Source organism: Heterocephalus glaber, unplaced genomic scaffold, assembly GCF_053883595.1.
Source record: "Heterocephalus glaber isolate CG9 unplaced genomic scaffold, H.glaber_assembly_v1.0 deba00000594, whole genome shotgun sequence".
NCBI lineage: Eukaryota > Metazoa > Chordata > Mammalia > Rodentia > Bathyergidae > Heterocephalus > Heterocephalus glaber.
This window is the reverse complement of record NW_028258151.1, coordinates 21,028,128-21,096,346: the sequence shown is the minus strand read 5'-3', so window position 1 is coordinate 21,096,346 and position 68,219 is coordinate 21,028,128. Positions and strand designations below refer to the sequence as shown.

Genomic DNA, 68,219 nt, shown 5'->3' with positions numbered 1-68,219 from the left:
TTCATACTGGTATTCCTAGGGGGTGAGGCTCCCCAGCTGAAATCCAGGCCCATCCCAGAAGCACGATCAGTGACAACACCCTCTTTTTTCCACAAAAAAGTAGCACAGAACAGGGCCCGGGATTTAGCTCAGTGGTTCTGTCACCTGCCTCTCAAGTGCATGGTCCCTGGTACCAAAAAAAAAAAAGCACAGAACAAGAGAAGCACAGGGCTGTGTGGCCCCATATCAGCCACCCTCTTACTCTTCCTTGCTGGTGACTCACCAAGTGTCCCCTCCTCAGAGCCCTCGCATCCCCTCGGCTTCCTTATCCTCCCATCCCACAGACCCCACCTCTGTTCTGGGCTTGCTCCTGTTCATCTCCCTCTCTGGCCCTCGTGCCGCTGACCGGGTCCACCCCACCTTACTACCCTGTTCCCTCCCTTCCTTCTCATTCACCACATCTAGTCCTGGGACAGCACCCCTCATGCCAACCAGTGGGGACACTTCCCCACTTTCCACAGGTGCTGGGAGCAGGATGTATGGAGCTCGGAATGAGGCTGTGCCTGCTTCAGAGCTACCCCTGAACCCCAGCAATGCCGTCATGGAGGAGAAGGGCCCTCAGCTGTCCCCCTTGCCCTGGCCCCACAGGCTTTCCAGCTTTGGCAGCCTCAGGGAGGGGAGAGGCCAGGGCCTTAGGTGGAATGCAGAAGGCCCTCACCCAACTGCTTGGCCAGGATCGTCCCTGGGGACCACGCCATAGCACCCTGTGCAGCTGCCTCCCAACTTGGGCCAGGAGGACCACTGTACCCCAACCCAGCTGCTGCAGTCTCTGAGGGAGGGTGTCAGGAAAAGCAGGGTGCTGGGGTCTTTCCCTACCTTCCCTGGGACCAGGGATCAGGCTCCTGGGAGAGGGGAAGGGAGGAGAAGGAGAGAAGAAAGAAAGAAGGAAGAGAAGGAAGAAGGGAGAGAAGAAAAAGGAGGGAGGAAAAGAGGAGTAGAAGGGAAGGAGGGGAGAAAGGAAGGAAGGGAGAAAGGGGAAGGAAGAAAGGGGAGGGGACTATGTAGCGACTGACTGAGAATCAGGTGGCCCAGTGGCTCTCCAGCCCTGCTACCCCTTTCTCCTGCGAGGTCCCCCAACCGGGCCTCTTGGCCTCTTGTACCATTTGAGAGCCCTTCTCCCCAGGGCTGACTGTGGCTGGGAGAGGTCAGTGCTTTGAGGAGCTCTGCTGACAGGGCAGGGGCTGAGGGGCTGAGAGATGGCTCCTCCTGGCCTCTCCCTCACTGTCCGCAGGTCAGAGCCCAGTCCTGGCCCGGTGTCCCCCAGGCCCACCGCCCTCCCCAGAGCTCCTGGCTGCGCCGCAGCTGGGGCCGAGCCTTTAAAGTGACGCCAGTTAGGCAAGCAACGTCATGGCCCTGGGGCTGGAGCCGAGCAGGGTCATTTTTTTTATTAAAAAGCAAAACCTAAACCAAGAAAACAAAGTGATTAAGTTTCTCCTCAGAACTGCAGGCCCTGTAAAGCTAGGAGCAACTGTCTTGCTGGGTGCCTCGACCCTCGGCTGCCTTGCAGGAAAACAACCAAATTACCGAAGCAGCTGGCTTTCACTGAAAGAGGGAGGGCTGGGGTCTCCTCTAGGTGGGGGTACTGGAGCCTGGCACTAGGCCAGGTGAGACTGTACCAGCCCTCAAAAAAACGGCGAGGCTGGACCCCCACAAACCCCTGAGCTGTAGACATGGTCAGGGGAGACCAGCTGTGTCCAGGAGGATGGCTCCCCAGCGTACAGCCTTTCTGCTAGAGCTCCCACCAGTAGCCAGGGTCCTTGAGGGAGCAGGAGAGGGGTTAGGCAGCCATGTCAGAGAGGTCCACAGCAGGTCTCCAGCAAAGCCAGGGGACTGCAGTGTGCAGAGTCTGGGAAAGGTGGCCCCCAAAAAGACACTCCTGCGGCACCACTGTTGACTTGATTGTGGGCATGGAAGAGGGCGTTTCTTCCTGCCCCATTCCTGGGTTCTGAGCAAAGCTGAAAAGGAGCCTGGAGTGGGCAGGGAGGAAGGAGGCTCAGAAGGGAGCTCGGAGCAGGAGAGTACATAGCAGAGGCGGGCAGGCTGCTACCACTAGCCACCAGGAGCCCATCATCAGGTGAGAGAAGAAGGGCCAGGGGATCCAGGGCCAGGGGATCCAGGGCCAGGTGGAAGAGACAACTGTCGGCCTTGGTGGGAGTGAGTTTCCTGCCAATGGGAGCATGCACAAAGTGGCCCCAGGTGGAGTCAACAGGCAGACAGGCAGGCAGACAGCTCTATGTGAACCACCAAGTGAGCCCCCCATTCCCCCTAGAAAAGTCCACAGATAAGGCCAGCAAGGATGCCTTGCTTGACACTGGGCACATAGTGAAACCTGAAAGTGTGATGGTGCTAAGACTAGAGAGTTAAAAACCAAAAACCCAGGCAGGTGCAGTGGTACATACCTGTAATCCCACCTACCCAGGAGGCTGAGGCAGGAGGATTCCAAGTTCAAAGCTAGCTATTTAGTGAGTCTGTCTCAAATAAGCTAGGTGTGAGCTGGGGATTTAGCTCAGTGGTTCTGCCGCCTGCCTCGCAAGCACAAGGTCCAGAGTTCGATCCCCTGTACCAAATTAATAATAATAATAATAATAATAAATAAAGTAGGTGTGTATCTTAGTGGGTTTCACCCTCATCACCATAAAAATATAAATAAAGTAAAATAAGGGCCGGGGATTTAGCCCAATGGTTTTTGAGATAAGTTTTCCCTATGTAATCCAGATTGGCTTCAAACTCAAAATCTTCCTGCCTCAGCCTCCCAAGTGCTAGAATTTTCAGACATGTGCCACCATGTCTGGCTAAGAGGGGCAAGTTTTAAAGGGATGTTCTAACACAAGATGACTTTCATTTATTTATTTTTTTTCCCTACTGGGTATTGAATTCAGGACCTTGCCCTTGCCAGGCAGGCACAGTGCCAGTGAGCTAAATCCCCGGCCCTCACAAGATGATTTTTGAAACAGAAAAGGACAAGCTCTAGACTAACATCTACTAGAACCTCGTGATTCTGATGCAGAGGGAGAGAGGGTACACAGGCAGAAGTGAAGTCCAGAGACCCAAGTATCTGCATGAAGGATTTTAACTCTGCAGAGAAAACAGGCTCAGCACATTTTACACATCAACTGGGACCCAAGGAACAAAGAGGAATGAATTCACAAATCATCTTGAGACAACTGGTTAATAAATAAAAAATAAAATCAGAGAGAAAAGTTATATCCATGCCAAAAAAACTGCACAGGAATGTTTATAGCAGCTTTATTTATAATTGCTCAAACTCAGAGGCAACTGTGACAATGCCCTTCAATAGGTAAGTAGGCAATCAAACTGCAGCACAACCATGGGAAAGAATGTTCTTCGGTGTGGAGAAGGAGTTCGTTACCAACTACAGGAGTAATGGGGAGCCCTAAATGTATCTGACTGAATGTAAGACACCAGTCTGAAAAGATCCATGTGTGTGATTCCCACTCTGGCATTCTGGAAAAGGCAAACTTTGGAGACAGTAGGAAGGTCAGCATTTGGCAGGGAGGAGGGTGGGAAGGACAGGTGGAGCACGAAGAAGTCTGCATGGTGCTGTGATGGTGTGCACAAATCACTGCACATTTGTCCAAGTTCATGGTTCACTCCCACAGTGAACCTAAAGCGGACTGAACACTGTAGTTCATGGTGTGTATCCCCACCAGTCCACGGTGATAACAAAAGTTCCACATGAATTCAAGATGCTAATAATAGGGGAAGCTGGGTGTAAGGTAAGGAGAAGGGCTTTGCTTCCTGCTTGGTTCTTCTGTAGACCTAGTGAGCCTCGCTTTTGTCCAGGGACTGTCTTCACTGTTCTCTGATGCCATGGTCAACAGCTCCCTTCCAGGTTGTGCACATTCCATCCTGCATAACCCCCGGCTCATGGAGTTTGTTCTACACAAGGGGAAACTGAGACACAACAAACCTGGGCAACATGCCAGGATTGGGAACACTGAATATGCTTACCTCTGTGCTGACCACAGGTGAAAATGGTGGCTCTGAGACCTCAGCTCGCAAACATTCTGGCCTTGGAACCCTTTATGTTACTAGAAATTACTGAGCTTTTGTTGACATAATGCTATACCTATTGATATTAACCATAGTAGAAGTTATAACTAAGATATTTAAACTTTGTAAATGGTTTTAAATTTTTAGAAATTTAAAAATAGTCTAAATGAATGAATTGAAGTTCACAATTATATATTAACCTGAAAAACCTTTTTATAAAACGTAACTGGTTTAAAACATATTTAAAACATATTGATGTTCTAGAAATCTCTGTGGCTTGCTGGAAGGTGGCGGATTGCCCTTCATGTCTCTACATTAGGATGTCTCAATGTGTTGTTTGCTGTGCATGTAGGAGGAAAGTGTGTGAAGATATATTCAGGCCTATGGGATTGGAAAAGGGAGGAGTATTTTTTAATTAAAAAAATTGATTAGTATATGTTTACAGTACATGATGATTACAGTCATCATGGGGAGTTGGTACATGTGTATAACACAGCTTAATTCTTTTTACTTCCCCTTGCCTTCCTCTCCTTCCCCTCTCTCAATCTCTAGGTCCCTGTATTTTAATAATGTTCCATATATTTGTGGATTTTCTTTTTGATATAACCTCAAAGATTGCGAATTTCTGAAAGATTAGCTGTGATGCGGAACCTGAAGCCTTATCAATGACCTTTTCACATTCTACTATACTAAATCCCATCAGTTTAGGAAACAATGGAGACATGATGATGAAATACAGTGTGAACTTGGAGGGGACACCAGAATGGAAAGAGGACAGAAACAAAGACTTTGATGTGATCCACACAAAGCCAGGAGCTGGCTCACAGTCACAGTCGATGTCAGAGTCCCAACTGTCAGGATGTAGGACAGTGATGGGAAATGCTGACAACGGGAGAACATAGGTAAAAGGACTGTGGAAATCTGTGCACCAAGCCTGCACCTTGTCTGTGAAAATTATTCCCGGAAAGGTTATTGGGGGAAAAACATACTGTTCTCTCTTGTATTTCAAAGGGTCTTTCCTGTGCATATTTCCAAAACATTCTTTATTGATCATTTGGCAAGCATGAACTTGCTATTTGTGTAGCTTTTCTGGAAAACCAAGCTTCTCAGAAAGGTCTGCAAGGATTGGAAAATTGTCCTGCTGCAGGCAGCAAGTGCAAGTTTTCCAAAATTCTAATTTGTGCTGGGAGCTGCAAAGCTATGCCAACAGTAAAGCCCAGTAGTTTCTTCCCTTTGGGAACAGAATTGCTACCTTCTTCTCCAGGTTGACAGCTAGTTTATTTCATGCAAACATCACTGGGCCAGTGGGATTTGTAACTCAAGCCTGGACCAGGGCTCTTCCAGCCCTAGAACCTCTGGGCACAGTGGGTGCTCTGTGCCTATCTCTCGGTTCCTCACACAGAAGATTAAAAAGACACACCATGGGGTTAAGATTTAAGAGAATTAATGAAGTTTATGGCTTCATCAAGGACATTCTTCAGTGAAGCTGACCCTCAGCCTGCCTCTAGTCCTGTGGGTATTCTTTTGAGTGGAACCCAAGTGCCTTGGAGGTCTCCTTGTCTGTCCCTCCTGCTCTATACCCAGCCATCGAACCCTGAGCCAGGGGCCAGCACTGCCTTGGCCCTCTTGGAGACCTTTCCTTTCTCCACAAACTCTGCCTTCACCACCTCTCCCTTTTGCAGGCTAGATGCCTCTGGGACCACCCATCTTCCAGGGAGCCCTCCCCGACCAGCCTAGAAGAACCCAACCCTGGAGCTCCCTTGGCCTCTCCTTCACCTTTTGGGATATTTCCCACTGTCCCCTACCAGGCAGCAGATTTCTCTGGAGCAGAACCCCCACGCCACATGCACAGCCTCTTACCTAGCAATTGTTTACCTCCTGCTATTCCAGGCTGGAAGTGCCTCTTACAGTCTACCCTACACACCTGCTACTGCTACCTCAAGAGCTCCTCTTCCTCAGGTCTGGCAACAGTGGGATTCCAAGGTTTTGAAGACTTCTTCTGACTTCCTGGTGAACCACTGAGAGCAAAATCTGCCCCTCTGCTAACCACAAGCAGAGTACAGCAGGAGTGTGCGACTCCTTGCTGTGATGGGCCTTGCCCCAAGTTTCTTGTCATACTCAGCTCTCAACAAATGTCCTGGAATGTCACAGGGAATTAGACCTCCAATCCCAGTGCCGCTGTGAAGAGTTTCCATGGAACATGCAGTGGGCAAGAATTACCAGGATTAAGGGGCTGGAACCCCCTTGGGCTTCCTCTCCTGCTTCTGTACTTTCCACAGGGGAGCTCCAGGCCAGGAGAAGTGCATGGTCCAGGCCAAGGCCCACTGCACAGCCCTTCTCCTGGCCCGGGCCTGCCAGAGCAGGTCTAGTGGCTGGGAGCTCTGAGACGGTGCCCACTGTCAGGACTCACAGAAGGCCTGATGCAGTAATTCCTGGGCCCCAGATCTAGGAGGTGCCTGGGGGTAGGAACCGCCTGGAGCATGGCCACAGGTGCCTTGAGTGACCCCAAGCTGGCTGCTATCCTGAGGGAGTCTTAGTCTTCTCATCTAGAGGACAGGACTGGTAAGCATGAAGGCTGCCTCTGGGGGTGTCAGAAATTCCAAGGTGTCCTCAGAGGGTTCTCGTGAACACTTCAGAAAATGTGATGAATCTCACTGTTCACTGAGGGATCCAAGATGGCCTAGGGGAACAAGGCAATGGGCACTTGTCACTTTTGTGTTCACAGCAACGACATCACTTAAAATTGTATCTAAGGCTGGACCCCACCACCCAAGCCCTCTGACCAGCCCTGGGGCAGCAGGGAGACTCAGGCAGGTTCTGGAGCTGATGCAAGAAGCACCTCAACCTCCCAGCAGCTCTCCCTTGGCTTCCGGTCAGCATGAGAGAATATGGGGAGCCAACCCCAGGACTTGCACCTTGGAGCGCCTTTCTGATGCCTTGCAGCCAGGGTACCAAGGGAAGAGTGAGGCATCTGACTCAGTCAACACCAGGAGCTGCACCTAGAGGAGGAGTGAGGAGACACTTGTGAGACAAGGCTGGGGACTGCCTGGACCAGACAGGTCCACAGCATCTCTGGCTTTGGCCCTGGGAGCTGAGAGGACTTCAGCACCACCCCTCAACCGCAGAAGGACTAGGGAGTGTCAGAACCAGCAGCCCCATGGCCTGTTACTCCCTGCAGCCCATAATTATGTAATCAGCTCATTAAAGTCCTTGTTAGCTGTCAGTGCCTCCCTCCAGACAGTGATCCTGCAAGGCAGGCAGCTTGCCCATGTGTCCCCTGCTCTGTGGCTGATGCCCAGCACAGTGCCTGACTTGGGGCACTTACTTTACAATGGAAGGATCCTTGACAAACCTGTGTTTCTTAGTTGATCATCAACAAAATGGGGAGAATAGGCTTTACCTCTGGTGATGAAGTGACAGCATGGAATGGCCCCCAAACCTTGGAAACTTCTGGGTGAAGGCCAGCTTGTGAGTAGTAAGGCTGGGGAGACAACAGGGTCCTCAGAGGTGATGGGAGGCAGGAAAAAAAATAGAAACTAACACCCAGAACCCTGGCTCAGGCAACTGTGTGGCTGGGCCAGTCATGCCTCGGAAGAGGAAGCTGAAAATGTGAAAAGCTTCAGGTGCTGGTGGGTAAACTGAGCAAGTGTGAGATCTATGCTCAAACCCAGACCATGGATAAAGAGGTCCACACTGGGGTCTCCAGACCATATGAGATTGCTGAAGCTGTGGCAATTGGGACCTCACTAAGAGGGTGAAGTGGGCAAAAGGGGAGGAAAGAAGCCGCCCAGGCTAGGACAAGGCACATTGACTCTTATGCAAAGGGGGACCAATGAGAAAACTAAAAAGATGCTACACAAAAATTGGACAGAGTAGCTGCAGCAGCCAAGAGGAAAATAGTTCCAGGGTTTAACAAGTGCTCTTCCACTGTCCTTTGGCCTCCACAGTCTGGATCATTTGCTCCTGTTACGTAAATTGCCATTTGTTCTTTCAAGTTGTTCTTTTAAAATTTCTTTTGTCATTAGTTGGACTTAGATAAATCCAGGTATGATTTTCTTCAAGCTGATCCTTTTTTAGTGTTGATGAACTAATTGAATCTGTACATTTGTGTTTTTAACTAGTTTGGGAAATTTTTAGTCATTATTTACAATATTTTTTTTGCCACATTCTCTCTCTCCCCTCCTCTCTGGAGCCCTAGTAACCTGTATGTTAAATCCTTCCACACTGTCCACATGTCCTTGAGTTTCTGTTCATGTTTTCAAAAATCCTTTCTCTAGTTCATACGAGAGAAGCTGTGCTGATCTATCCTCACGTTCACAGACTCTTTCCCCTGCCTTCCCCTTTCTGCTGATAATCCCCTTCAGTGATTTTTTTTTTTTAATTTAGGAGATTGTATGTTTCAGTTCTAAGCACCCATTTAGACATTTTAAATAATCTTGGCTTTGTCTGCAGAAATGTCCTATCTTTTTGTTCATTGCAAATATACTTTATCTTCACAAGCCATTGTCACAATAGTTGTTTTTAGGTCTGCATCTGATAATATCAGCATCAGGGTTGCCCCAGTTATCTTTTCCCTTGAGAAGAAAACATATATTCTGGACCTCACACGTCATATAATGTAGGGTGGTGTCCTACACTTCATGACTGTTACATTGTGGAGATTTTAGAATGTTTTCTGCTTCTCCAGGGAGTGCTGACATATTTCTTTTAGCAGGCAATTGACTCCATCGGGCTGCAACTACAAACTCTCACCTGAAGCAAGAGGAGGCTGACTGCTTTCAGACTGTCCTATGCCAAAAATTGGACAGAGTTGATATGTAAACTTTGGCATCCTCCCTTCTCTTTTTGGTCCCCAGCGACTCTGATTTCCCTCAGATCCTTCTCCTGGTTTTCCTAGCCAGAAATATTGCAGGATCTCCATTGGGATTTTGATGCCCACATCATGCCCTGACTGCCCCTTCAAAACCTACCTGCTTTTGCTCATTTTCTGGAGCCCTTGTTAGTTTTTTGTTTGCTTCTTCACAGTTGCTATCTTCACGAGTGTTGGGATATTAGAAGGTTACTAGCTCATACTGGCAGGGAAATCCAGAGAACAGTCAGGAAGGGGTGAGGGGTCAGCAGCAGCAAATGCTACTGAGATATCAAGTCTGCTAAAGAAAAAGGTTCACTGAATTTGGCTACAGAACATTTAGTGCCATGAAGAGAGAACATCATTGCAGTAGATGATAGGTTGTCATTGGAAATCTATTGAGTTATGGAAGTATCTTTTTAGTCTTAGCCTATTAAACATGTTTTATAACTGGGAATGCATTTGAGGTTTTATTAAACATGTTTTGGCCATTTCTCAATATTATCATATGGTTTTTCTTCATTTGGCCCATTAACATGATGATATTAACAGATTTCTCAGTGTTGAGTCACCCTTGCATTCCTGGAAACCAACACTACTTGGTCATGGTGTATTGTTACTTTAATTTAGTACATTGCTGGATTTAATTTGCTAATTCCTTTATTGAAAATTTTTGCATCTGTCTTTATATATGACCTTGGACTGTGGATTTTCCTTTCATATGTTATCATGATTAGGTTTTGGCATCAGGGTTACAAGTTAGAATTTTGTCCATCCATGTTTGAAACATTTTGTATAATATAGGGATGATCCCGAGAGTTTAAAAACTTGTCCATAAAACTCTCTGGGCCCTGGGCCTTTTTCTGTAGAATTTTATAACTTTCAGGTGGCAACTTGGCTATCAACATGTTCAGATTTTCTAGGTCCTCCAGAGACAGTTTCCAGGTAGACGTTCACTTTACATTCCATTTAATCAACTAGCTCTTTCAACTTCTAGGATGTGCCAGACCCTAAAAACAGGATGTGTTATAACCTGAATTAGCATACAGATTTCCTATGAAAATCACCATTCAATAAATTGCATGGCTTTCCTCCTTTGCTGTCGTCTCTCGTTTCTTACTAGAACTGTCAAATGAGAACCCAAGTATATACTTCTTCATGTGCAGTGGACTTTCACACATCTATGCTATCTTCTTCCACACATACTCGCATCTATCTATCTATCTATCTATCTATCTATCTATCTATCTATCCATTTATCTACCTATTTACACATTCATGTATTTATCTATACTTCCATCCATGAACCCATTCATTCATAGAGTCCATACTGAGTTCTTACTCTATCCTAGTTACTATTCTAGGTTTTGGGGTCCAATACTGGGAGCTATAAGTCAAGGGCTGGAAGACAAAATTAAATTCAATAATGGCCTCAGTAGACGAAAACCATAGACAGAATAGAACCTAAAGTGTTGTTCTAGGGTCCAGAGAACCAAGAATCCCAAGTAGCTGACTGAGTGAATGATTCCGGAATGTGCTTTCCTCAAGCTCTAAGCAAGGCTGGGCCACCGTGGAATCCACTAGAGCATGGGTAAGTGCCCAGCTGCCTGTAGTGGAGGAGAACTGAGGGGAGAGGGCTGGGCCAGAGCTCTGTAAGGTCTTGGCCTGGTCCCCTACTCAGCCCTGTTTTTGGCCACGTTTGTGATAATGTATTATCTTCGATTTCACTGCGGTCATCCTGAGGGCCAGCATGGAACTTCATCTAGCTTCATGGTTCTAGATGTTCATGCAAGTCCTGGCACAAACATTTACCGAATAAATGATAAAAAAAATAGAAAAGGAAGGACCTATGGCTGAAAGGCAATGGGTGCTCAGTCCTAGGCGTGGTAGAGGGTCACCACGCCAAACTGGACACCAAGGGCCTAGTGCTGGGGAGGGCAGTGGCAGCTTCGCCTTCACAGAGGGCCCTAATGCTGCTTTCTTTCCATCCTGCCAACCTCTGCACCCAGGTCTGGGGTGAGGGACACTCCCCGAGCCTCTGGCCATGCCTACCTGCTGGGGACCTACAGACTCTTTGCCACTCTGGCAATGATATCAGGAGAAGCCTCTGGAGCTGGGCTGGGGTCGTGGTTGGGGGAGTCCTAGGCATGAGGAAGGTGGGGGCTGGGCATGGTATCTTCTCTCCTCCGCCTCCACTCCCCCTCCACTCTGCAGAGAACCAATTTGCCTTATCAGAAACTCCCTGCGAGTGGCTGGCTAACCAAATAGCTAGAATTCCTGCTCAGAGGCACATCTGTTCCTGATCGAGGGGAGGCCAGGGATGACAAGGCCCGGAAGAGGGAAGCAGAGGTGCAGGCCAGATCTTCCCAAAACGATGCTTCCAGCCAGGCACAGGGAGCCTGCCAGCCTGGCAGTGGGCACAACCGGATAGCCTCCAGGGCCCCAGGGCCTGAGGGGGCCAAACTCCTGCCTCTCCATCCCTCCCTCCGTTGGGGGAGGGGGGATTGGAAGCACACCGCCCCCCATGATGCATGCAGTGACGTCAGGCCACATGCACTCCTCCGACCTGGAGCACCTCCCTTGCTTCCAGCCCTGTATCCCACCACCAACACTCCCAATTTTCTCAGGGCCCCCTGCACCCCACACTTAGACTGCTTCTCTAGAGTTTGTCTCTGAGTGGCTTGCCCCCAGCCCCACCTCCAGCCCTTCTTGACTGCCCAGAGCCCTCATAGGGTCAAATTCAGCTTCTTGGCTCAGCAGTTGAGCCCTTTGCACTCCTGGTAGTCCCAAAACTGTTATGTGGTTCCCTCTGCCAAAGCATCCTTCTAGCCCTGCATGTCCCTCTAATTCCTGCACATACTCCAGATGTAGGAGGGAGGATTCTAGGATTCTGGGTGTCCTCCCTCTAATCCTGGTCCCATCCTGCTGGTGAGCTAGTGTTTCTGCCCCCGCTATGCCTCCCCAGGAGCTATCTGGCTGAACAATCTCTCCCTCTGAGGCCCTGGCTCCCAGGTAGCACCCATGGTGGCACAGACACGTGCACAGATGAAGAAAAAAGGAAAGACCAGACCTGTAGAGGAGGAGCAGGAAGGGGCCCAGTGGGGTTGGATGCAAGACCCATTCACTCTGAGGTGCCCAGGCAAGGCAAAAATACACACTTTTCCTATCTCCCTGGAAGGCCAGAGCATGGGCATGGTCTGAAGGTGGCAGCCCACTCCCTCAGCTCAGGGCCCTGGATGCCCTCCACTGAATTCTAGCAGGTACCTCAGCCTTCACCTACCTGGCCATCTCCTGGGGTGCCATGGGCTTTTCCCAGTGCAGTCCAGAACCATCTGCCCTATGCTTGCCAGCCCACTGACAAGGTCCGTTTGGGGCTGCTGGGTCCCCATGACAGAGGACATGCCTATTCTATGTGCTCCATGGCCAGCTGAGCCAGTGTACCTTGGGGCTTGAGTAAAGCAGAGGGGAAGATTAGGTACAGTACAGGGGGAGGCAGCAAGTGGGTGGCCCATCACCCTGTGGGGTGATGCTTGGGACTGAGGACACACCTGGGAGGGGCTCCTTGGAAGGGACAATTGAGGACAAGGGTCCCTTGCTATCCCTCCCTATCTAGGGCAGGATAGAGTCCCAGTGGAGCTCCCAGATGGAATGCTCCCTAATGCTCCCAGCCCCCAGGATGCACTTGGTAAGTCACCAGTACCCCACAGAGGAAGCAAGCTCTCCCTACTCCTATCCTTTGCCCAACCCAGCCAGCCTAGTGGCCCCTTCCCCAGCGGCCCATCGCCCAGTGTGAGGGCACTGTGCTGGGAGAGGGCTGACCAGTCGGAATGTGCTACAGCCAGTGTAAACACATCATTTCTGTCTGCCTAGGGGGAGGGCTGGGGGTGGGGAGGGAGTTGTCTTGGGCTTTGTTATGTTCTGAAAAAAAAAGGCAAAAAATTTGGGTCACAAACCACAAACTGTTTTGCTTTCGGCATAACTGGCATAAACAGGCATTTTCTCTTTGGTTTCTGGCCGGCGGAGGCCTGGGCTGGCTGGGCTGGGAGAGGGAGAGGCTAGAGGCTGCGCTAATGAGGCCTAAGGCCGTGGCCGCTGGGCCAGGAGGGGGCTGGGCAGGGCCGGAGCCCTGCAGAGCAGGTAGAGGCCAGGCTTGGAGTACTGTCAGCCTGGAGACTCCACCCCAAGCCTAGCTGTCCCTGGCCTGGCCACACCTGTGCAGAAGCAGCCACTGGGTACCAGGCCCGGGCAGCCAGGAGAGGTGGGGACCTGGCCAACAGGTGGACACAGGTCACTTAAGGATGAGGCCTGGTGACCAGAGCCAGGTGAGCATTCCAGTAGGAGGCTATGGAAGGCTGGGATTTACTATTGAGGGAGGGAGCATTGAATGGCTGGTCAGAGAGTTGTCCTAGTCTTGACAATCTTGGGAGGTACTGAGGGCAGGCGTCTTGTGCCCATAGTTACCAGCATCTCTCAGGGACAGGGGCAAGGGCTAAAAGCAGAAAGCTGTTTACACAGGGGGAACCCAGACACCTGGAGAGGAGGGCAGGACTGAACAGAGAGCTGAGGATGTGCAGGAGTTCCCAGGGTGGGGATGGGTACCCTAAGGTCTGGGGGAGACAGGGCAGCCAGTAACTCCTGGGAGGGGAGAAGGAAGGGGTCAGGAAGGAGGAAGGCAGGACATGATGCCACTGTGGAATGAGGGAAAGTCTGGCCAGGGTCTGGACTTTACCTCATGGCCCATGGAAGCCACAGAAGGCTCTAAGCAGTAGGCCCCAGGCCCATCGTTCTGGCCCATCGCTCTGGCCCATGTGGAGTATGGCCGGAGGGACTGGTAGACATAGTCTTGCCAACCCATTCAGAGTGGAGACATCTGTCATTTGTTATACCCACCCTAAACCCAAGATGGCCTCATCACAAGATCCTTGTCCTAAAGCATCTGTGAAGACCCTTTTTCTAAATAAGGTCACACAAGCAGGCCCCAGGGGTCAACATATGGACATTTCTTTCTGAGGGCCAGCATTCAACTCACCGCAGGAGGGATCTGTAAATGTTTGTGAATAGCAAAGGCCTATGTGGCCCATACCACCTTACCAACCTGGGACTCTGACCTCATCCTCCACACAGTCCCCTCCTCCTGCTGTAGTCCCCCTCCACCCTTGGAGGGTTGCTGAACACCCCAGTCCCACTCATGTTGCAGGCCTCTCAAGGAGTGCTCTTGCCCTATACCCCTCACTCCCTGCCCATCTTTGCTTCAGCTCTTTCCAACTTAAAAGAGCACCCAAACACCTCCCAGTACTTGCCCTCTCCCAGCCTGGGGCATCCTGTACATAAGCAATACCCATCCATGTCTGGGGAGAGGTGGATGATAGACAGAGGGTGGAGGATCGATGAATCGCAAGATGTATATAAGGATGGGTGCATAGGTGGGTGGTGGATGAATGGGTGGGTGGATGGGTAGGTGAAACTTCCGGGATAAACAGAATTTCCAGAGTGGGGGGAAGGGAGACAGAAGGCCTGGAGGCCCCTGGAACGCTCTCTTACGTGATGCTGGGCAGGTATGAGAAAGGCAAACCTGAGAGGGCTGCTGCAAGATGGGGCTAATCCAGGAGATCTGTGCAAAGGGGTCAGTTATGTCCAGGACTTCAGGGAGATCACGGGAGGTCACAGGGTCTTAGGGGAGGTGTGCCAGCGGGGGAGGGGTTATGGAGCCAGACTATAATGAGGATGAGGAAGGCCAGGGAAGCCCAGGATTGGGGCAGGGACAGATGGAGGGGTGTGGGGTACAGACAAGGCCAGTACTGAGACGACCTTGGGCTGGCAGGTCAGGAAGAAGTAGTCTGGGGAAAGGGGTCAGAGGCTGGAGCCCGGAGACCCTGGGTGTTGGGAAGCTGCACAGCTGAGAGGGGCTGGGGAAGATCTTCAGGGGGCCTTCAGGAGCATCTGGTAGCAAAGAAACTGCAGCAGCCTCTGGGGTAGGCAGAGAGGGCCCTCCCCCACACTAGGGCCAGAGGGTCTCAGGGGGCTCCCTGGAGAGTCAGCCAATATCACTTGGGCCCTCGACGCTCTGGGCCCACCATGCACCGATGTATTGCCCAGACCTCACTCTTGCCCTGCCCTCGTGCAAGGAGCTGCTCCTAGTTGTGCCTTCCACATCGTATTTGCTATTTTCTGACCCCCAACCTTCCTCATCTTCAAACCCAAACCCTTCTCCCCCAGACAGCCTCCTCTGGTCACAGATCCCCAAATTGCTCAGAGTAGTTCTTGGGTGTATGGGAAGCAAGGCTGCCCTGGATGCCACTTAGGAAACAGCAAATGCAAAGAACTGAAGATTCAGGAAAGGGCAGAATGCCCACATGCCAGGGTGAGAGGCCTTCCCACCCGCAAAGGGCCTGACAGAACCCCTCCCACAATGGGGTGGGCAGAGCAGATCTGCTGGTGAGGGTGTTGAGGGCTGAAATGAGCTACAGTCAGGGGACAGAGGGAAGAGGCCAAGCCGCAGGCACCTGTGTGCCCCCTCACCCTCCTGTTGTGCTCAGAGACCCCAAAGTTCAGAGACTAGCACTGCTGAGCAAATGGGCACAGGGCCAGCCCTTCCCATCTCTGCTGGCAGCACCTGGTGGGGGAAGGGGTACGGGGAATCCATCGTCTTGGGAGGCGAGTGGAGATGGGTGGCAGGGAGCCATCCCAGGTAACTAGCACTGAATCTCATGTCCAGCAACTGCTATAGTGTCCAGAGCCTTCCAGAAGCAGTCCACCCCCAGCCCAAGGTTCAGAGAGACATTCGCTCTGGGGCTGGGGGTTGGGGACCGGCATCAAGGGCACGGGGTTCTTTGCTTGGACACCAACCCCCACATGTTCCTCCTACCCTGCGACCCTCAATCTGTGATGACTTGGTGCCTGAAATTGTCCCAGATCCCCCAGCTTCACAAGGAAGCTCTTCTGTGGTCCCAGGTTGCTGTGCACGTGCAAGGTGCCTGAGGGCCCACACCTCTGAAGCCTACTCCACCCGCCTACTGCCCTGCTCTCCCAGGTGTCCAGCACCCTTCCCTGCCTCAGTCCCATACCCAAGTGAAAGAACAAAGAACTCAGAATATAGTGATTTTAGTGATTTATTTGGTTTGCAAGCATTAACAAGTTAAAGACAAAGCCCAAGCACTGGGTTGTGCCAGAAATACGAGCATGTTAAAGGAGTTAAGTTGAGGTGGACACAGCCGCGGCAAGATGGATTGACACAGCGGCACAGGTGACAATGGGTGTCCGACGTGTGGGGGTCTTCACATGATGTAAAAGGAGGGACCCAAGAGGCGGGTCCCACTGAAGACAGTGTGGGAGTAGGGACACAGGGAAGAGACAAGATGGAGGGCCACACCAAGACACAGGAGGCCAGATAGGTGCCCGGGCCAAGAGAGTGGTGACCTCGGAGAGAGCTGCAAAATTGGGGACACAGAGGGCAGGGACAAGCGCCCCAGGAGTACCCAGCCCACAGAGGCAAAAAATACTGAGTGGGTGGGTATCCAGAAGAATGGGCAGATAATTTAGGGTGCCTCAGAAGTCTTTTGGATCTCAAGCCAATCTGTTTGTATTTTCCAATTCTGACAATTTTGCTCTTTGGGTTTCTGTCCAATGTTCCGAATGGCCCATTCTCCAGCTGCTTGCTAAGGGGCCCCCTGTTCGGGGTTGGACTGACATGTACCGCCCCCCAGGGCCATACCAGCCCCGTCGCTAGGACCCAGAAGCCTCGGGCCTCTAAATTGCTAGTCAGACCTCATGCAGAGGGGCTGCACTGGGGGCAAAAGTGGGGGGTGAGGTAGACAAACCACCCAGCCGCCCGGTTCCCCGCACAGTCCTAGGCACCATGGTGTGGCTACCATGGCATTGCCAGACCCAAAGGCCTCGGGGCCCAAGCGACCCCACTCAATGGCAAGCTCTTGCGCTCTGCAGGTTCAAAACTTTCTGGCTTCCCCAACTTCCTGACCTCATCCCGCTCTGCCCAGAGGAGGTTCTGCAGAGCCCCAGGCCTCCTATGGACAAGGTGGGTGCCAAGGGGTGGACAAGGTATCGCCAAAGGGGGGGGAGGGCTCCCCAGGTGTGTGGAAGGCGGCCACTTGCTCCTGCCCGACGGAGTCTCTGCTCACACATCCACAGTCCCTTCCCCCTCGGCTGGCTGCAGGCCAGCTGAGGGCCCCATCTTTGTGGCCTCCGAGCACCCTCCTGACACCCGAGGAGACACCGCCCAGCCCCCTCCTCCACCACTCAAGGCCTCCAGGGACCAGCCACCATCCCCGGAGACCAGGCCAGGCAGCGGCCTTCTTGATTCCCCTGACTTCTCCGTGGGGCACTGTGGCCGGTACCCTACGGGGGCCCCACTCTCAACTCAATCCAAGCGACAGGAACAGATTAAAAATCAAAGGGCGATAAATGGCGGAGAGCAGGACGTGGTGGTGATACTGATGATTACACTGGTAGTTTTGTGCATATAACTTGGGTCACTGCTCCCCTGTTACATCGGGGATGGGTATAGTAATTTGTTTTTGAGCGCATAAAAAGCTAACTGAATAAAAAAAAAAAAGAAGACAAAAAAAAAAAAGGAAATATGCCCCAAGAAACGAAGGGGGAAATAGATCAATTGATGTTAAATTTGGGCTCCTGATTACTGTGGGTAATTCTGCAAGTTTAGGCGTTTCTCCTCCTGATTCTAACATCCAAAATCTCCCAGGACCACCTTCTACCCCAGAGCCTCCCCCCACCCAGCCCCCAGTGCCCCCCACCCACCCCTCCAACCGCCAGACTTCCCACACTCCCCACTATCAGGGCAAAGATGACCTCTGGTGCTCAGGATGGGGGATCCCCAGATCTTTCTCCCTGGAGCACACTCGGGGGCAGGCTACTCCAAAGCACGCCCTGCTTCCCAACACCATCTCTGATCTGGCCAAACCCATTCCTCACTCTGGGTAGCTATCGATGCTGGCAGGGGTCTGGGGAGCACGGTGGCTCATGGGAACTCAAATCATGAAAACAGTTCAGGGAATTTGGGATGGAACTCTGCCTGATCTGCATGAAATGGGTCCGAAGTGAGATTTGCTTATTTTTAATGCTTTCATCCAATTGCATGTGTGTGTATGTGTGTGTGTGTGTGCGCGCATGTGTGAGTGTATATGTATATATGTGTGCAGGTACGTGGGGTGGGTGCACATGTGGGCATGCATGTGTGTATATGTGTAGCTGTAGGGACAATGTGTGCTTTCTAGGGTAGGGATTAAGATGTAAGAATTTGAGGGGTGAGGGTTAGTGCCAATTAAACCTTATTTTCAGGGATATGGGTTTTCTTGTTGTTCTCCTCCTCTGATCTCAATGGGTCCCTCCGCTCAGCTCCCTGATGGCTCCTGTGATAGACAATGAGTGAGGAATGAGTCTGGTGGCTGCTGGTCTTGGGCAGCCAACATCAAAAGTGCTCAAAAGCGATGAGCAGGGCAATGGTGCAGAAGCACTGGCATGCCCACCTGCAAACTTCTGGGGCCCCTTCCTCCCTTGGACTGGTTCAGGGACCCAAGTCCAAGCCAACTGACTCAAGATCCAAAGCGGGAAGGAAGGGGGAAAGGTGTGCCAAATCCCTTTATTTTTCCAGTTGTTTCTAAGCCAGTTCCTTTTTAGTATCTTTTTAGCCAATTGACTTTTTAGGTTTTTTAAAAAGGCTAATTAGTGTTTCTAAAAAGCCAATTCGTTTTAAGGGGGCTGGTGTGTGTGTGAGAGAGATTTAGGGCTTTTCAACTGTTTTGATGTGCATATAGAATTTGGGGGGGTAATTGAGAGAGGGTGTATGTGGAGGATGTTTAAATCTAAGGGGTTTTATCTTTGAAGATGTTGCTCTGACTCCCTCAGCCTGGTGGAGCGGGGCGAAGAGAGCAGCCTGATGTGAGGAGGCAGGGCACAGGGGCTGGGGGCAGGGAAGCCCTCCGGGGTGGAAATGGAACAGAGAAATCTTAGAGGTGGGACGTGATGGAAATGTCCCTGGTCAAGAGGAGGTCACGAGTGCGATGGTACACATTGCAGAATTACGATAATTTGGCTCACTTCTGGTCGCTGGGCTTCTCCGAAGAGGTATCATCCCCGTGGGCGGGGTCTTTGGAGGTCAGGACGGTCAGGGGATGATGACGCTTGGCCTCTCTCAATGCTTCAAGCTCCCTGGAGAGCATACGACCCCGACGAGCACGCAGGAGGGCAGGCAGCCCTCTTCGAAGGCGCTGAGTAGACTGTCTCCAGGTGTCATATTGGAAAAACTTGCCCACGGGGTATCTGGGGAAATTGTCCTGGGAAAGAAGGAGCAATCAACAGGTCAGGCTCATAGGCTCCACCACCAAAGTCACCTGCCTAGACCTCACAGTGACCTGGAGACCCTTACCCACACTTACACCACGCCAGCCCATCATTCAACATTCACAGGGAGGGAGGCCACTGGCCAAGAGGACACGTGGGACTGCCTTCCACTGTGCTTCAAGCTAAAGCTGGCTACATCCTTATCCCTTGGCTAAGAGGTCCCACCCACTGGGAGACACACCTAACATCCTGTCCCTCATTTCTAGAAAGAAGGGCAAGGTGCAGGGCCTCACCGGAAGCACGGTCGGAGAGGACGACACGTCCCTCTCGGACTTGGCGGGGGTGGCACAGTAGGTCTCCAGAAGGGCCAGGTCACAGCTTCGGAAGCAGCACTCTTCAACAATGCCACGGCTGCGACGGCTCACACGGCTTGCGGGTCTGCCTGGAAATCCCAAGGGACAGAGTCACAGTCAGTGCCCATCGAAGCCACCCCGGGGAGGCTGCCCAGGCTAGGCCTTGGATAGGTACCCAGTCATCCTGTGGGGCAGGCAGAAAAGCCCAGAAAAGAGAGATGGAAGGGGCATGCTGCAGGAGCAGCCCTTGGCCTCTGGCACCTCCTGCCTCTGATATGAACTCCCGGGGCCTGTGTTGGAGGTGGTCTGGAACATAGGTGGGGCCCGTGAGCCCCACAAGGAGCCTGGCCCCACAAGTGTGGTCCCTGGACTTGGGCTTCTGGCCAAGAGCAAGCCCACAGCCTGGAGGAGCCCATGTCCCCAAGCGCTGAGACAGGGAGGATTGGGTAGGAGAGAACAAGACGGGAGGGGAGGAGTGAGGAGTCGCATTAACCACTCCCTTCTCTTCTCCCGTCTTTCTCCTCTCCCCCATGGCACTCAGGTCTGAGGCTTGGCTGGGAGGACAGTCACTGGGGGCTTCAACTCTGGGCACCCAAGGGCAGGTGTCATGGGTGGGAGGAGGGATAGGGATCCCATTAGTGGGCGTGGCCCAGCTCTCCTCTTAGGAAACCCTGGTGCACAGGAGCAACTCCCTCAGCAAAGACCAGCAGCACAGGGCCTGCAGTGCCACGTGCTCCCCCAGCCCCCAAGGAGGCAGATGAGAGGGAGAACACAAGAGAGGCCAGGGCAGCAAGGGCTTCAGAGCATCCAGCAGCAGCAGTACTTTTCCGAGAGAAGTCAGAAATGTACGTACATCCTGTGAGCCCATATCACAGACATGAAAGTAGAGGCTGCAGAGGAGGAGGCCATGTGGCAAGTGTCAGGTGGAGAAGAAAAGGAAGTACATGGCAGCAAGAGAGGTCACTGTTCCTGAAGCCCCTCCTCCTCCAACCCCACCTGGGCATGTCCCTCTAGCTCCCCTCCCTGGCAGCAATGAGTCCACCCCAGCGACCCCCAGGCTGGAAGATCAAGAATCCTGAGAAACAGTCTAAGCAGGTGGGTATCCCACATTGCAGTCAAGGCCCCAGACGCCTCCCCACGGTGGAGTTTTAATGGCAGGGGTCTGGCTCTCCTCTCCTCCCCCAAGGCTGCTCATCCGCACTCAGCCCTGGTACCTGCTAACTACGTTTGCTTTTATTTTTATTGATCTAAAATCTATCAGATTTTAAATCTTATCAGCCATAAACACACGCCCCTTGTCAAAATGTCCTAGCAGTGCAGGAAAGAAGTCAGAGCCCACAGTCCTGCCCAAGAGGCATGGTGTCTTGGCAACAGGGACTTGAGTCCACCATAGCAGGAACTCAGATCCCTGCCCCCCCATGGAAACCCTGTGGGTCCACTGAGGCCTTGGGCCCCCTGCCCACTGTACACACATGCCAAGCACTGTGGTGCTCAGTAAATCCTCGCTGGGGACCCTATCTTCTCCAAGTCTCAGAGCTGGTGTGGGCTCTGAGCATCCCCTTGCCCAGGATAAGGACACCCCAGGAGGTCTGACTCTAACACTGATGAGTACCTGCTGTGTACACTCCGCTCCCTTGCCCAGCCCCTCCAAGTTACTTACTGAAGTAGAAGCCGCGGTCCCCACAGACAAACTGGAGGGTGTCCACCAGCTCCCCGCCGCACAGGGTCTCACTGGGGCGGTAAGCAGCAATGCAGCACGAGGCGAAGGCCAAGAAGGTGAGTAGCACCAACATCGACTTCCCCATTGAAATCCCCATTGGTATCTGGAAGAGACAGAGATAGACCGGCCTGAGCTGGGGCTTGGGAGCACCCCAGTTCCCAGGCGACCCCCACAACCCCAGGTTCTCAGCCATCTGCTATTCTACAATTCACCTGAAATTTAAAAGCCCAGCTTCCTTCTTAATTTTAATTAAAAAAAGAGTATACATGTTGAATTGCTAAGGCTAGGCCACAGGGCCACTGGAGAATGGAGACAGGTTTGGGGACCATGCGAGGTGCTCTGTAGCTTTAAGTTGCAAAATATGCTAGCAATTTTACATGTGGACCACCATTCCTTCCTCATGATTACAGGGGCGGAGTCACACCTACAGCCAAGGGTCCAGCACTGGACACTGGACTGGTCTTCCTCCTGTGATATCATGGGGGCAGGGCCAGATCAAGGGCACAGTTACCACTGTTGGGACTTCCAAGCAATCGCCAAGATGGCAAACAGCTCCACCTATGCGGAACACGTGAGTCCAAGAGGACCAGTCATGTGTATCCAAGAGGACCAGTTCCTGGCCTCTCCAACCCCAGCTGGGCAGGGAGGTCCAGAAGGACCACCACTTCCCCAAGTAAGCAGGAGAATCCTGCTGGGCCAGCCTCTCCCCTTCAGCCGGTGTGAGCAAAGGTAGGTAAAGGATCCAATGGTTAGTACAACTGTGCTACCCCCAGTCCCAGGGCCCTTGCTCTCCAGAATCTCCCAGCCCTCCCAGTCTAGCCTGCCCTGGGCACACCAAAACTCACAGAAGCCCCCTTTCCAGGCCCCAAATCACACCACCCAGGGCCAGAGACTTCAGAGTCCTTCCATAACTACCGAATCATCTCCCCTATTGCCCCTGAGATTCCATGCACCTCAGAATGAGCTGGAGAGACCAGGTCAGACCTGGTATTTGGCCTCTCCAGGCCCAGTCTGGAGGGGCTGCTCATTATAGAACACACCCCTTCACAGGCTGTGTGGCTGAAGGGTCAGCCTGGGCAACAGTTAATCAGCTCCTTTAGGTATGGGAGACCTGAATTACAAGCAGGCTACCCTGACCCTACAGAAGATGGAGTCCTCCAGGCTGGCGGCCCTAGTCTTCCTTCCACAGGCCCCTGCAATAAATCATGTGAGATGGAGCGGAGAATAAGAAAGGCATAATCCTACTCAAGTCCTCAACAAGCCATGGCCAGCTTCATGAAAAGACCCAAAAACCACCTCTCCTACCTCTTCGACAGGACTAAACTCCCCCACCACCCCTCTGCTGCCCCTTCCAAATCCTGGGAGCAAACTCAGCATGCTGGCCACTCAGCTGCAGTCAGTGCAAGGGGTAGCTCCATCTGCTGTCCCCCACCCCGAGGTCCCTTCCACAAATCCCACCACTCTAGCTCCTGGTTCAGCCCCGAGTTCCAGCAGAAAGCAGGGGATGGCCAAGAGGCATGTGGAGGTACCAGACAGGTGAAGACCCAGGAGAAACCCTGAAGCTGCTGCGGAGGGAGGAAGAGGAGAAGAGAGAGAAGAGGAGCAGGTGAAGGAGCCAGGGAACCAGGTGGAAGCTGGCGGAGGCCCAGGGGAGAAGCAGGACGCTGAGGCCGCAGGCCGGGCTGCAGGGGCGCAGGCCGGAGGCTCGGCCGTTGCCCTCAGCAACCAGGCAGGCCGAATCAGGATGGCAGCTGGGTCCTTACTCCACAGCCCCGGTTACCTCGGCTGGACAGGAGGCTCGCTGGGGCTGGAGGAGGAGGAGAAGTAGGTGGAAGCTGGAGGTGTCTCTCACAGGAGAAGTTAATGTCCAGTTTGCAAGCTGGTCAGTGCCTCCGCTTTTATGTCTGAGCCGGCTCCTCCCAGCCCCGGCTCCACCCTACCCCCACCCCCTCGTCGCTGACCACTCCTCCCGCCCTCTTTGCACCGCCCCCTCCCTCCTTCCAGCCAGTCCCTTCTCTCCTGCACCCCCAACCGCTAGTCCTGGACCATCCCTTAGCAAAGTATCACGGGGGGCTCATGCTGCACCCCCAATCCACCTCTGGCAAAGCAATAGGGGGCGGGGGGGGCTCCTTTCCATCCCCTTGTATGGAAACTTCCATTCAGCCGAGGGCAGGGCAGCTACCCCCTCTCCAGGCCCTTCTGAACCTCAGATCGGCCCCTCTCCCCAGATTCCTGGTTAGAAATGTGGGGAACAGGGGAGAGATAGGGGGTGGGGGAGAAATATATTGCAAATGTGGCTCTTTTGCCAACTCGGCCCCCCTCCCGGCCCCGCCCACCCCGTCTTCCTTTCTCCGTCTTGCTGGCACCAAGTCAACATACCAGGGTGGGCTTCCAAGACTGCCCCCTCCTCATTACCCAGCACCCTGGGGGGACTGACCGCACGGCACCAATCGCACATTTTCAGAAACACCGTCCCCCCCCCCAAAAAAACCCGACCAGGAAGTCGCGCCTGCCGACTGCACACACCTCCCGGGCGCTTCCCGGCGCCCCTCCCCCCCTCAGTGCACCGAGCGAGGGCGAGCGAGGGGGTACGCGGAGGGAACCCGACCCCAGCCCCCAGCCCTTTCCCGGCCCAGCCAGCCCGTCCGAGCCCCAGGCCCTAGCTGGGCGGGCTGGATGAAGAGCGAGGCGTCCGGCGCGCCTGCCTGCCCTCCTGCCCCGCAGGTCTTCGCCGCTTACCTGGAAGCCGGCGACGCTGCCGCCCACCTCCCTGCTGCGTTATCGCAAACCGAACAGCGGGCGTTGGCCCTCCTGCCGGACACTCCTCTGCCAGCGCCGCTCTGGCCGGGTCGCGGGGGCCGAATGTGCGACGGGGCAGAACGGGGGGATGGCTTATTTTGGGGGGGGACTCTTCTGCTTCTTTAGGGAGGACGGGCTGTCTTCGGGCTGGGGCGGGCCAGATGTTGTACTTTTAGGGGGGGAAAGGGTATCGGGAAATGAGGTCAGCTGTTGTACCGAGGATAGAGGGGGGCAGAGATAGTGAGAGAGACAGAGTGAACGGGAAACGCGGGTGGGGGGAGCAAAGACAGGGCAAGAGGGAGAGAGGACAGCGAGAGGCGGGCAGGCTCACAGCGGGAGAGAACAGCACGGAGAGAAACAGAAAGCGTATAATTAATCCACTTTGGTAGGCGAAGGCAGAGGGCGGGAGTGAGGGGGGAGGGAGTTGGAGGCGAGGAACTAGGGGGGCGGGAGGGAGCCCAGGGAAGGTGGCGGTGGACAAGCCGGGGCCGCGCGGACGCGGAGAAAGGCGCGGGGCGAGGAGAAGCCAAGGAAAGGACGCAACGTCGGGGACAGGGACCTGGGACGGTGTTGACCGGGGCGGAGTAGAGTCGTCACCCGAGCAGCGGGCGCCCAGCTCGGTTTGGGCCGACGGAGCCCTCGGCCGTCGCAAGCCCGGGCCTCGGGGGGAGGAAAGGGGTGGCGGCGCCGCGGCCGCTCGGGACGCAGCTCGGAAGGGGGAGCGGCCAGGCTGCGCGCCGGGGAGGGCTGGGGAAAGCGCGGGGGATGACAACGCCGGCGGCCTGCAAGCCGGACTGCCTGCGGGGGGGACCGCCTCCTCCGGCGAAGCGGGGACCGGCGTTGAGGTAGATGAAGGAGGAGACGGCGGGGAATCCGCAGGCCCGACGGAGCGCGACCCCGCCGACGGCGCCCAGGACGGGAGTTAGCAGCGATTCAGCGGACGACGTCGACGCGGGGCCGCCAGCCCGGGTGGAGGCGCTGGCGGGCCGAGCGCGGGCGGGCGTGGGCCAGGAGGCGGGGGCGGCCGGAAGGGGGGGCCGGGGGCCGGCTTGGCCTCACGCAGCTCCGCCGGAGAGCAGGCAAACTGCGGGCGCCAACGCCCGGCTCTTATAGCCGCGCCACCCCGCGGCTCGGCGCCCGCTCGAGCCCTCTGGCCAAGAGCCCGAGCCAATGGGCTACCGCGGGGCTTTTGCCCCGCCCCGGGACCGCCCCCGCAACTCGAGCCACAGGAGGGAACTCTGGATGGGGGGTGAGGCCCCGGGGCTACCGCGGGGGGGGGCGGGGGGGGCGGAGGGTGCCTGGACTCAAAGCTGGGGTGGGGGGCTGGGATATGGAGAAGGTGAACGAACCCCCTTATCTCTATTCTAAAGAATTCTAGGGGCCTCCTCTCGGGTTTCTGGGGTATCAGGGCGCCCTGTGCTCCAGAGCTGGGGGCGTGAGGCAAGCAGGCACAGGCATCGTCCCAGGCCTTAGCAGTAATGATGGTCCTGGTGCCCCGCCCGTGGGCTACCTGGCGGGGGTGTCTGGCCAGCGCATGGGCGCAGGTGACCTGACGCTGGGTCCCGGGTCCCCGCTGGTGGCTAACGACGGAGGAAAGATCCCCGAGCTCGGGTGGGGTGTGAGGCAGCCACCTGCCCGAGCGATATAGGAGCGGGCTGCGAGGCACCTCTAGTCGCAGCCGGATCCCGAGCGCCCCCCGGTGCCGCGCGGGAGCCCAGAGCAGGCTCCGCAGCTTCCAGCTACGGGGAGCGGGGAAGGCTGGCTGGGCCCAGCCCAATCTGGACTAGGCATGGAGCCTGCCTGCAAAGGCTGTGCTCTCCCGAGGAGAAAGAAGCTTAACTCCTACCTGCAGGACCGAGCTCACCGGGATGCGTCTAAGCAGCTCGCCTTTGAGGCCCACCCAAAATGTTCGGATAATGCTTCCCCCGTCCTCAGTGCGTTGGACTTGCGTAGACACAGGTTCAGCCCCGGGGGCCACCACGATAATCTGGGGGTCTGGGGAAACCATCTCCTGGAGAGTTTAGACGATGTAAGAAGGCACTGTGATTTTTATCAAGTCAAAACCACTCACAAGCCCCTGCACCCCCGCCCCCGACCACCCCCAGCGGTCCTGGCCGCCCGCGCTTAGCGGAGAGGAAGGGGCCGCGGGCGGCGGAAACTCGCGTGCCGGTTAACCCTCTTGCTCCGCCATCAATCACTGCGCCCGCGCTAGCGCGCGCTTCCCCAAACGCTAAGCTCGGAGGGCTGGAGCCGCCGCGCCGCCTAAACCCGGAGCGCCTCTGCGCGTCCCACCGACTGGGTCCTGCCCCGCACAACTTCGGGGCAGCCAAGTCGCGCTCCCCATGATTGTGGTCTTTGCTAGGAGTAAACGAAAGTGGCGTCAGTTTCGGAGCACCCAACCGAAGGGAGTGCGGCCGACGAGCGGGTAACCCGCAGTCGGGTCCTGCGCTCCTCGCCGGCCTCCGGGACGGCTGTCCGAAACAAGAGCCTTCACATCCGTTTGATTAGAAAGGCAGCGGGTGCAGGCTGGAACGGGGTTGGGGCCGCAGAGGCGGCGGGGCCGTGCCGCTGGGAGCTCACCGCGAAGCTGGAAGCTGCGTCCGCGGGCGCACGAAGAGCTGAGGCTGCGGGCGGGCGAGCGCTCTGTGGCGGGCGGTGGACGCTGCTGAAGGTGAGCGAGACCCCGGGGGGCAGTCCCCAATGTCCGGGGGCAACGCCCAGTCCGTTGGAAGACTTAGGGACAATGCCCAAATTTGGGGGGGAACTGGGGGACAATGCCCAGTCGTTTTCCTGGATATGAGAGAAGAACGGCCCACGTCCTGGCGATCGAACTGAGTTCCGGAGTGTGTTTGGGGTACAGAAAGAAAATTTCCAAAATCCGAGTTGCTCTGGGGACTCCGTAGGAGACACTAAGAGGCCTGAAACCAGTACCCGCGGTGCACGGGATTGGGGAAGCCGAGGGCAGCCGCCGGGCCGGGAACAATGCCCAAATTTCAGAATTACACGACAGATCTCTGATTTGCAGCCCGGAGAACAATTGTCCCGAAGTAGGGACACCCAGGGGAGATTCAACAAATGTGGGAACTGTGATAAATGAATTTGAGACTTCAGAAAAATAGAGTCCACTTTTGGGGGATAAGAGAAATTGCACCAGGATATTGGGGGACATAGTGATATAGATCTAAAATGAGGGAAACTAGTATCTTGATCTGAAGCTTGGGGGTCCCACAAAATCACAGATCAGTTTGTGGATGAGTTTTTTTGTTGAACTAAAGAAAATTCTCAACATGAAATTTGGGGGAACCTAAGAGGCACAATGTTTAAAATCATGGGTTGAAAACAAGAGGCACTTTTTAGGAATCTAAGCAAATTCTTGGGGATAATTAGAGATTAATGTCCACATTTTAAGAATACAGGTGAGTAGCTGGACACTTGCAGCACACGGGAGAAGTAACCTCCATAATTACTATAGCTTCAGAGAAAATCCTCAGTGTTCTTTAGCTACTCCAGGAGTACTGTCTAAATTTGGGGGAACCCAAAGTGTAAGCAGTACATTTGGGAAATGCAGACATCAGTGTCCATTTAATTTTAAAAATAGACTTCAGTTCGTTTATTTTTGTTGAACAAGGGCCAAACATCCTGCAGTTTTCCTGAACACGGTTTACATTTGGGGGACCCCAGTAAAACATACTATCAATTTTGGGGGTCCATGGAAGTTATTAAATGGAGATTGAGATTTAAATTTAAGCAAGTTAGAAGCCAAGAAACTAATGAAGCACAAATCTTTAAAAGCTTTGGATTTCTGGAATTTGGGGATATTTTTCAGCATCCTTTGGGGACTCATGGAACATTGCCTAAATTTAAAGAGACTCAAGACAAGGGTCATAGAATTCAATAAAGTTCATTAAAGTTTAATAAAAGCTTAATTGTTCTGTGGTGGAAAACTTTTTCAATTTGTTTTGGCGTACCTCATTTTGGGGGCCTTGGGAAAATAATTTTTGAACCAGGGATCCAAGAAAGTTGCTTAAGATCCTTAGAGGACTTGGGGTACAATACTTAAGTTTTATGGAACAGAGACTTCTTAAGTAGGTCTGGAGAATCAGTGTACAAACTTGTGTTCTGTGGGGAATGCACAGTATTTGCAGAAAATATTGCCTAAATGTGGGGGACTCAGTGGGTATGTAGGTTGCTTTCCAGCTCCCGAGCTTCATACTTTTCTGTAACTTAATAATAGTGTATTTGGGAGCCTGGAGAGCATAGCTTAATATTTGAGGGAGCCTAGCTTGGGCAAACATGGGGAATCAGGAAAAGGGTCTGGTATAGTCCTGGGATTTGGGGGTTTGCATTTTAGAAAATCCAGATTCTTGTTAGTAAACTAAGAGGACCCAGGGAGCCTTTTTAATAAATATTCAAAATATCATGTTGCAGAAAAAATAATGCTCAGAATGGGGATTGAGGACATTCAACAAAGATTGTTATAACAAGAAATAGGTTCTGATCAAGGGTTAGTTTTGTACATATGTGACCCAGAGACATAGGACATTATGTGAAAATGTAGAAAACCTTCCTGGCACATTGGAATACATCTTGAGTAATTGCTCAGTGAGCTTTTGAGGCCTGGGTTACAAATGGCTCTGTTTTAAAGAACCTGATCAGTGGCCAGGAAGCCTATAAAGCCTTGGAAATAAATGTCCTAAATCCTCATGACCATGGAAGAAAATTGTTCACTGAAATTTGGGCATCACTGGTGGAAAGCATTCTCTCAGTTTATGGAATAGAGGAAATCAGAGTATAGATTGTTTTCAAGATATTTGGGTGCAATGCCTAACTTTGAGGAAGGGCATAGGAAACAAGGTTCTAACTTTGAGAGTTTCAGGAAAATTGCTCAGTGTGTTGAGGAGACCTGGTGTTCAGTGTATAAAATCTAGGGAACCCAAGTTGCAGCAAAAGATCGTGGAATTCAGTGGACAATGTAATGTTCCAAACTGTGTTAAATCAGGGGAATAAGGCTGAAATGGGTAAGTCAGAAAAGGGATACTAAGCTTAGGATAACCTGGAATTAATAGCTAAAATTATAGAAATATTTGGGGGAAAGAAAGCTTGTTTTATGGACAGTACCTAAATGCCAGAAAAAAAACACTGCCCACACTTTGAGGAGTCAGAAGGGTCTTTCAGTGTGACCACAGGACCTATGGGTTACTGTTTAAATTTTAGGGAACCCAGGTTGGTGTTCTGCAAATCTGTAGGAGCTAGAGGGAGGTATATAAATCTGCTAAAAGCCTAGAAGAAAACAAATTTGGGGACCCAGGCTACATAGTGTAGGTCTGGGGACACTAACAAGGACTTCACACCTTATAAAGTATTTGGAAATTAATGCTCAAAAATTTTTCTTGTGAGCTGTACAAATGCTAAACGTATTTAGAAGACCTAGGGAGCAATGCTTAAATCTGGAATACTCCATAAACAGAAACGCCAGAATTCAAGGATTGCAGGGAAGTTGCTGAATGCATTGGATCCCTGGAGAGCTGGGGCTACGTTTTAGGAGCAAGCTCCTGGCTGAGAGGAACGCGCTGCTCGGGTCTACCACACCTAGGGACCCACGCAGAGCAGTGGCGCCCTCCCCGGGAAAGGCGAGTGCGGGCTATGCGGCCGCAGCTCGGCTCGGGAAAGGGCCACGCAGGCAGCAGGGCAGGTAGCACGGGGCGCCCTGGTGCGCACGCCCAAATGAATTTAGCTTTTCTTTCTTTAGCCTTCTAGCCACCGAGAGAGGGCTTCTGTGGTGGGAGCCTTTACTGAGCAGGCGCCTGCGTGGAAGGGAGAAACTCGAGGGCCGTGAGGGAGCAGCCGGGGGGCGTTGCACCCCAAGTCTTCCCAGGGCTCCCGGCTTCCAGCCTCGCCGCTTCGGAAGAGGCCTGCGGGCTCCCCGCCGCTACTGCGCCCCACGCGCTTCCGCGCTGCGAGCCTAGGCGAAGCCGCGGCCGGGCTGCCGCCGGGGGCAGGCTCCTCCCCGGCTCGGCTTGGGGGCTCGGAGCACCCCCTGCGGGCGGCCCCCCCGCCAGCCCTGACCCTCTGCGCGCACCATTCTGGCTGTAGCCAGCTCCCAAACAACGGCGGCGAAACCCATTTTGCCTGGGCAATTCGAAAGCGAAGAGGAAATGGGAAAGCAAAGGAGAAATATGGGGGGCGGGCAGGATTGCAGGGTGGCTGGGTGCCAGGGGTCTCCTTTCGTTTTCTCAAAGAATTTTCACGACAAACCTACTCACTCCGGCTAGGGAAAGTTCAGTTCCTTAAAGGCAAGTATTGAACCCACATGCAGGCTCACCGTGCTGGGCGGCGCTGCGCTGGAAACAAGGCCACCCCCTTAGCACTGGCCAATGTTGCAGTGTTAGAGGTGAGGGCCAGTGATGGGATGAGGGGCGCCGTGGGTAGGAATGCCAGAGAGGCAGCGCTGCAGGAGGCAGCAGAATGGGGGAATCCTGGGGCCAGTACCGTAGGCATTGCTGGTCCCTCCTGTCACCCATAGAGAAGTACAGGATGGGGGGGGGGGTGCATCTCAAAGGCTGATACTCTGGAAAGGCAGGGATTAATGGCATTGGACAGGTGTGTGGAGACCCAGGCAGGGCAGAGGCATCTCTTTTACATTCGCTTGGCAAGACCTGGAGACCCTCCCCCCCCACACGCCATGCAAAGCAGCCCATTTTCCACCCAGAGCATGAGGCACGAGGGGAATGTTCCCCCCTTCAAATTCCAGTCCGCATCAATCACAGTGTCCCATTCCAAGAACATCTGGCCTCTCCCCCCCCCCCCCATCACTGCCCCCCTTCCCCTTCCATCAGCCTCCTGCAGCCTCCTGTGCTGCCTTTCAGGCCTGCGGGGTGGGGTGTGTGCCTATGACAGCAGGGAGCCTCCAGCAGAGAGGTCTCTGGTCTGCTGATGTTGTTTCCCACTCCAAGGAGACTTGTAAATTTGGGGGTAAGGAACATTTTCTAAAAGGCCTGTCTGCACCCTGACTCCCTGTGAGACCACAGTAATTTCAAATACTTGCTGAGGGTCCCTGTTAAGGAAAGACAAACCCAGCACTCCCTATGGCCCAGCTCTGGGCTCTGCACCTTTTCTCCAGGCCTGCTCCCCCCCCCGCCCCCCGCCCCCCCGGGACTGGGGATGGGCAGTTGTGAGGATGAGAGACCTTTTGCGGAGACTGGGCTTTCCTCCTCCTCAGGGATGTCAAGAGGGGAATCACAACAGTGGCCTATCTGGGGGCCCACCCTCTGCTTTCTGTTCCACAGAAGTGGCCAACTACATGGAAGGGCCGCCATCCATGCTCAAAAATGAATTGCAAGGAAGGAAGGCTGAGGTCACCTTGGATGGTCATTGTGGAACCACCAGGGTGCAGGGAACCATGCCAATACAGGTGGGCACAGGGGACACATTCTTTTTTTTTTTGGTACCGGGGATCGAACTCGGTTCCTTCCGCTTTCGAGGCAGGCAGTGGAACCACTGAGCTAAATCCCCAGCCCCCTGGGGACACATTCTTCATCCCTGGACGGGCTTCAGAGCCTTCAACTGGACTTCTTCAGTCAAAGGTGTGGCTGGTGGAATAGGCAGGAGGGAAGTTGGAGCAGATCCGGGCCATCCCACACTCAATAAATGGGCCAGCTATGCCCCCACTGCCAGCACCAGTGCTGGGTTTACCCCTCCTCCTCCACTCTCCTTCTCCCTACTTTCTGTACCCCTATGGTAGGAAAGACCCTACCAGCAGCCTGACGGTGTGGGGTTGGGGTCTCCAACTGCATGAGCTTGACTAGAAGGAACTCCTGCCCCTAAGGGCCCACCCCTCACCCCACCTGTGCCCCAACACTGTGGCAGCAGGGTCTCCTCTCTGGACCAGAAACCCCAAATTCCAAAAAGAATAAACATCTGCTCAAAGATTCAGACTCATTCCCACAGAGCCTGGCCCTTGCCCCTGGCTTGTGGCTCCACTGCCTCCTCCTGGCCCTCAGTGAGCCTTTCTCAACACCCCCCCCACGGATTTACTTCCCCAGATTAGGCTCAGAGGTATCCGCTCCCCAGTCCCTGGGGCCCAGCCCAGGATTTACAAACCCAGCTCTGTCCTCCAGTTGTCCCGAGTGCCCTCCCTCACACACCTGGCAGGTTGTCTTCTGCCAAGGTACAGGATGACTGCGCTCTGCTGGGCTTTGGATGCACAGCTCAGTGTCAGCCTAAAAAGCCAGGGACTTATATCCTGAACCAGAACCCCACACGCAACAACAATGGCACAAACTACCTACTGTTGATCAATAACCCAAAGCTAAAAGCGGGGGGGGGAGGCGGCGGCACCAGAGGTGGGGTTCACCTGGGGAGGGGTAGCAGGGTGTGTATTCAAGACCTATGCTACCCACTGTGTCATTATTTTATTTAGCATCTGAACTAAAAAGACACCTTTAAAAGAAGATCTTGGCTTCTCTCTGACATGGGCAAAGTGGCGTGGAAGGGGGTCACCCATGCAGCCCCTCCTGGAAGAGGAATGTGGCACCTGCTGTCAGGCCCAGAACACAGTTCCGCCTGCTCCCACTTCCAGTGCTCCCCAGAACCTCAGGCCTCTCTCCCCCTGACCCCAGTACCTGACTGGTGAACTGGCGTGGCCACAGCCCTGAACTTGCTCCAGCTTGCTCCGAACTTGCTTGGACAGTGGCAGAGGTTGCTCTGACCTGGCCCTTTCTTGCTGCACCCACACCCCTCACATACAGGAAGCCCAATAACCTCCAGAAGACAATGGAATGGTGACACCACTTGCAGGCACTCAGAGGGCCTCTTTGGTCATTATCTTCTGCTGGTCACAATTCAGTCAGGAGGCTGAGACTGTCACCCACTTTGACACAGGAGAGCCACTGGTGCATGGCCCCACGGCCTCACAACCTCACAGCCCAGGGCGGGAGAACCCAGCCTCAAATCCCCTTGCTGGGATAAACCCAGCTGTCTTTAGGTCTCCCAGTTTCTCCCAGTTGATGGATGATTTTTTCCCCCTTCTTCCTCCTTTTGTCCTCTTCTCCTCCCTCCAATCTGGACCTCACCAGGTGTCCCTGCCTTCCCCTTTGGGCTTCCTGCTCTCTCCCTCTGGCCTCTGCCCACCTTTGCGCTTCTTCCTTTCCCAGGAATGCCCTCCAAGTACCTCCATACTGCAGAGACTGCTAGGACCCTGCTCTGCCCACACCTGAGCCCCAGGGAGAGAGGCACCTGGTGCCACCATCTGAATTCCAGATACCAGATACCAGCTGTGTGACTGAATATACCCCCTGCCTTGGCTGGCTCCTTGATAAATGAGAGGGTGGCTTCAAAGGTGTGCCTGGGAGGGCTCTGAATCTGTGAAGGGGCCAAAGATGCAAAAAGAGCCACATCAATGGTTACCTCTGCCCTGTCCAGGATGCTGGGATACTCACCTTACTGGAGCTGGGCCTGGCTGCTGGCCTCAGTTCTGGATGCTTAGTGATTACCTGAATGGTCCACGTGCCACAGCAGCTTGCCTTGGGGCTGTGCTCTTGGGCAGCTCTGGTCTGCTGCAGCTCAGAATCTGAGCCAAAGGAGAGGCTGCGCCCTGGGACTGGGGACTGCGATTCGTTTTCTCCCTCAAGAGCTGAGCAGTGACTATTTGGCCCCTAGGGAATACCAAAGGGATGTTCTTAAGATTGTGTGTGTGTGTGTGTGTGTGTGTGTGTGTGTGTGTGTGTGTGTGTTTTAAAACAAGTCTTGCTCCAGCTAGAGCCCTGGTACTTCCCCTCTCCTTGCTGCTGGGTGGGAGGCTTTTGTGTGACCTTGCCAGGGAATGGGCACGGGCACTGTCTCTTCCTTTTATCCCTTCAGCTGCTTAGCTTGCTCTATATCAAAGTAAGAGAGGGAGAAAGTCGTTTTTCCAAGTCTGATAATTGCTCCTGGGGAAGCAGGAGACCCTTTTGTTGCATGGGCTGCCCCTTTCCTATTGGGGGTGGGCTTCTGTCTGGGCACCGGATAGGGGGCTGCACACAAAGGGCCAATGTTTAAGGGGTCACAGCACAAACTGAAAGTCTCTCCCACTACTCCTAACTTAAATGGAAGCAAAGAAGATCAGGGACAAAATTCAAAGCACCCAGGCTCTAGATTTGGAGAAGACCAGGGAGGAGGTGGCCAGGTTTCATGAGATGGGGAGCCATGAACCCTTATTCCATAAACTTCACAGAATAGGGCAGACTGGGACTCGTAGTGCAGGAGAAAAAAACATGCACAAATGAATGTACTCCTAGGGAAACTGCCATTGCCCCACAATCATTTTTGTAAACGGGGAGACTGAAGGTGGCAGGGAGAACTGGGCACACAGTCAAGGGAAAAGCAGCTTCCCTTTTTAAAACACTGCTGGGAGATAACACAAGGGATTGTTTTCTCATGTGCCTGAGGCTCACTCTCCAATTTCTTGGTGGTGGCTGGGAGGAGTAGGGAGTAAGCAAAGAGGGGAGCTTTACTTTTTAAATGGTATAAACACACACACACATGCACATACACACACGCAGCTTTAGGATCTCAGACCCTGGGTCCTCTGTACAGTTTGGCTTGTCTGTCTTCGGGACTGGGAGCGTGTTTGTGTGTGTGTGTGTGTGTGTGTGTGTGTGTGTGTGTGTAGATGGGTGAGGGGTGGGTAGGGAGAGGGTGGAGAGGATGAAGCAAGAGGCAACTTCTCATGAGGAAGAGCGTTTCCTTCTACATTTCCAAGAACACCTGTTCACTCCTGCTGGGAACAGCAGCCCTGCACTCCTCGCTTGTCCCTGCCATCTTGCCTGGCAGATTAGTAAAGGAGAATCTGTTTTCCTTGCAAAAGCCTCTGTGGATTTGTGCAGCCCCGTAGAAAAGTACCCTCTCTGGCTGTCTTTCCTGTCCACTACAAAGTTGAGGATGCCCAAAGGAATTTGCCCCACTGGGCTCTCTAGCCACAAGGGGTCTTCTCCTCCTTCAGAGACCAGGCTCCTCGATTCCCCAACCCTGAACAAGCCTGGTTACCTGCACTCTAGCAGTGGTAGTCTCTGCAGCTCTTGGATGGTGGATAAAGAGGACTGGGGAGTAAATGGTGCCCAACCCTGTCTGCTGAAACTGCCTGACTGATGATCCACTGGCTGAACCAATATTAGCAGTCTCTGCCAAAGCAGGAGGTGCTCTCCCTGTGATGCTCAGATTTCCCAGCAGGGTCAATGAGGAGATGGAGGGAGACAAAGCTGAGGCTAGAGAGATGATGAAGGGACTTTTCAGAATGGCCATGGTAATAGGGCCCTCCGAAGTAGGATACCCTGTCCACCACTGAGCAGAGCACTCGCTCAAATGCCTCTCTGCCCCTCACCTCATCCCCTCCACACCTTTCCCCAAGTGTCTTCAAATTTGGAGAGCTTCACGGCAGCTGTACTGCTGGGCCACTTGGGCATCTGGCTATGGGATTTTCCCCACACTAGGGCACAGGTGCATTAGGGGGTGGAGCTTTGGCCCATCCCAGACCCAGCAGAAACATCTCTGGGTGTTGGGATCACCTGGAAGCATTCTGTTAGCTAGCAGCTGGGAAGTGTGTGGCGGAGGTGGGGGTGGGTGAGGCTTCACTAGAGTGACCCTTGGCAGTCATGTGACCCCAGGGCATGTCTATGGGCGTGGCACTGGTAAAATGGGGGTGGAGCCTAAGGAGAAAGGAGCACGGTTCGAGAATGAGCAGAAATTTTGCTTTTCAAGTGCTTCCAGTGCAGGTATAATACAATGCAGCTATGTATTTTCATATTCTATGGACAGATGACTCATATAAGAGTTTCCCCTTCATCATTCACGTCTTCCCAACCCCCCACACTCTATGTATTCTGCCAAGCACTAAGCCAGCTGGTGCAAGTGGCATGTAGCAGGCAGAGAGAATTCACAGGCCCTTCTGTTTAGGACAACTAGCAGGTATCACAGACTTTAGTGCCTAGTTGAAACTCCAATTAAAACACAGACTCAGCATTAAAAGCAGGTGGGGCAGACTCAGAAGCAATACCTGTTTGGACTAAATTTCACTGGAAATTTGAAGTTTTGAGGGAGAGTAGGAAGCAGAGCAAAGTCTCTCAAAGAGGCAAAGACATGTGCACTCCCCAAAGAGCCACCAGTCCCCAAGCTCCCTGTACTCTTGCACCCCAGCCACTCACTCTTTTGGTGTTTATCTTACTCAGCTTACCAGCCCATGTTAGGACTTAATTCTTTCCTCTTCTATTTTCTTCCAAGTCCTCATTTCTTCCAAGTCCTTTTCTTATTTTTTTAATGAAGTTTTGAGATAGGGTCTTGTTTTGTAGTTCAACCTGGCTTTGAACTATTTAGCCCAGACTGGCCTTGAATTCATGAGAGTCCACTTGCCTCAAGCTCCAGAGTGGTGGGATTACAGGCATGCACTACCATGTCCAATGAACACCTTAGCAGGAGGGATAAGGGATATGTGGGCAAAATGGGGCTTTCAGCAGGGAAGTGGGACTCAAATATGATGGGAGTGCCCCAACAGGATGCAGATGCCCCAGAGCCACACTGTGCCATGGGAGGAGGACAGGTGGGACTCCTCACCAGGCTTCTGGATGGAGAAAGATGCAAGGGTGTAATGACCTTGAGTAAGTTCTAGGGTGCATAGATGGGATCCAGTATTAAGCATCCACACTTCTCAGGGCCAAGCAGTCCCTTGCCTATGCTAGCTCCAGTTGAGCTTTGGGACTTAGCGGCTGATAGCTCTGTGGCATGTGCTGCCCCCTAGTGTCTTCTCCAAGGTGTCTGGATATCACAAGGAGCTGCTGCCAGTGCCCCTGGGGACACTTGGCTGGGACTTCCCACACTGAGGGTGGGGTAAGAAGAGAGGGGCTCACTCCAAGAGAGTCAAGATTCCATGGAGGGCACATCAAGTGGGGGACCCTCAGATTGAGGAGGTGGGCAGCTAAGGGGCTGTAGGGGAAAGCAGCCCACATTGCACAGATCAAAATCCTGGGAACATGGAGCTTTCCACCTTTCAAATGTATTAAAGCTCTGCCTTGGGGTAGATTCCCATCTCTGGCCAAGCCCAGGGCTATTTTATTCCACCAGAATCTCAGGGACCCAGGTTGTTTAAGCAAGGGGAGAGTGCAAGGAGAGCGGGCAAGAGTGGGGGTTATAAGGGTGTAGCTAAGCCACAATGCCTCTACAGCAGGATAAGAAATATTGAGCATCAGTGAAGTGAGATATGAGGGTTGTGATCTCCAGTGTTATATTCCATATATTTGACCTACAGGGGGCATAGATGGAAGGGATCCTAAAAAGAACTAAAATTGGGGTGCAAGGGCACAACACAGCACACACCTCCTTATTCCTCTCGCTTTTAGGCAGGGAGAGTGTCAGCCCACGTTGAGGGTCTAGTTGGACTCTCATTTACGTAGGAGAGAACTGAGGTACTCTAGTTTTCCTCCACTTGGCCGCTTAAATGGCCTCGTGCTGCCACCTGCTGGCCATTTCTGGAATTACAACGGCATGACCCAAAGTTCTTACAAGCTGGAATTTGTGGCAAAACTACCTTCTCCCTACCAGGAGAGCCGCCCCTTGAAGCGTCAAGGTACTGGTGGGTTCTGCAACATTGTTCCTGGTTTGAGGCTTTTCTGCTGTCCTGGCATTATTGAATTTGGGATTGGAAATTCCTCCCTTTGGGGAACCCCTGGCCCAGGGGCTTGTGGCATGATGGGTACCCGAAGCCATAGATCAAACCCAGACGACCTTCCTGAAGCCTCCATTCTGTCCTCAGAGGAAGAATTGTATTTACTTGTATCGAAATAAAATTTGATATATTATAAATTGGACCTTGGGCAGAATGTTGGAACCCCTAGTCAGGGTCAGAGTCCCAGAGAAGAGCAAGGGTGAGCTTCTATTCTTAATTCCCTTTCAAAACTCTGCCCTTCTAACCGGGAAGCAGGCATCTCCGAATCCGGCCCAAACCTGCCACCTGGTGGTTACTCGAGGAATTGCACCCCACAGTCTCAGCACCCTGCTTTCTCCAAAAATTAGTATTTCTTTGGTAGCCTTGGGGACTGAGAGAGGAGTGACTTACAAACCCCACCCTGCATGCATCCATTTTTCCCTGAGAGCCCCGAATCTTCGGGGTACTGGACATTCAGCAGCCCTTTCTGGGAGCCTGGCAAGGGAAAGGCTGCCTACTCAAAGGCCAGGGGGCCACAGGTGAGAGCCCGGGAGGCCCTATCCTGGGGACCCAGAAGAGGGGACTATTCTCTGAAGCTCCCAGCACTGTGCATTCAGATGGAGCAGGCAGGCAGGGATGGAGGTTGGCCTGGTTGAGATCCCCGGTCTGCCAATCAGCCTTGGGCAATAGACTGGTCCCCAGCTCCTATTTCCCGCTGGACCCCACTTCCAACCCAGGTTCAGTGTGAGGTATAGGAAGTGGTAGCACATTGTCTGGATAATTAACACTGTGTTTTCACTCTCCTTCTGTGAGGCTATACTTGTCTCTGGTTCCCCAGATGCTGGCACCAGAACATTTGTTTCTGGGCCATGTAGAAATGCACCCTAGACAACAGGTAATTGTGGGGCACCAGGTGTCCTGTCTAAGGCTCCTCCACCTGCTCAGGTAAAACCTGCTGCCTGAGATGACACGGAGCTTTCAGAGGGAAACAGGGCAGGCCAGGAAGTACTTGGCCCTGGTAGGGGAGGCTGCAGGGAACAGACCTCATGGGTAGGCCTGGCCACAGTCTCCCTGCACTGAGAGTCTTGGCCCGTGGGCTGAGGGTCCAGAGCCACAAAGACTCCTCCCCATGGACCCTGTTTGTACCTTGCCGGTCCTTCTCACCTTGGTCCCTCCCACATAGCTACAGGCCAATTTCTGCACAGACACATCTACCTCTTTTTACTGACTGAGCCCAAACCACCACTAGACCGGAAACTAAGGTCCAGAGTGGGAAAGCAACTTGACAGAGACACCCAGGCAAGACAGTTGGAGTCCGCACAGGTAGCCCAAGGCTCTGCAGTCCCCACCCTTCCTGCACACCTCATCACACACCTGGAGCCCCCACCCCATCCTGGGGTAGCCTTGCCCCAGAGCAGTGTTGTAAGGCCTTCATTATAGAGGACACCTCCATTCGGGTGACCTCCTGGCCTGAGATAGGAGAGGTTTCCAAAACATTGTGGGCGAGCTGGGGCGGGGGGAGATGGAAGGGACTCGTTTGTACCCATGTAGAGCCCAGAGTGGGAAGGAATCAGGCCCTGGGGACACCCTGTGGCCTGATCCTGGTCCCTGCCTCTGGCTGTAGAGGAAAGACGCAGGAGGCTGGTTTTAGAAGACACCTTGTGCCATGGAGGAAAGAACCAAGACTACAGTGTGAGTCCTTGCTGAATGCCATGACTCGAGTCTGCCAGGGCCTCCAGCAGCCAAGGCAGCACCACACTTGGCTGTCAGAGCAGCTCCGGTCTCCTTTAGCTCCCTTCTCACAGATCAGGAAACTGAAGCCCAGAGACGTAAAGTAACTTTCCCAAAGGCACACAGCCATACATGGCAGAACCGGAACATAAGGCCCAGCCTGCCTAACCCACCAGCAATCACACTTCAGCCCTGCACTAGGGGACACTCCATTGGCCCCAAGGAAGCTGAGGGTGTACCAGGAGGAGGTGAGGGCTTGTTGCTTGCAGTGCTCACAGGACACAATGGCCCAGCACAGATCCTCAGACCACTGCCACCTTTCTTTTCTTCTAGGGCCAGGCCATCCCTGGCCCTGGGAAGATCCCAGCTGTATGTGCACCCAGCTGCTGAGCCCCTGTGGTCCCTGGTGGGGTGGGTGGGGGAACCTCACAGGGACTTGTCAAGGTCACAGCACCTGCAGATGTGGACACCTCCTCCTGGAAGCCTCCTGCTTCTGAGTTCTGCTTGTGGCACTAGGAGTGGGCCAGGGTCCCTGCCTGCCCTCACTCCCATTTCTCAGTGGCCCTCTCTCTCCTCCCCTCCCACAGCTGGGCCCAGATGGAACCTCTTCCCTTCCAGCCACCGCAGAGGAACCTGCCTTCCACCAGCTCCCCGCCTGTGAGGCGATCTGTGAACCTCGAAGGTCAAACTCAAGGGGCCAGGCAGCTGTGGGCAGAGCACTGGCACAGGTGCCTCAGTCTACCCAGGGTCCCAAGGACCACCTTCTCCCACCAGGCCACCATGCGTGTCTGACCCATGCTAAGGCAGCAGGACCCAGAGAGGGTAGGGAACTCCCCAAGGCCCCTCAGCAGCCCCACTGCAGTGGGTCTTGGGGTGGGCGAGGGGCCAGAGGCCAGGCTGGAACAGGCCCGAGTTCTGCGTGAGGGTGGACTTTGAAGAACAGAGGGGTGCACCGGAGTCAGCGTGAGCAGCCTCACACTAGCAGGGCTGCTGGGCTCAGACTCTGTTTTCCACAAACACAGATGGGCTGGGAAGGGTCAGAGGGAGGCCTGGGTGGAATGTGGGTCAGCGCTGGGCGCCAGGTTCTGAGGACTCGCACTGGGCTGCACGGGCGGGGCCTCCAGGAAGCCCGAGCGCCCGCAGATCCCCAGGCTAGGCAGCCTCCAGGCTGACCTCTGTTGCTGGGGAAGGGGAGCTCAGTGGTCCCAGATGGGGTGCCAGGTGTGAAGATGGGGCTTTGGCTCAGCCCCCAGAGTCTGTGATCTTGGCCCAGAGTCAGCCCTGGGTCTGGACAAACAGGGCATCTAGGGGTGAGGGGAGTGGGGGACACGCTGGCAGGCTGGCTCTGGGTCTGATGGACCTTGACGTAGTTATAGCTCACAGGTGCCCCAAGAGCCCTTTTTGTGTCCTGCCTTGGACAGTGGGGCTGTGAGGCCCTTTGGCTTGGCCCCAGGCCCGGCTTCCAGGGGCAGCTGCAGGGGTCTGTAGGTCAGGCACAGAGTCCCCTATAGCAGCAGATGGGCAGGAAGTGGGAGGCTCTGAGTGGGCTGGGCCCCCAAGAGTGGGGAGTGAACTGAGGACACCGAGGGAGGTGGGAGGACCAGCAGGGCACCCGGCGCCAGCGCAGCGTGACTGGGCCACACAGGGACGATGCAGGCCACCTCCAGCAGGCTCCACTTTCGAAGGAATCTGCCGCGCTGTTCCTGTGGCCAGGCCAGAAACAATAGTGGGAGGGGTGGGGTGGACACCACAGCCCAGCTCACGTCTGCTGTTCCCAGACCCCTGTCCCCCGCCCACTGCAAACATTCCTCCCGGAGCTGACCTCCTCCGCTCAGCATCAGCCAGAGGGTGAACACGGGAAGGAACTGACTCTGGCCCAGCTGGACCTCACGTGAAGCCACCTGTACCCCAGGGTTGCCCCTGTTTCATGACGACAAGCCCTCAGCCTTCTGGCTTAAATGGCCAGGTGGCTCTACGCAGAGTGAGGGATGCCAGTGACAGGGACACACAACCCCTCTACCTCTATCTCGCCTCTGTGTCCCCCGGGGCCCTGAGGAACAGAGGTTCCCAGCTGGGCACAGACCGCCTGGGACCCTAGTGTATGCTCAGCCATAACATGGGGGTCAGATGGAGTCGACCCTGAAGTTTCCTCTCTGGGGATTCCCTAAAATTTCTGTTTCTAGGGGGAACGAGATGGGGGGCTCATCACATTCTGACTAGAGACATTCTCAAAATACTGGGGACCCTACCTTTTATCTAGCTGCTGCTTCAGCATCTGGGAAGCCTGGGTCACTGAAAATCTGGCTGGGGCTGACCTGGGATGGGGATTGCACCCAAGAATCCTCAGACAGCTCCTTTCCTCCCTACATCTCACATTTCCCAGACTCCAGGGCAGAATGTCCTGCCAGAAGGGTCAGCAGGCCACAGGCTAGACGCGCAGGCCCACAGCACCCCAAAAGCGGGGCTTTGGTGCCCTCTACTGGCCATTCCTTGAATGGCCCCTCCTGACCACATGGTCCAGTCAGCATTGTTGGGCGGCCCCAGCAAGTCAGCAGGCAGCTCCCAGGGGATTTCCTTTCTCTCACAGCTTGACTGAAGACCCTGCCTGAGTGCTGCGTGGGGCCACCTTGTCTGGGGTGCAGGTATAAGGGCCACTCAGTCTTGGGCTGGCTCCCCTTCTCTAGGGTAAATCCCCACCTGGCACCAGGCCCTCCAGGGCAGGGGTCGACCCTGGCATCCCTGTGTCCACTCTCGTGGCCCTCAGGGTCTGCTCAGGCCTGGAGAGCAGTGAGGACAGCAAATATTTACTGCTGACAGGAGAAGACAAATACTGCCCTGGGCCAGGCCGAGGTACCAGTGTGTCCGTGCCAGGAGCGGACGCAATCTAGGGAGTCATTGGGAGGCAGCTGCCCTGGTAGAATGTCCTAGGTGGTCTGGGGTGTGTTCCATGCCACCTGTGGGACCCTTGTGTAGCATTGGTATGAGAGTTCTGCCACGTGAGTGAAGTGGGCCACCGGGTCAGACCAGGCAGTGACACCCTGGCCCTCCATACATGTGGAAGAGGTTCTGAGGGGGCCAGGGGCACCAGGGGTAGGGTGGAGCTTGAGGGGCAGCTTCTTACCTACCCCACTGCCCCAGCTGGGGAGCGCTCAGATGGACCCTCATCCCCCAAAGCCAGAGTGCTAGGCATACTTGGACACAGCTGACTGCTACCACTGGTTCCCCGGGCAAGTGGAACCCAAGTTCCAAGGGCAGGTTGGGTCGCAGGCCATGGGGGGCTGTCCAGGTTCCCAGAAGGGGCAGAGCAGGGGCGAGGCTTGCAAGGATTGCAGGGCCAGTTCTGTGGGCCAGGCCTCTGTAGAGTGACCTGGATGCTCCAGGAAGCGTCCATACTCCTCAGCCAGACACCTGGGGGTCAGCACCCAGGGCAGTACAGTTGGAAGAGCGGGCCTGATGGCGGCTCTGCAACTGGAGCCCTAGCCACTTTGTGGGCAGCCACTTCGCGCCCAAGGTGGGCATCCTGCCCACTCACAGGTCTCTTGCCTTCTGCCCCAACCTTTTCAAGAACACAGTGGTGGGGGCTGGGGGGGCTCCTTTGTCTTGGGGGTGAGGTAGGTTTCTAGAAGGGAGAAGGTGGCTGCATATCACAACAGAGTCACTTTGGGTTGAGTAGCCTTCCCTTTCCTGGAGGCCTCAGATCAGAGGTTCCCCTCGGAAAAGTTACAGAAAATTTGTCCCCCAGAAAGGTGTTCCTGAGTTCCCCAGAACCATGCAGAACAGGCTGCAAAACGCACATCCACAAACCTGAGCTGACCCCAAGACTTGTGGACCCCAAAGGACTCCAGGTCCCTCTACCTGCCACTCATACCCTAAAAGGCATTTATGGGCACCTTGGGGGACAAATCCGCCCATCGCCCCCCAGGGGAGAGGCAGTTCTGGCCAATGGCTTCCTGGGGGGCATGTGGACCCCACCACCCACTGCTTGGTCCCAGCTCTGGCTGCCCTCCCGGCGGTAAGCTCACATACCTCTACTCCAGCAGGACGCCCCTGCTCTAGCAGTTCGAAAAGGCCAGCGGGGTGTTCCCATGGACCGATCCCAGCCTCCTCCTCCCCCTCCTCTTCCGGGTCCACGGTCCGGCTGTCCACCCGCCTGCCCAGTCCTGGCCCCCTCTCTGGGGGTGTGGCTTGCTGGGGGCCTGCCACACGTCTAGGTGGGGGTGCTGATGGGGTATACAGAGAAAGAGACCTGGGAGGGGACCTCAGGGGTACAGTAGGGAAGCTGCCCAGGTGGCCAAACCCCCAGCAGGAAGTCTTGTCCAGCTCCAGGCCTGAATGCTCTCCAGTCCCTGGGCTTAGGCACCAGTCCCAGATCTAGCCACCCTAGATCCAGCCAGGTGGAGCTCTCATAGGAGGGGCAGAATGGTTTGGCCTGGGTGGCAGGCAGGCTGGCCAGACCTCAGAGTAGCCGGGGTCACTTAGTGAGCTTCCAGGCCAAGGCCAGCCCTTGGAGCCCCTGGGCTCTTATCTGCCCAGCAGGTGGCACCCAGGCTGGGCCTCCAGAGAAAATTTTCTGGGCTCAGTGGGTGCAGGAGAGGGTCTAGACTCAGAGTGACCTTATCCTTAGAGTCTGGGGGCACCTCTGGAGAAGACTTCTAGTTCTCAGATAAAGGAACCTGCAAGCACCCCTGCCTCACAGGAGGGACAGGCTGGAGGCAGCAGGGAGACCTGGCCCTGGTCCCTGGGCTGTGATCTCTGGCTCCCTGTGAGCAGGCAAGGGACTCCTGAGGGGTGGGGCTCCAAGGCCCCCACCCAGTGCTTTAGGATCTTGTCCCTTGCTCATGGGGGCCGTCTGGCCTGGCCTCTCCTTCAGGGCAAAGTGGGTCCCCAGGGTCTCTGGTTGGGTCCAGACTGGAGGCTAAGGTTACCCCCAGGCCACCCAGAGCTGGACAGCACTGAGGGTGGCCCAGCCTCTGCAGCAGCCTCCTGGCCTTTCTCAATCCCTGCCCCAGAAGGACCCTCAGCCCCAGCCCAGCTTCTTTTTGTTTTGGTACAGGGGATCAAACTGAGGACCTTGTGCTTTCGAGGCAGGCACAGTGCCACTGTGCTAAATCCCTAGCCCCCAGCTTCTTCCCTCTATGGAAACGCCATCCAAATTTGCTCTAAAACAGCCTGGGAGGGCCAGGGGGAAGCAATTGTTGGAATGCTCTGGTCCTCTTGCCTCCAAAAGTTCTCTGGGGACCTTGAGGGCCCAGGGCTTTGGAACAAGAAGTCAGCTCCCAGCTGCCCATCATCCCCACCCACCAGAGACCCACAGGCCTTCTCTCTATCTGTCTGGAAGCAGCAAGGTGGGGGATGGAGTCCTCCCAGCACCCCAGGCTGGGGACATTCATCTGGAGGGTGTCATCTGGTCCTGGGACTGGGCCAGTGTGGATGCCCAGAGAGCAAGGAAGATGCTCGGGGGTGTGACGGGGTGCAGAGAGCATGGGGAGGGAGACTTTTGTGGAGGACAGCCTGGGAGGCTGGCGAGCATTGCCCACCCAGGTCAGTCTCTCCCCATCCGCAACATAGAACATGCAGCAGGGCTCATTCAAGGCATTTATTGGTTGCCTGGGGAGAGTGGCCGGCCAGGCTCGAGGCGGGTGTCTAATTGCAGTAATTCTGCAGCTGGTAGAGTGAGCAGATGCTGTTACAGCACTGATCCACAATGCCACGCTTCTGTAGTGCCAGCTCCTGTGCCAAGGGCTGCAATCCGCCTGCCTCCAGGCCCATGCCCGGCTCTGCCTGCCCCACTGCAGGACGATGGTGCCGAAACACAGGAGCAGCAGCAGCAGGGAGAGAGATGAAGGGAGATCCTGTCAGGAGCAGCAGAGTGCCTGCTGTCCCTATGCCAGTACCTCTCACTGCATCCCCAGATGAGCTGGGCCCAGGTGGAAGAGACGCCATGCCGGGGACAGGCACAGGGCACTGGACACACAGAGCGCTGAGGCCCACACCTCCTGTCCATGTGTTTCTGTGTCTGTGGCAGAGCTCAGAGCTCCGTGGAGTGTTTGCCCAGAGGCATGCAGGAGCTTGGGATGGGGCATCCCATTTATGTCCCCCAGGCTACCGTGAAACTATCAACACTAGGATGCAACCTATGAGGAGTAGGCTGGGGCCAGGGCAGGTACTTGAGGGCAAGTGGAGGGGAGAGTCCAGAGCTCAAGGGTGCGGCCTGCTCACCCCCATCCCCAGATGCTCCACTTGGCACGGGGAGCTGGTGTCTTTAGGAAATGACCATGAGAGCTGCCTTCCTTTTCAAAAAGCCCATTGACTCTCCTGGGCAGTAGCTTCCTGCCTACTTCTGCCCCTGCCAAGGAGGGGGCCCTGGGCACAGGGACAGCCAGGGATAGCCCGTGGGGGCTCACCCTGCAGGTTCTCCAGCTCCCGGCGCTCCTTGGGTGTATAGAAGAAGCCATTGTCCCCGCATACCAGATACAGCGCCTCCACTAGGTGTGAACCACACAGATGCCGATTGACAAAGGCCTGAGCAGTGTCGGGCCGCCAGAGAGCCAGCAGGGCCAGCACGGCAAGAAGTCGCATCCACAGGGCCATGGTGGAGGGACAATGACCTGAGGGAGAGGCAGAGTTGAAGCCAGAAGGCCCAGTACAAGAGAAGACCCTCTGTCCTCCCCCAGCCCACCTGGAGCCCCAGCGGTGCAGCTCCGTCCCAGCATGGAGGACACAGACCTGTTTGCTGACTGCTTCTGAATGCAGCTGGTCCAGCAGGGCTGGGGGCAGTTGGGGTCCTGCTGATTTTATAGCCCTGAGCCCATCTCCCCTGGCTCCAAACCCTGCCGTCAGGCCCATTAGGGACCCGGGGGTGCTGGTATCGGCAGATGGCCAGGGGGCTGAGGCTGCAATTTCTGCATCATTTCCCTGGTGCTGGGTCTGCAGGAAGAGCTCCTTGGTCGTCAGCACCTCTGCTTGGGCCTGGGGTCATTAGTCTTAATGAGGGACCTCATGGCTGGGCTAACCCTGCTCGCAGCTGGGGGCCCAGGTCTCCAGGAGCGCAAAGCCCATCCCAGGCTTGGTGAGCACTTTGCACATTAGTCCAGGAGAGCTGGGAACTGAGAGGGGGCAGACTTCACGTCTTCGTTCTGGGGCCCCCTGTCCTCAGCCCCCAGTGAATGGCCCGGGTTGTGGGGTGAGGAGAGCTCCCCTCCCAGCACCTGCTGCCTGCTGCCTGCTGCCTGCTGCCTGCTCACTCCTCACCCCCCCAGAGCTCAGCCCCAGACGAGACCCTCTAGCTTGCCCTGGGAGCAGAAAAAAGTACAGTCCCTGGAGAAGCAGTGTTTTGACCCCACAAGGTAGCCCTGTTTCCTATCTTCAGAGTGGGGACAGCAGAGCCTCTCCACGTCCAGCCCAGGCATCCTCTTGGCTCCTGCCCCTCTTCCCGGAGCTCCTGCCGCTCTCCTCCTTCAGGCCAGGGCCATGACCCCACCACCCAAAGAGGGACATCTGTCAGAGGCCATGTGGTACACTGCACCCCTCTCCCGGGCCTAGCCCTTAAGGGCAGGCACTGGAGGCCCAGCTCAACCCCCTGGGGGATGCATGGACTCTGAGCCCCTCTGCCTTCTGCTTCCACCCCCTTAGTGGCAGGGTTGGAACAAGGTAATCTCAGCCTTGGGACCCTCACAGATTCCATCTGGAAGAGTTGGAAGGGCTGTGGCATCCTGTGCCTGCCTCCTGTCCCTCTCTGCCACCCTGCCTTGCACTGATAGCCCCTTCCTGGCCCACTGAAGACCCTCTGCCTGGGAGCTTGGGCCTGGAACTTGACCTTCGCCCAGCCTCAGGCTTCCCCAGCCTGAGAAGAATTCTGTGTGGGGCCCTTGCTCATTTCTCCTCTGCCACCTCCACCTCTGCAATGTTGCAGCAGCTCATGCCTTAGCCCCCTAGGACCCTGTTGTGCTCAGTGGTTTTGGGGCAGCTGGGGAAAGCTGGGTGCCTCCTGGAGAGGACTGTGCAGGGAGGGAGCTGAACGCAGGAGGACCTGGGGGAGAAGACGCCAGGAGCCAGCAAGGCCTCAGGGAGTGGAGAGGGACAGGAGCCCTTGGCCAGAGTCTCAGACTTCCTGAGGGTCTCAGTGAAGGTCATGTTCTTACTTAGGCTCTCTAAAGTTTAAGTCCCGTCCTAGGGACTCAGCGACACAGAAGGATGACCCATGGGGTCCCAATGGGTCGTAAAACCCTTGTGGGATCTCAGTGGGGCTTAAAGCCTCCTCCCCAGGGTCTCAAAAGAGATTGTAGCCTAGCCCAGGGTCTGGAGAGGGCTCACTGCTCCACCCAGACTGATGAGTGAGTGAGTGAACCTAGGCCATCACACTGAGTTATGTCCCCAGATCTTTTCTTCTTTTTTCTTTCCTTCTTCTCTCTCTCTTCTTCTTCTTCCTTCCTTCCTTTCCTTCCTCCCTCCTTCCCTTTTCTCTTTTCTTCCTTCCTTTCTTTCCTTCATCCATCTCTACTTTCCATTTTGTTTTATTTTGTTGAGACAGGGTCTCACTGTGTAGTTCAGGCTGACCTCGAACTCATTATTTAGTTCATGCTGGCCTCAAACTCATGGTGATCCTCCAAGTGTTGGGATTACAGGTGTGGCACCACGCCCAGCCCAGCAATCAGTTCTCCCCACCATCCCCTCTCTCCTTTCATTTCTTTCTTTCTTTCTTTTTTTGGTACCAAGAATTGAACTCAGGCCCTTGCCCTTGTGCAGCAGGCAGCGAACCACTGAGCTAAATCCCTGGCCCCATTTCTTTCTTTAACAGATGATAGAAGGACAGAGGCCAAGGAGGACTGGGGGCCTTGGGCAGGGCTAGAGAGAGGAGCAGGGCTTTCCCAGCATTATGCTCAGAGTTAGAGTCAGGGATCCTGCGGGTCTAGTAGGGTACCTGGAGCAGGGTCCTGTAGACTGGCTGGTGCACCACCCACCACAGGAAGCGTGGAGGAGGCAGCCCCCAGGAAGCCTGACCTGAGCTCTGCAAGGCCAGGAACAGGTTAGGAAGAGGGCTGGTGGGTGGGGCCTGGAGGATGCTGGGGCCCCCGGTGCAGGGCGCTGTCCCGGCCCCTTTAGCAAGCCAATGTGGGGGGTGAGCCCATACTCCAGGCCCCAATTTGCTTTCCTAGAGACAGAAGCCTGGAAAGCTTGCCTCTGAGCCTATCCAGCTGAGCCCTCCCCTTAACACAGGAGCACACGGAGACCCCTCTGAGTTCTGCTGTGGATGGGATGGGGTGAGGAGGTCAGGGCAGCTGGGTCTTTCCCCTTCCTCTATCCCTGGTTGCAGCCCTGTGCTGGGGACCATCTTCCAGTTAGCACAGACTCTCCCTGCTCCCCACAGGGGCCTGGAGAGACCCTCCTATCCCTGTTCCCACCGTGGTACTACCACGCCCTGGAGAAGGGGCAGCTCAGCCAGGGCCTTCTCTAACCCTCTGGGGCTGCTGGGGCTCAGAGTTGGGAGAGGACTTTGGGTGGCAGGGAAATGAGGCTGGGGTCTCCAGCTGGAAGAAGGAAGAAGGGGACCCTCCAAGCAAGGCTGGGCAGGTGCCAGGGTCAGGGCCCGCCCCTGGGGCATGATGCAGAGGCCATGCAAACACTCAGAGACCTTTCTTTCTTTTATTGAATCAATGAACAGGGTGACAGAGAGATGGGGTGAGGGGGGCAGTGCAGGGCCAGTCCATGGCCCTGGGGCTCAGGCAAAAGCAGCACAGGATCTTACAGGTACACACACCAGCCATGGTGCTAGGAACTGGCAGGGCAGCTCAGCAGGGGCCCAGGGGGAGGAGGGTGAAAGGCCACCCAGTCATCTGTGGGCCTGAGGGTGCTTGTGACCCAGCCTTTGCATGGGCCTGAGCTCTGGGGCAGGATGGGAGCCAAAAGGAGGTTGGGGAGGGAGAGGGACACTCCAGGGCAGACCCCCAGGGCCTGGAGCGTCATGCCTCGTGCACCTAGCTGATGGCACTCAGTGCGTGGACGAGGGTATGCAGCTGGTCCTGGACACCCTCTAGGGAGCGTTGGATAGTGTGGGGACTGTCCAGCACATCAACGGCCTGTGCGTAGGGGTCGAACTTCACAGAGAATGGGCGCTGGATTCGAGAGGCATAGCCCCTACGGAGGGAAGTCATTGTAGACCTTCAATCGCTTGATGGGGGCATGAAAGGGGCAGGGGCTAACATCTAGAGGCAGGGTCTGCAGTCTCCAGGACAGCCAGAGGTGGGGGCTGGATGGCTTTTCTGGGCTACCTGAGCCCCTAAAGCTCAACTGTCCAGGCTTCCTCCAGGGGCCTTTTGCAAGCAGACCTCTGCTGGGTGACCCCTCTCCAGGAGCCTTCCCTGACCATGTGCTCTGAGGCTCCCTAAGCTTGTGTGTGGGCTCCAACCCTCCTTTCATGCCAGGCACAACCCTGGCCTCAGTTTCCCCTGTACACAAGAGTCCTGGAAAGGAAGGGAGATCCTTTACCAGGATGACCCTGTTGGGTTCTGCTGCTCCCTGTGGGACCCCACTGGTAGCTTCAGCCCCAGCCCTGGGAAGCCCTGGCTCCCTCCATGCCTCACTGCAGCCCTCAGCCACCCTTTTCCCTCTTATCCCACCCTGACCTGTCCCCATCCCATCTCAGGACCAGGCTGTTCAGAGGGCAGGAGGCTGGGAAGGGTCCAAGTGTCCTTAAGCAACTCAGGCTCTGCAAATTGGTGTAGACCTGGCCACAGAGCAGCCCCAGCCCCACAGCCTCCCTCTGCTCAGACTTTCTGGGGACCTCTGGGAAGGTGTGCGTGCTATGGAGGGGATGCTATAACCAAGGGTGTTTCATCCTCTGTGAAACGGGTTCAGAGGCGGGGTGAAGGCCTGACTCACACAGCTTGCAGACAGGGTGGGGGTCTCATCCCCACCTGAGCTTGTCCTTAGCATCACTGAAGCTCTCTGACACGAAGTAGACTGGCTGATAGGTCTGGTCTTGGTAGGGCTGAACAGCGGCAGCATCGGGGTCGAAGGCCCGGATCTCAGGCTCCTCAGAGAGGGAGTGCTGGCAGGAGGTCACCAATGTCATGGAGCCGCCACACCCCAGTGCCCAGAGGAATGGAGTACTGTGGCCTGACTCCACATTGGTTCTGGGTGAGGACCCACCCCTGCCTTCCCCGAGGGACCATCAAGGCCTTGTGACAACATGGAGTGGGGACTGGCAGATAAGCTTTCTTTGAGGAAAACCCAAATCTAGGAGGCCCGGCCAACGTGTCCCTTCGCTTAGGACTCTGGCCCTCTCCCACACCATGGCCTGGGCCTCCTCTGCTGGAGTCTCACCAGGAGCTCCCCGTAGGAGGACAGCAACCCAGCACCGTAGGCCTTCAGCTCTCCATTCTGTTTGCACAGCCCAAACTCCACTGTGAACCAGTACACCTGTCAGGATAGTGGGCCATGTTGGTGAGAGGGTCATCACTCTCGCAGCTCCCACTGGCTGCAATCAGGGTACCACCCCATGGCAGGCCTGGCTTAGGTAGGGCTGGGACAGAGAGGAGATCAAACCTACTGTGGACAACTTCTCAATTTCCTCGTCTGAGGCTCCCAGGGACGCGAGGCCAATGTCCTGTGGAGGGGACAGGGGGCTGAAAGGTGAACTCAGCCCAGTATTGTGCTCAAGATGGGAGCTCTGGGGGTCAGCTGTCCCTCCAGGGGTCCCCTCACACTGCCTGGGATGCATAGACCTTTACAACCAAGGGTAGGAGGCCGCTGTTCCCAGATGACCCAGCAGGTGGCAGCACAAGCATGGGAACCTTGGGCAGGGGCTGGGGCTCCAAGAAAGGACTGGAGTTCCCCCTTCTGTGGGTGGGGTGTACCCCAGGGTGCCATCACCTTCAAGTCTCAGGGGCTGTGAGGACATTGTCCACTCCTCGGCAAGCTACACGGTGGGCAGAATGCATTGCCCGGGTGTTAGCCCCAGCAGCCCCTGAGCAGCAAAGACTCTCCGTGATTCTGCTCCTGACCTGAGGCCCAGACCCACCTGGGAGAACTGGGCAAACGTGCGGTCGGCCAGCATGGGCACGTGTCCCAGCAGCTCGTGGCAGCAATCCCTGTGTGAAGCAGAGAGAGGGAGGGGCTGGGGAACTGCAGCTTGCCCCACCTTCCCTCCATCCTCCCCTGGTCCCTCTGTGCTGCTGCTCCTGATGGCACAGCCACCCTGCCATGGACACTCACGGCTCAGGGGAGTGCATAGGCGAGGAGGCATGGCGGATGTACTGGGTGCACTGGAACACGCGGAAGGCCAGGCTGGCCAGGAAGTCCCGTGCAGACAGCAGGCCAGCCACGGGCCGCAGCTGGAAGCCGGTCCGCTCTGCAAGGGGCCTCATGGTCAAGGTGTGGCGAGGTGCCAGGGGACAGACACCCCACAGCTGATGCCCTCCTTGTCCCTCCCTGCCCGGACCCTGCCCTCTGTCCCGCACCCTTCAGGAACCGAGACACGTCCTCCAGCTGTGGAATGCTGTCCTCGCGGTAGCCACAGAAACGCTCCAGCAGCTGGAAGCCCTCCAGGTGCTCCCGGCACGCATGGGTGGCATAGAGGCCCTTCAGCGTGGTGTAGACCTCCTTCCTGCAGGCCCAGGCATCAGGGCCCGCCGGACTGCCCCGTGCCCTCCCCATCTGCTTCCACAGTCCCTGGCACCATTCACCATGGGTATCTGCCACAGTGGGGGGAGGGCTTCGCTGGTGGCTCTGGGGATGGCAGTGGGGACGTCCCCAGGGGAAGCCGGATATTCTGAGCCTTGGGAAGTGCCTCCTCTGCCTGGCTTTAGTCTCGCCAGTAACACAATGCCCAGGAAGGTGGCTCCTGCTCAGTGCTCCTCCTGCCCAGCCCCACCCTGCCCCAGCTGGCTGTGATGGGTCTCACCAGGTAGCAATCTCTTCAGCTGTATACTCCACATGGGGAATCGGCTCACCGCTGTGAAGGGGTCAGTGGTCAGTCATAGCCCCCACCCAGGGGACAGAGGGCAAGAAGGGAGGGAGCCCCCCTTGCTTAGAGTCTCGCCAGCCAGGATTGGGGCCTTTGGGGTGGGGAATAAACAGGGTGCGCTCTGGGCTGACTGTGCCTGGGGCTGGCTGTGTGGCCTTGGCGGGCTGCTTAGCCTCTCTGTGCCTCAGTATCCTCAGCTGTGACTTGGAACCAATGCCAGTGCCCGCCTCTGTGCTTTGATATATGTGGATCGGGGGGCAGAGCAGCCAGCAGGAGGCTGGACCTCAAGTGGGCAGCAGCAGCAGTGAGGTGATGATGCGGGTGAGAAGATGGCTCTCCCCTCCATCCTCCTTTCCTGCCCCACCCCAGCCAATGTGAGGCCACAGAACGGGGTCCCTGGGTAGATGGCCCTTACTGCTTGTACTGGAAGGCGATCTCGGCAATCAACTTCCGGCGCTGGCGGTACACCTGGTCTGAGAAGCCCTGATGGCAGAGCGGACAGGCACCCCTTAGGAGGCTGTCCTGCCCTCTCCTGCTCAGCTGAGCTAACCAGGGTGGCTTGGAGGGACATAGGGTAGGGACACTAGCTCACCGGATGGTCCATGTCCAGGTCAGGGTCAAACTTGGTGACCAGGTGGTGACACTTGTCCAGCTCGGACACCTTTCGTGGGAACCATGGGACTTTACAGAGGACAGAGCAAGAGGCCCAGTGAGTATGGTCTCTACGCCATCGTTGCCTTCCTTGGAACAGCCTCCCCCAGGGGCCTCTGTGAAGCAGAGGCCACCAGGGATATGACGGCGGGGGGCGGGGGTTCCTAGGGGTGACCTGGGCCTAGATGAGGCCATGGCGCAGAACCAGAGGAGGTGCAGGGCCAGCACAGGCACAGCCCAGTGCCATGAAGTCACTTGAGCCATTTCCCCTGCAGGGGCCTCTGCACCTCATGCCCAGAATCATCTGGTGGCTTCCCACACCCAGGGATGCACTCAGGGACAGAACGCAGGGCTTACCCTTCTCCTCCCTGGCACTGCGCACATCCTCCGACACCCGGCGCAGAGAGCTAAGCAGAGCAGGCAGGTCCCCACTGGGCACCTCAAAGCGCACAAAGTATTCCAGGTAGGGGCCACCGGCCCTTTGCCTCGAGGCTGGACGGGTCTCCAGGTGGTGGATTTTGGCTTCAAATGTCTTTGGGAGGAAAAGAGCAAGAAGAGAGAAGAAATGAAGAGAGAAATGGAGAAACGGGGGACAGGGGAAGGAAGAAGCACCCTAGTCAGCTTGCCTGGCTCTGCCCTAGACTTCTGCAGCTGTAACAGCACTGCCATCTTTCAGAGTTACAGCAGGCTCCCGCTACTAGGTCAGAATTTGCCTCTAGCAAATCTGGTTTTGTCTTATATGTCTGCCAGGGAGCTGTCTGGTTGTGCCCTTGTCTCCCTGTCCAGGCAGCCCTGTCTGCAAGTCCTGAGGCTGTCTGTGCAGCTCCACTCCCCAGCCTCCCTGATGGCCTCATGGGGGCCCACCGGCCACACCATGGCTGGCAGGGTGACCTGGACCCCTCTGTGACCAGTGCACTGGCCTCAAGTCCCTTCATAGCAACTGCTGAGCATCAGGGTGGGCAGGGTCCATTCCACCACTACCTCTTGTTGCCCAGCAAAAGGACCCTTGGGCCACTGAGCCAGATCTGGGAGCTCACAAGGAGTCTGGCTCTCATGTCACCTGGGACAGGCTTTCCTCCAGGAGCCAGATCACCAGCCCCTGTGCTCACCTCAAACACCTTGACTGCCCGGGACAGCGGAGAGGGCTTGGAGCCCCGAAGGGAGAAGAGCAGGTTCAGCACAGCTTTCCCCTCCTTTTCCTCAAAGGCCACCGCCTCCGGGGGGTCCCCAGGCTCCGAGGAGACCACTGCAGCTGCTGCTGCCGCCGCAGCTGCCTCCCGCTCCTTGCGAGCATCCTCAATGAGGCTCTGCCGACGCCCGATGAACTGTGGGGACTGTGTGGACAGGGACTTGCTTCAGTCTCCTCTCTGATACCCTTAGGGCCCAGGCAGCCTGCTTGGTGGCACACAGGCGGGAGACAGGCACACTGCCGAGCCCACCTGGGGAGTTGCATGCAGGTCCTGCTGGAAGAGGTGGCAGCCGGCCTGACGGGAAGATGCTGGAAGCCATGGTAGGGTGGGGGGCCAAGGCACCTGGCTAGCTGCCTCCCAAGGCAGACATGCTGTGTCACCTGTCCCTAGGCCTGGCCTTAACTGGATTAGTGATGGAGGAGCTGGCTCTCCTGTGCCCACAGATGGACAGATGGACGGCAGCCAGGGCACTGGAAGACCAGAGCACAGGAGGTCTCTAGGTCAGGGTGGCCCATGTAGGCAGCAGGGAGTAAGTGTCCCTCCTTTGGGGACCTCCTGGCCTCCTTGTGGAGGTGCAGGGCCAAGGCCCTTCCTTACATGCTCCATCAGAACTCTTGGCACATGTTGCCTCTGTGCAGCCAATGCTGGCCATCTGTCTCTCCCCAGGCACCATGGGTCTGCAGGTCCAATCCCCCAGTACTCAGAGCCCACCCAGGCTTGGACTGAGGAGGCATCTGGTCTCAGTCTTGGAGCTGAGCTTCCAAGAAGGCCCTGGGTCCCTCAGTCCCTTGGTAAAAGAGAACAAGCCCCTCCCAGGGTTCTGGGGTCCTGAAAATGGAAGGAGGTTCAGCACAGTTCTCCCCTCCTTTTCTTAGAAGTCCACCACCTCAAAAGGCCCTCCTGATGTTGGGTGGACAATGAGAAAAGAACCAGGGCCATTGCTCTGGCCCAGGAGAACTCTAGAGGCTGGGTGGGCTGGGGCCTCCCTAGGGGAGGAATCTGATTTGGAACTGGGGAGGAAGGAAGGGCCCTCTTGACTCCACATCATCCCTGAAAATGGCCTGAAAGTTAAGCTTCTCCACTAATGTCTACAAACACAAGCCCCTCCTGGGTGTATGGGGAGCAGATTGCTCTGGACCCTGAAGCAGAACTAAGCTTCCCTCAGAGGCTGAGACCCCCAGTTGCCCAGTCCAGCTCAGTGTCCTTCACCTGCATTGAGAGCTCAGGGAGAGGAGAGGAAGGGACAGGAGGAGGGACAGAAGTTGCCACAGAGCCAGATCATCTTTGGCACAACAGAACCTGAGCCTGCTCCTGTTTGTTGGACCCTGCCACAAACTGTCACTGGGCCAGGAAAGTTGGGGTCCCCCCCACCCAAGCAGGTAACCGATAAAGGCAGCTGGGCACAGGAGGCAAGTGGGGTGGGCAGATGAGGCACGCTCCCAGGGCCCCTGGCTGACTGTGACCACAGACAGTCTTCATCATCCAGGACGCCCAAGGGGAATATTTTTCCTGATTCAAGAAACAGGACACACAGAGACCCACACAAACCCCAGAGGTTGGCACTGTGGGACAGGCACCATCTCCCAGAGCCCAGTAGGATACAGAAGAGACATACACTGGGGCACAGGGGGCACCCTCTGCGCCAGGACACACACCAACCCTGCAGACTCCAGGTTGGCTCTCAACCAGAAGCTGCTCCGGCTGCCCCTGGGCGTCTGGTACACTCTGGCCCATGGGTGCCAGCATGCCCCCTTACCATGATTGCCTCAGCCTGCTTGGCATCCAGCTCTGAGACGGCCCTTCGAAAGCCCTTGGGCTGCGGTGTGGCGGCGCCGGGGGTGGGCATGATGCTTCGTGGTGGTCCGCGTCTCCGTCTCCACAGCCCTTAGCAGGCAGCTTCTTAAAGGCCAGGCTGACGTCAAAGCCCCTCTGGGTCCCTCACCTCCCACCTCCCATGGATCCCTCCCTCTCCTGCCTGCTGTGCCTGAGGGAGGCGGGGTGGGCGTGGAGCTGCAGGAGAAAGGGCTCCGTCCCATTAGATCTAATTGCATTCGTGTCGCAGGCACCGGCCTCTGAATCATCCCCAGCCCCTCTGCTTGTGGACCAGGGCTGGCTCACATTCTACAGGGGAAGGGGACAGCTAGGTCCCCTCAGCCCATGCCCCCTGGGGGCTCACAGAGAGGGGTTCTGCTGGGCACCCACAGGCACATGCTCCACCAACCCTGTCCCTCTGTGGCCAACACCCTCAGGCACCCCAAGAGGGACGAAGTTTTGAGCCTCAGCATCAGGAGTGCCTTCCTTTACTTTCCCAGAGGAGCCTTCAAATTTCCCCACTGAATTCTGGGCTCTTTTCTGCAGACCCATCAGGCATGGTGTCTGCACTGCCTTAGCCTTGTGCCTGCTGGTCTTGGTGCTGGACCTCCAGGTGGGTCCTTGGGGCACAGAATGATCCAGAAGGGCCAATCCCTCCAGTGTGTCTGTCTCTAAGAGAGTCCCACTTACCTCTCAGAGGCCCCCATCCTCCCCAAGGACTGCAACCCCCTTCCAGGGTGACCAGGACAGCACCCAGGAAACGGGGCCAGCTGCCCTGCACAGCCGTTCCACCACCTACCTCTGGACCACTCCTCCCCTGGGGAGCACACCCTGCCCTCGGCACTGAGGGTCCTGGGCTCCCCTTCTCTCCCCAGAGAGCTTCCTGCCAGCCACCCACCACCCCCTTCTTCAGCTGATCTTGGGTGATGGCACTCTCTGGGGACAAGCTTTCTCATGGTGCCTGGGACTCTCTCACTTGCCTTCCCCAGCTGTTGTCCCATAGGCATCTTCCTTCCAGCCAGGGCCAAGTGCTCACTCAGAATCTCCCAGGAGTCCAGGAGCCAGAGGGGACCCCTCCTCAATAGTGGGCTTGAGTCCATTCAGCCTAAACCCCTCCCTGGCGCCATTCCTTGCTGCAGGTCATGGCTTGGAGCAGAAGTGTGTAGACAGCATGGGGCAGCTTCCCAGGCCTGCCCTCCCTCACTGAGGGGACTTGCAGAAAGGCACCCCCTGTTCCCTGGCCTGTGGGGCCAGTCGGATGCCAAAGGCCAGAGCCCACCCTGAAAATGGCAGATTGGAGAGAGGAGGACACTGGCCTCCCTCTACTCCCAACTCCCCCTTGGCTGATCACCATGAGAGCCCAGCCCACTTCCTGGGCATCTCTCAGACCCCCAGGAACCACCTACAGTATTCATCACATCCACTTCACTCCCCAGTTCTCCCTTCAACAATCGCCCCAGGTCCTTCCCCAAAGCTGTCTTACCCCATTGCTCTCTGGAGGAGACCTGAATGTTCCATCAGTTGCAGGAAAGCCCACCAATGCCACTGCCCCTGGCCACTGTGCCCTGCTGACCTTTTTACTCCTCGTGGTTCCCACTTCCTGATCCAGGTGGGTTTGGGGTTCTCTGATACCCAATTTGAAATGCTATTCTTCCCCTACTTTCTTCTGGCAAGCTCTTATGCATCCTAAAAGCCCAACTCAGCTGTCTGTACCAGAAAAAAAAAAAAAAAAAAAAAAGGAAAAAATGGTTTGAAAGGATCTCCATAAGATCCCATATGAAGGCAAGCCTGCTTCCCTGGGGCCTGGGGCTTGTGCCCTAGCCCTGATGAGCCCGGGGTAGCCCGACCTCCACATCGGCCCCCAGGCCTGTGGAGGATCTGGATAGGCTCTTACTCCCCTGGAGACCCCCAAAGGCTCAATTGCCCCTCAGGTGGCCACAGGGGTCCCCGGGGGCAGGTGACGACCATCACCCCAGGCCCCGCCTGCCTTGCCCAGGCCGTTTGCTTAGGTGGCACAGGCCAGGCGGGGCGGCATATCTAACACGCACCAAGCCGGAGGGCCCAGGCTGCACTGCCGGATGTGGATTTAACCTTTCAGCAAATGTCTTTCACTGACACAAATATTGCTTTTTAATTCGTTTTCCTGCCTGGGCTGGTTGTGCTGCCCGGGAGCTATGTGGGGAGCGGTGTGGGGGCTGTACTTTCTAGGCCCTTTCCTGGGCCCAGGCACCCCAAGCAGCACCCAGAGCAGGCACTGAGGGCAGGGAGGCCCCTGGATGCTCCTGAAGGTGAGTGCTGCCCCAGCCTCCTGCCCCTGCGCAGGTTTCCACCTCCACAGCCTTGTAAGGGTGTCTGTCTGTGAGTCCATCATTCCTGGGAAGCTCTCCCCACACACCTGCCCTGCAGGCCTAGCTGGCCATACTCTAGTGCTGGCCTCGTCCTGGACCTGTTTGGTGCTGTGATCCTCCTGCACCCGAGATGGTGAGGGTCTCCTGGAGCCCCTACTTCGGTCCCTGCCCTGCACCCTTTTTCCCAGCCCCTGCTGTACCCCGTGCCAGGTGCTCCACCTCCTCCTACCTCTGCTCCTTCCCAAATCCCCTCAAAGGGCAGGCAGGCTCTGCTGGCAGGCAGGCAGTCACCACACCTCTGTGATGGGCCCGGAAGGCATGGTTGGTTACCTCTGGCTTCTGTGAGCCCAGCATGAGGGCCTTCAGGAGTGTCTTGTCCTGCCTGCCTTCAAACAAATCCATGCTGCAGACAGGAGGCCTGAGGCCCTGAGACGCATGACCTCTCTGGGTCACAATCAGTCTCCAGTTCAAGTCCCCTACCCCAGGATTTTGATCTTCAAGGATCCTGGGCAGCTCTTCCCAGGGACTGGAGGCTCAGAATCCCAGGCCACAAAGGGGGAATCTGACAGGCAGCTGCCAATGCCTCCTCTGGGAGGAGAAGGACCTGGGAGGGAAGGGTAGGGCTGGGAAGGGGTTCCCCAAAAGCCGAGGTTAGGCTCCAAGAGAGCCCTAGGGCCAGTGTGGGTCTCCCAGGAAAGAGAAGGCTGGGAGCGGAGCACATGGGAGTGAGCCCCAAGGCAAGGAGGAGGAAAAGGCTCCAAACACAAAAGAGAGATCAGGTAAGGGGACATGGCCAGGGCAGTGGGAGCCCCATGGGGGTCTGAGTGGCCGCTGCAGTCCCCGCCTGCTATGGAGTATGGGGTCTGCAGCCCTGTGCCCCTTCATGAAACCCTGGGGCCTCCTGCCTAGCCCTGCTCCTCACAGTCGTCCTGAGCAATTACAGATGCTTGTCACCTTGGCAATTGGGCCACAGAGCCAGCTCCAACAAGCAGAGCATCTTTTCTCGACAGCCTTTCCCAGTGCACAGGCTTAATAGTCCATAATGACAGTGCTGCTCCCAGGTGGCCGTGCCTCCTCCCACGTGGGCAAGGCAGGGCACAGACTCAGCCTTGACTTCCTGCCTGCCACACACACGCAGTCTTGCCCACTCGGGATGCCCCAAACCTGGCCCACTCAAGGGGCCCAGTGAGGGTGGGCTCTGAGAAGGGCACTGCTCTGGGGCCCGGCCAGCAGCCTCTAGACTGTCCCGGTCCCGTGGCTGTGCAGGCCCTAGCTGCAGCCTGACAGGGGTGGGCATGAAGTGTCAGGGCCTCCTCCCTCCCCACCCTGTCCTGGGTGCAGAAAACACTTGTGCCCCAGCCTCAGTCTAGGAGCCAGTCCAGGGTGGCCCCAGCCACTTTGACTGTCCCTCCACCTTGCACACTGACTTTCTCCAGCTTGGACCCCACCAGCTCTGTGCTGCACTGTGGAGAATCATGTGCAAATACTTCTGGGGAAAACAACCAGTAATCCAGTTCAAAGGGTGCTTCCCATCAATTTGAGGAGAATGAAGGGCTTTGTCAGCCAGCAGTTAGCGTCCCTGCAGGAACCTGGACAATGCACACAGCTGTGTGACATGCACAGACGCAGGCATGCACACATAAACACAGACACACATGCACACACAGACACAAGTACACACACAGACAAACCCAGATAGACACACATACTCAAACAGACACAGATACACGCATAGATAGACACACACACGCACACTGCACACTTTGACCAGGCCCACTCTGAGCTCTCTTCACAGCCCCTCAGGACCCAAACACCAGGGTCACCCAAGAAGCCCTGTACCCTGCTTCTGGGGTCAGAGGCCTGAATGACCACCAAGTGACACCTGCTGGGGCCCTTTCTGGGCTTGGGGACACTCAGAACATCATTCTACCCTCGGCCTTCCTGGGGGCTGCTAAAGAGTGAGCCCAACAAGGGGGACAGTAAGCACATATCCTCCTCTTACCTGGCTGATTTGGGTGGGCCATCAGAAGCCCTGCTAGGCAGCTCTGCTTGGAGGCTTCGGTGCCTCACCCCTAAGTCTGAGGTGGCACCCCCACCCGCCAGCTAGGACAGCCATGACACCACGGCAGGATCTGGCTGTCCCCGTCCCCATTAGACCCAAATGCCAGAGCAATTAGCCCTTAACAAGGCCATCAGATGAAGCAGGAGCCGCAGGGCCGGCAGGCGCAGAGTATCGACGAGATGGCCAGGACCAGCCACTTGAGTCGATCGGATGCACTTAGGAGTAATTGGGTGTTTGGGAGTCAGACCAGAGGCGAGAGCCATGGGCAGAGCTACCTCCTGGCCTTACCTCTGGCTCGGCGCCTACCGCATCACTTCAGCTCTCCCTATCACCATGGACACCTCCCTCACCCTGTCTGTACCCAAGGTGCCTACCCTGGCCAGCATGTCCTTTCTCCAGTCAAACTCTCAGACCTACAGACCTGGGCCCCTTCTCCATGCAGCCCCCACCCTCCTTCCTGGCCTCCCCTCTGAGCCCCTTCCACTCTGGGTTAATGGGGCCATTCCTGTGTCCTGGTCCTCATCATAAGGGGTCTGCCTGGGTTCTGGAGACCCATGATCTGAGGGGCCAGAGGAGGGTCCCCGTCAGTCCTCTGTGTCCCTAAACTTGGTTTCCCAATCCATAGTGGGGGCAGATCTCATGAAGAGTTCTGTGCACCTTCCAAAGGGCCCAGTGTCTACAGAATGACACATGTTTCTTCTCCTGTGAGGGGCTTCTCAAGGAGGTGGCCTTTGATTTCATGTGTCTGTGGGCTTTCCAGAGGCCAAGGGGACTCTTGATCCTTCTAGGTGAGGGACCAATAGTCAGAAGCCGTGGGACCAAGACAAGGAGGGAAGAGGGAGACATAGAGAGGGCAGGTCACAGAGGCAAAGGTGGGTCAGTCCTGGGCAGCGAGAGGCTACCGAAACCCTGATGATCAGTCCTCCCCCAAGGATATACCATCTTCATGCTGGCAGAGGGTCAAGACTGGGGGCAGGATGGCTGCATCTCACCTAAGTCTCCTGGATGCCCAGGCTCCAGCCACAAGTAGTGGGGGCGGAGGTGCTGAGATGCCCAGAGCACCCAGGGGTGGGAGTGCAGCCAGGTTCCGGAGCCCATGCTGTGGAACTCATCTTATTGGGCTGTGCGATGAGTGTGCATGTGAAAGTATATTACATGCGTGTGCATACCTGTGTGGTCATAGGCCTGTGAATGTGTTCACATGTGCGGAGATGCTTTGCAAATGTGTTAGTATACTCGCGTGCTTGTGAATGTGTCTATGCCTGCCCACACGTATGCTTATAAAGTATATGTCCTCATGTGTATGTTCATTTGTGTACACACTAGGGCTTAAGAGTCACCAGCCATAGATCTGTGATGAGCAAGGCAACCCTGGATCTTTTGGCCCCCACCAGAAACTCACACAGTGACATAGCCCAGGCCTCTGCTGGCCCTGGGTTACTACCAGGTGTTCCTGGTCCCTTTCTGTCCTTCTCCAAGACCCCTGGCCTTGCCACTGCACCAGTGACTCAGACCATCGCCCCCCTCCTACCACCCCTCCCATGGGCTCCTGACAGTGTCTGACAAATTAGCCGGGTGAAAAGCAATAAGAGCGACATTCAGTTCCCATTAGTCACTCACAGACACCGCAGCTGTGTTTCGACAGCAATCACATCTAATTGCAAGACCACTGCCCGCCCCCGGACCCTCACAGAAATGGAGTCACTGGCTTGAGTCCCTGTCACCTGTCTCATGGCAGGGAAGGGATGTGGTTCTGGGCTCCAAGCTGGAGCAGGTTCCCACTGGGGCTCACGGTGCCAAGGGGCTTCTGGACCCTGGTCTTGTCTGCACCATGACTCCTTTCCTAGGATGGTGGTGAGGACAGAGGCCCCACACAGGACCCCCACCTCCCAGTTCCCTTCTGTTCTCTTACCATGGGACTCCATAGCCCTGGGGTGCATTAGCAGAGATATAGTGGCCAGGACATGGTGGGGGACAATCCCACTCTGCTGCACACAGGTCAGAGCACAGCAGCTCATCTCCTCAGGTCCCCAAATGGCAGCTGGTTCCCAGGAGGAGAGCCCTAGTGGGAATGGACGAGGGATGGGGAAGAAGGGAACAAGAGGCATTCCACAGAAGCATAGCTCTGGAAGGGAGGAGCGGTCCTCCATGTCACGGCTCCAAGGCCATCAGAAGGAGGAGGTACCACCTTGATCTGCAGGTCCCACGAGAGAGAACTGGGAGGCAGTTGAGGGGGACAAGGCGGAGAGGCCAATGTGCCATGCTGCCGCCAGAGAAACTGAGCAGAGAAGACTGTGCCACCCTGGGGCCCAGCTAGCAATAGCCTGAGTTCCTCCCAGGCAGACCATCCACTCAGTCTCTGTCCTCTCCAGCAAAGGGACCACATGGTGTCTTGTGTCTTCTATCCTGAGGCAGTGAGGCTTGGATTTGGGAGCTTCCTGGGACAGGGATGCCCCTCCTGGTGTCCTGACCCTGAATCCTAACCTTCCGTCTGCTGCCTTCCTGGACTCCCCAGAGAGTTCCCGGTTGGACGTACACTGACACTGGAGGGCGGAACAGTGGTGGTTCCCATCTTGGGGGAAATTGAGCCCCTTTGTAGCCATATTATCCCCCAAGGGATTCAGAATAATCTGGACATCAGCAGACCCTGAAAACATCTTTATTTCCCCCACCCTGTTCTCAAGAGATGCCCAGAGCTGGAGACCAGAACTGGAGTGAAAACTAACTGGAGTGGAAAAACTGAGGCACACAGAGGGACTGGCCTGCCTGAGACTCCTGCTCCCGACATCCCTGCTGTGATGCCTGCTTGTGTGACCACCTTACCCTGGAGCCAGCCCAGATTGCAGTATGTCTCCCAAAAAGCCTTCCATCCCATGCAGAGCAGTCGGCTTCCCTTACACAAGTGGGAAACTGAGGTTCAGAGAGAAAGCAGATGTGGGTGGTCTCTCTGTGAGTGAGGTGGAGGCTTGGATGGGAGGCTGCCAACAGAGCCACACGGGTTCCTCTAGACAGCACCTCCCCACCTAGCCAGATTTGCTGTGGGCAGTCTTCCCCTGGGGCTGCCCACTCCCCAGGCTGGGCTCCTGGTTATGTGCCCACCCAGTCTGGCCACACTCCATCACCTCTGGCTCAGCCTGGCTTCCCCCATGTCCTTCCCATGGGAACCACAGGGCTGAATGCTGGACTCCAAGTCTGCTGATCTAACAGCCACAGTCCCTGAGCCTCTCCCGGGTGCCTGGGTGGCCCAGCCCAGGTTTGGTATAGCAGCAGGAGGGAGTGGGCAGGCACAATATTTCAGGTGCTGAGATTAATCCGAGGCTCAGAGAACCCCCCCCTGCATCCCTCCCAGGCTGACATTTCCTGGCTGCTGCCCGCAATGAGGACCCGACTCTTTGTGATATTTAGACAGGGCTTATTTGCCATGTGATTACTTTGGGGCTTGGGATGAACTCCGCTGACACCCAGGCTGGCCTGCTTTGATCTGAAGATTGTTTTTAATAAGCCTCATCCCTACTTAGCCAGCACTCAGCCAGCTGCCAGCTCCAGGCCCCACCTGGAAAGACAAAGAACTAAGAGACCATGGATAGGCCTCAGTTTCCACACTGGGGGCTGATCCGACAAGGCTGATGGCTGCATCCCTCCCCCACCCAGCCCCCAGGTAAATAAACCCAACCATTCACTTGGAAGTTCCTCCCTTCCTTCCTCCTTCCCTTCCTTCCCCCAGCAAGCCTCCTTGGATATTGCTGAGACAGAACAAGTTCCAGCCTTGGAAGTTCTCATAGTCTGGGTAGGGCATAGATCCATAGACAGGGCCTCCCAACCCATGCAAGTGAGACCACCCCAAACCCCCTGAAAGCTACTGGGACAGAGCTGGGCTAAGTCCTAACCAGAATGGGAGACACATACACCTCCTCCACTCACATTGACATGGCTTAGGGGCATCAAGGGGACCCACAACTCTCTGAGGACTAGCAATGGTCAGCACAGCTGGACAATGGTATCAGGAGAAAAGGGGACACCGTCTGGCCTTGCTTTCCCCTCCAGGCAAGGATTCCAGATCCTTGAAGGCTGCTTGATTTCTATGCCTGGGGAGTCTGTGAAATTCCTCCAGGCCTCCATTCTCCATGGGGGAGGAAAAGCAGCCAGAAGCCAGGCAGGTGGAACCCTTTGCCAGTGGCCTTAGGAAACTAAGACCCAAGGAGGTTTTTGAGCCCATCACAGCTGGCAGAAGCCAAGCCTGAGGCCATGCCAACCTTAGGACCCAGGAAAGATGATGGGTAGGCCCCTTGGGACGAAGAATGGAGAGTGGTGAGAGACAGAGCAGGCATGCACGCATGCAGACCCCATTTTGCTGGGGCTGATGTTTGGGAGCCTCCCTTACTCTCTTACATGCTGGCCTCTGGTTCCTCCCTTGTTCCCTCAGCGCTTCTGCACATGGGGTGACTGGTCTGGGTCAGGTGGCCGCTAATGGAGGGATCCTCCTCCTGCAGCTAAGGATCTAATGGGAGCTGAAGACAGATTGTACAGGGCAGGGGCTGGGGGTCTCCCACAGAGCTAGCCTTACGTACCCTGAGAGGATCACACGGTCACAGGATCTCTCAGCTGAGGGCATGGCTGGGCAGGGGCCTGGAGACAGGAATGTGGTAGCAGAAGCAGGATACCCCCTCCCACCTTCAGCCTTGGCAAGGCTGCCTGGGTCCCTGCACAACTGGATGCCCACAGCAACTGTACCACTCATGTTCCACACAGAAGTGCTTCCTGCTGCTGTGATTTTCTGTTCACCTTCACAGTTGCCTGTGTCCACCAGCGCCCGGCAGGATGAGCCCCCCATATCCGATAAATGCATGAACAGTGACAGTAGGTGGCAGCTAGGCTCGGAGACAGAAAGATAGGGGTGGGGAAAAAAAAGAAAGATGGGGTGGGGCAGGTTTCCCCACTGAGCCCATGTCTGCCCTTGGCCAGGCCAAGGTGAGTTTCCCAGCATGGACCAGAGGGCTGGTAGTGCAGGGAGGTCCCCTTGCCTCTTTTAGCCTGTGTCCTCCACACCGCCCTCCAAGCTAGGGTGTTCGTTGGGTCTCTGAGGGATCTGACACGACTTGGGCATGGTCTTCTCCTCTTGCCACACACCTCTGTTCTAGCAGCTCCTTGCATTGTTGAAGTTGAAAAATAAAAAAAAAAACTATTGTTTTTATGGTGGTAAAATATAGGTAAATAACATTTGCTCTCTTAGCCACTTTTAAGTGCACAGTTTAGGGGCATTAGGCACATTTACATTGCTACACAGCCATCACTACTGTCCTCTTCACAGTTTTCTCATCTGCCCAAGCTGGAATCTGTCCTCATTAAACACTGACTCCCTATCTCTCTCCTCAGTCCCTAGCACCCGCACCCTACTTCCCGTCTCTGTGGATCTGACCATGTGGGAGACTGCAGTATTGATTATGCCCCAAAGGAGGCTGTGAAGAGTTAACCCCACAACTGGCTTGTTTATAGAAGTGAGTCCAGCCGAAGCCTACGTGCTGAGGTCAGTGTAACTCACACACAAATTCCATTCCCACAGCTAAACCCTTCTAACTAGAAGGACAATGTTCTAATTACAACCATATATTTTGTGTATTCTTTTCCTAACTTGAGAATACATTGTCTTGTCTTTTATGAGCCTTGCTTACATTAATTTCCATAGAAATGGCACGACTGCACCTCCTCGCACGTAGTACTGCTCTTGCACGTAGCTTGCCTTCACCCCAATTGATTACCAATAAAAATCAGTGGAATGGACTGGCCAGTGCCTTTGTCAGTTGCACCAGCATTGGTCATCCTGGCACCCCACTTTCCTTCTCTTAGTTCTGTCTTTTAGGTTTTTTTCTCAGGCCTGCATCATATACTGGGCAGGAAACGGGAACCTAACTGCAGGGGTCTCCAGTAGCGCACTCTAGGGAAGTCCCATGAGTGAACCCTACAGTAGGTATCCTTTGTGTCTTGCTTATCTCATTTAGCATAGTGTCTTTAAAGACAATCGCTATTGTAGCCTCGGTCAGGATTTCCTTCCATTTAAAGGCTGAATAGCATTCCACTGTATACATGGCCCACAACTTATTTCACTTATCTACCCATGGACATGTGGGCAGCTTCTACCTTTTGCCTTTTGTGAATAATGCTGCTGAGAACAGGGTGTGCAAACATCTCCTGAGACCTTACTTCTAGTTCTTTTTGTTGTAGACCCAGGAGTGTGAATGCTGGGTCATGCGGTAATTCTAGTTTTAGGGAAGAGGGTCTTGCTAATCTAATTCAGACTGGTCATGAACTCACTGTACAGCCCAGGCTGGCCTCACTGCCAGCCTTCTGCCTCAGCCTCCTGTGTTCTGGGATTACAGGCATGTGTCACCATATCCAGCTTCTGGTAATTCTATTTTTGACTTTCTGAGGAATACATCACATACTCTTCCACAGCAGCTGTACCATTTTACAATCCCACCTGCAGTGCCTGAGGTTCCCATTCCTCCTCACCTATTTTATTAAATTTAATCATACGAGCAGCAGATTCCCCTTTGAACACACACACACACACACACACACACACACACAGAGGAACAAAACAGTGCTCCCATACCCCTGGGCCACCCAGATCCTGGACAGAGAGACATTCTAGCCTGCGTTAGAGTTTGTCAGGAATGTCCCTGAGCCTTCCTTGGTGGCTACCCCTTGTCACACTCCCCCACATTGCACTCCAAGGGAGCAGCCTGAGAGTGTCTGCTTCCCGTGTCTTCACCACTCTTTGGTGTCATTACACCTGGGGTCTTTGCAGTGTGACACGTGCAAAAAGGAAGCCAGCTGATGTCTGATCCACCCCCCTGGTCTTGCATGGCCCCCTGGTGCCAATGGCCCCCTCTGCCTTTTCCCTTGTGTTCCCTGCATGCATCTGTGTTTTTTGTACAGGGTGCTTTATGTGTTCTGGACATGAATCCTTTTTGCCAGAAGTTTCTCCTAGTCTCTGACCTATGCTTTACTGTATTTGTTATGGTTTGTGTTTAGATGTCCCCCCAAAGCCTCATGTGGTCATAGGCTTTTTCAGAGGGCTTGATCTAGAGTGTGACACTGGAATTGATTCATGATGTAATGCTAGGCTCAAGGGCAGTAGGATTAAGGGTGTGGGTGCAACCCACCCTAAGTAGTCTGGATAAGATAAAAGGAGTAGAAAGACCTGTTAAATTTCCCTTGCTTGCTTGCTTTTGCTGTCTTTTGCTTGCCATGAAGTGGTTCTCCTTTGCAGTTGCTTCTCTACCAAGCCATCCTGTCTTGGAGCTAACCAACCAATTATGGACTGAAACCTCCACAAACTGTGAGATAAATTAACCTTCCCCCTTAGCTTTGAGTGTCAGGTATTTTGTCTCAGCAACAAGAGAAAAGTAACTAACATAATGTTGAAGGAGTCTGGCCACTGAGAAGTGCTTTGCTCTTGCGTGACCTTGTGACTACCAAGCTTGTCAACCTTTTCTTTGTGATTTTTTTTGTCTAAGAACACCCCCCCCCCCCACACACACACAACACAGCAGTGTCCCACAGGAAGAGAGGATGCCAGGCCCTTGGGAGAGGCATCCCCCTAAAACCACTTGATGTTATCTTGGAGCTTTGATAACAACAACACACAATAAACAATAGGCCATCAGTACTCTTTTACAAGGGCAGCTGGGGAGGCCAACAGGA

The 68,219-nt window shown here is 55.3% G+C and overlaps 3 protein-coding genes and 1 long non-coding RNA gene across 9 annotated transcripts; all 4 read right to left on the bottom strand.

Annotated features, from left to right (window-relative positions):
- Window positions 1–3,269: 3,269 nt before the first annotated feature.
- Window positions 3,270–7,686, bottom strand: LOC147829529 (uncharacterized). Its single transcript, XR_015448957.1, has 2 exons — window positions 6,969–7,686; window positions 3,270–6,733 (listed from the first exon to the last, which is right to left on the bottom strand). It is a non-coding gene; the product is annotated as an uncharacterized LOC147829529 (long non-coding RNA).
- An 8,309-nt stretch (window positions 7,687–15,995) lies between these two features.
- On the bottom strand, window positions 15,996–43,655 carry Igf2 (insulin like growth factor 2). 4 transcript variants are annotated; one of them, XM_021264414.2, is made up of 5 exons: window positions 43,515–43,655; window positions 33,526–33,741; window positions 21,230–21,392; window positions 19,510–19,658; window positions 15,996–19,209 (listed from the first exon to the last, which is right to left on the bottom strand). In XM_021264414.2, exons 3-5 carry the CDS (start codon window positions 21,384–21,386, stop codon window positions 18,970–18,972), a joined length of 546 nt encoding a protein of 181 aa, XP_021120073.1. In that variant the 5' UTR covers window positions 21,387–21,392; window positions 33,526–33,741; window positions 43,515–43,655; the 3' UTR covers window positions 15,996–18,969. The 4 variants fall into 4 exon arrangements, with proteins under 4 accessions (XP_021120073.1, XP_004852153.1, XP_004852152.1 ...); XM_004852096.4 differs by lacking the exon at window positions 33,526–33,741 and having other exon boundaries at window positions 43,515–43,625; XM_004852095.4 differs by lacking the exons at window positions 33,526–33,741; window positions 43,515–43,655 and adding an exon at window positions 24,029–24,705.
- A 1,476-nt stretch (window positions 43,656–45,131) lies between these two features.
- Ins (insulin) lies at window positions 45,132–46,097 on the bottom strand. The gene is made up of 2 exons (XM_004852092.2): window positions 45,893–46,097; window positions 45,132–45,277 (listed from the first exon to the last, which is right to left on the bottom strand). Exons 1-2 carry the CDS (start codon window positions 46,077–46,079, stop codon window positions 45,132–45,134), a joined length of 333 nt encoding a protein of 110 aa, XP_004852149.1. The 5' UTR covers window positions 46,080–46,097.
- Window positions 46,098–49,116: 3,019 nt separating this feature from the next.
- On the bottom strand, window positions 49,117–56,255 carry Th (tyrosine hydroxylase). Of its 3 annotated transcripts, none has more exons than XM_004852098.3 (13): window positions 56,050–56,255; window positions 54,213–54,437; window positions 53,461–53,635; window positions 53,045–53,133; window positions 52,868–52,935; window positions 52,390–52,440; window positions 51,947–52,092; window positions 51,702–51,837; window positions 51,508–51,577; window positions 51,037–51,093; window positions 50,811–50,906; window positions 50,402–50,535; window positions 49,117–49,622 (listed from the first exon to the last, which is right to left on the bottom strand). In XM_004852098.3, the coding sequence occupies exons 1-13, from the start codon at window positions 56,137–56,139 to the stop codon at window positions 49,463–49,465; spliced, it is 1,497 nt and encodes a 498-aa protein (XP_004852155.2). In that variant the 5' UTR covers window positions 56,140–56,255; the 3' UTR covers window positions 49,117–49,462. The 3 variants fall into 3 exon arrangements, with proteins under 3 accessions (XP_004852155.2, XP_012930194.2, XP_021120075.1); XM_021264416.2 differs by having other exon boundaries at window positions 49,433–49,622; window positions 50,367–50,535; window positions 56,050–56,244; XM_013074740.3 differs by lacking the exon at window positions 54,213–54,437 and having other exon boundaries at window positions 56,050–56,246.
- Between the last annotated feature and the right edge of the window lie 11,964 nt (window positions 56,256–68,219).

Excerpts from the sequence above, each read along its gene's own strand:
- Th (XM_004852098.3), bottom strand. The coding sequence starts at position 56,139 with ATGCCCACCCCCGGCGCCGCCACACCGCAGCCCAAGGGCTTTCGAAGG. Across the intron at positions 51,838-51,946 it reads CGTGTCTCGGTTCCTGAAGG|AGCGGACCGGCTTCCAGCTG; the intron begins GTGCGGGACAGA and ends GGCCCCTTGCAG. Across the intron at positions 49,623-50,401 it reads GATGCTAAGGACAAGCTCAG|GGGCTATGCCTCTCGAATCC; the intron begins GTGGGGATGAGA and ends TTCCCTCCGTAG.
- Ins (XM_004852092.2), bottom strand. The coding sequence starts at position 46,079 with ATGGCCCTGTGGATGCGACTTCTTGCCGTGCTGGCCCTGCTGGCTCTC. Across the intron at positions 45,278-45,892 it reads GGAGCTGGAGAACCTGCAGG|TGGGGCAGGCAGAGCCGGGC; the intron begins GTGAGCCCCCAC and ends ATCGTCCTGCAG.
- Igf2 (XM_021264414.2), bottom strand. The coding sequence starts at position 21,386 with ATGGGGATTTCAATGGGGAAGTCGATGTTGGTGCTACTCACCTTCTTG. Across the intron at positions 19,659-21,229 it reads GGACCGCGGCTTCTACTTCA|GCAGACCCGCAAGCCGTGTG; the intron begins GTAAGTAACTTG and ends TGGGATTTCCAG. Across the intron at positions 19,210-19,509 it reads CCTCTCCGACCGTGCTTCCG|GACAATTTCCCCAGATACCC; the intron begins GTGAGGCCCTGC and ends CTTCTTTCCCAG.